The sequence below is a fragment of the Oncorhynchus nerka genome, linkage group LG2, assembly GCF_034236695.1.
Source record: "Oncorhynchus nerka isolate Pitt River linkage group LG2, Oner_Uvic_2.0, whole genome shotgun sequence".
In the NCBI taxonomy this organism is placed as follows: Eukaryota; Metazoa; Chordata; class Actinopteri; order Salmoniformes; family Salmonidae; genus Oncorhynchus; species Oncorhynchus nerka.
The window spans coordinates 88,003,274-88,075,362 of NC_088397.1; the positions used below are offsets into that span (position 1 = coordinate 88,003,274).

General features: G+C 43.4%; 1 protein-coding gene across 4 annotated transcripts; it reads left to right on the top strand.

Moving 5' to 3' along the window:
* The first annotated feature begins 20,451 nt into the window (after nt 1–20,451).
* LOC115144223 (nuclear factor of activated T-cells, cytoplasmic 2) lies at nt 20,452–54,321 on the top strand. 4 transcript variants are annotated; one of them, XM_029685089.2, is made up of 10 exons: nt 20,453–20,785; nt 29,566–30,541; nt 31,125–31,296; nt 34,398–34,600; nt 34,753–34,925; nt 37,938–38,078; nt 41,930–41,985; nt 44,326–44,458; nt 44,693–45,382; nt 51,639–54,321. In XM_029685089.2, exons 1-10 carry the CDS (start codon nt 20,647–20,649, stop codon nt 51,686–51,688), a joined length of 2,733 nt encoding a protein of 910 aa, XP_029540949.1. In that variant the 5' UTR covers nt 20,453–20,646; the 3' UTR covers nt 51,689–54,321. The 4 variants fall into 4 exon arrangements, with proteins under 4 accessions (XP_064860259.1, XP_029540949.1, XP_029540958.1 ...); XM_029685098.2 differs by having other exon boundaries at nt 29,569–30,541; XM_029685106.2 differs by having other exon boundaries at nt 20,454–20,785; nt 53,416–54,321.
* The last annotated feature ends 17,768 nt before the right edge of the window (nt 54,322–72,089 follow it).

Here is a 72,089-nt window from a genome sequence, read left to right on the forward strand (position 1 = left end):
GATGTTTGGGAAGCACTCCCAGTTTCTCACGTTCCACACAGTCAATGGTCCATGGTGAAGGTGTGCTTTCTTCCTGGCTTTGAAGAGGTTATTTGAACATATGCCAAAGAGGAAAAGAGATACTCCATGAATGATATAGCCTGGGATCTTCTCCAGGTAGAGACTAGTGATCATTGACGTCCGTCTTCTGTCCGAGGGAGAGAGTCATAGAGAAAGGACAGAGGAGGCCCATTGAAAGTCACATGCCTGATTTATTGAAGTAGATTCTTAATGTAGCGTCAGTGCATAACGTCACCTGACTTCACACAAACACAGACACACAGTATTAACCCGAGAGTGACAGTGTGCACCTCTGTCAGATGTCCTTCTTTCTCTCTTTAGGTTTTAGAACCACTTAATTAAAAGTTGAAAGTGCGCCAAATTTAGGAGCTTCCTGTTGCATATTGAGAAGTTAAGGTTGTTTACCTCGTTGTAACAGATAAATGCAAGTTCACATAACAGCTTCCTGCAGTCCCAGTATTAGCTGTGTTACGACATCTGGTGTACTGTGTATTAGTCCCAGTATTAGCTGTGTTTTGACATCTGGTGTACTGTGTATTAGTCCCTGTATTAGCTGTGTTATGACAGCTGGTGTACTGTGTATTAGTCCCAGTATTAGCTGTGTTATGACATCTGGTGTACTGTGTATTAGTCCCTGTATTAGCTGTGTTTTGACATCTGGTGTACTGTGTATTAGTCCCTGTATTAGCTGTGTTTTGACATCTGGTGTACTGTGTATTAGTCCCAGTATTAGCTGTGTTATGACATCTGGTGTACTGTGTATTAGTCCCTGTATTAGCTGTGTTTTGACATCTGGTGTACTGTGTATTAGTCCCTCTATTAGCTGTGTTATGACAGCTGGTGTACTGTGTATTAGTCCCTGTATTAGCTGTGTTTTGACATCTGGTGTACTGTGTATTAGTCCCTGTATTAGCTGTGTTTTGACATCTGGTGTACTGTGTATTAGTCCCAGTATTAGCTGTGTTATGACATCTGGTGTACTGTGTATTAGTCCCTGTATTAGCTGTGTTTTGACATCTGGTGTACTGTGTATTAGTCCCAGTATTAGCTGTGTTATGACAGCTGGTGTACTGTGTATTAGTCCCAGTATTAGCTGTGTTATGACATCTGGTGTACTGTGTATTAGTCCCAGTATTAGCTGTGTTTTGACATCTGGTGTACTGTGTATTAGTCCCAGTATTAGCTGTGTTATGACAGCTGGTGTACTGTGTATTAGTCCCAGTATTAGCTGTGTTATGACAGCTGGTGTACTGTGTATTAGTCCCTGTATTAGCTGTGTTATGACAGCTGGTGTACTGTGTATTAGTCCCTGTATTAGCTGTGTTATGACAGCTGGTGTACTGTGTATTAGTCTCAGTATTAGCTGTGTTATGACAGCTGGTGATTGCACCTAAAACCATTTATCGGATCATCAAGAATTTCAAGGAGGGCGGTTCAATTGTTGTGAAGAAGGCCTCAGGGCGCCCAAGAAAGTCCAGAAAGCACCTGGACCGTCTCCTGAACTTGATTCAGCTGCACGATCGGGGCACCACCAGTACAGAGCTGGCTCAGGAAAGGCAGCAGGCAGGTGTGAGTGCATCTGCACGCACAGTGAGATGAAGACTTTTGGAGAGTGGCCTGGTGTCAAGAAGGGCAGCAAACTTCTTTCCAGGAAAAACATCAGGGACAGACTGATATTCTGCAAAAGGTACAGGGATTGGACTGCTGAGGACTGGGGTAAAGTCATTTTCTCTGATGAATCCCCTTTCCGATTGTTTGGGGCATCCGGAAAAAAGTTTGTCAGGAGAAGACAAGGTGAGCGCTGCCATCAGTCCTGTGTCATGCCAACAGTAAAGCATCCTGAGACCATTCATGTTTGGGGTTGCTTCTCAAACAAGGGAGTGGGCTCACTCACAATTTTGCCTAAGAACACAGTCATGAATAAAGAATGGTACCAACACATCCTCCGAGACCAACTTCTCCCAACTATCCAGGAACAGTTTGGTGACGAACAATGCTTTTCCAGCATGATGGAGCACCTTGCCATAAGGCAAAAGTGATAACTAAGTGGCTCGGGGAACAAAACATCGATATTTTGGGTCCATGGCCAGGAAACTCCCCAGACCTTAATCCCATTGAGAACATGTGGTCAATCCTCAAGAGGCGGGTGGACAAACAAAAACCTTTGACACTTTTGAAATACTTGTAATTATACTTCAGTATTCCATAGTAACATCTGACAAAAATATTTAAAGACTGTTTTGGCCACGACTGTACTGTGTTTTAATCCCAATATTAGTCCCAGTGTTATGACATCTGGTGTACTGTGTATTAGTCCCAGTGTTATGACATCTGGTGTACTGTGTACTAGTACAGTGTTATGACAACTGGTTTACTGTGTATTACTCCCAGTGTTATGACATCTGGTGTACTGTGTACTAGTACAGTGTTATGACATCTGGTGTACTGTGTATTAGTCCCAGTGTTATGACATCTGGTGTACTGTGTATTAGTCCCAATATTAGTCCCAGTGTTAAGACATCTGGTGTACTGTGTACTAGTACAGTGTTATGACATCTGGTGTACTGTGTATTGGTCCCAGTGTTATGACATCTGGTGTATTCTGTATTAGTCCCAGTGTTATGGCATCTGGTCTACTGTGTACTAGTACAGTGTTATGACATCTGGTGTATTCTGTATTAGTCCCAGTGTTATGACATCTGGTGTACTGTGTACTATTACAGTGTTATGACAACTGGTTTACTGTGTATTAGTCCCAGTGTTATGACATCTGGTGTACTGTGTACTAGTACAGTGTTATGACATCTGGTGTACTGTGTATTGGTCCCAGTGTTATGACATCTGGTGTATTCTGTATTAGTCCCAGTGTTATGGCATCTGGTCTACTGTGTACTAGTACAGTGTTATGACATCTGGTGTATTCTGTATTAGTCCCAGTGTTATGACATCTGGTGTACTGTGTACTAGTACAGTGTTATGACAACTGGTTTACTGTGTATTAGTCCCAGTGTTATGACATCTGGTGTACTGTGTACTAGTACAGTGTTATGACATCTGGTGTACTGTGTATTAGTCCCAGTGTTATGGCATCTGGTCTACTGTGTACTAGTACAGTGTTATGACATCTGGTGTATTCTGTATTAGTCCCAGTGTTATGACATCTGGTGTACTGTGTATTAGTCCCAGTGTTATGACATCTGGTGTACTGTGTATTAGTCCCAGTGTTATGACATCTGGTGTACTGTGTACACTATTACAGTGTTATGACATCTGGTGTACTGTGTATTAGTCCCAGTGTTAGAACAACTGGTGTACTGTGTACTAGTAGAGTGTTATGACAACTGGTGTATTCTGTATTAGTCCCAGTGTTATGACATCTGGTGTACTGTGTACTAGTACAGTGTTATGACAACTGGTTTACTGTGTATTAGTCCCAGTGTTATGACATCTGGTGTACTGTGTACCAGTACAGTGTTATGACATCTGGTGTACTGTGTATTAGTCCCAGTGTTAGAACAACTGGTGTACTGTGTACTAGTAGAGTGTTATGACAACTGGTTTACTGTGTATTAGTCCCAGTGTTATGACATCTGGTGTATTCTGTATTAGTCCCAGTGTTATGACATCTGGTGTACTGTGTACTAGTACAGTGTTATGACAACTGGTTTACTGTGTATTAGTCCCAGTGTTATGACATCTGGTGTACTGTGTATTAGTACAGTGTTATGACAACTGGTTTACTGTGTATTAGTCCCAGTGTTATGACAACGGGTGTACTGTGTACTAGTACAGTGTTATGACATCTGGTGTACTGTGTACTAGTACAGTGTTATGACATCTGGTGTACTGTGTATTGGTCCCAGTGTTATGACATCTGGTGTATTCTGTATTAGTCCCAGTGTTATGGCATCTGGTCTACTGTGTACTAGTACAGTGTTATGACATCTGGTGTATTCTGTATCAGTCCCAGTGTTATGACATCTGGTGTACTGTGTACTAGTACAGTGTTATGACAACTGGTTTACTGTGTATTAGTCCCAGTGTTATGACATCTGGTGTACTGTGTACTAGTACAGTGTTATGACATCTGGTGTACTGTGTATTAGTCCCAGTGTTATGGCATCTGGTCTACTGTGTACTAGTACAGTGTTATGACATCTGGTGTACTGTGTATTGGTCCCAGTGTTATGACATGTGGTGTATTCTGTATTAGTCCCAGTGTTATGGCATCTGGTCTACTGTGTACTAGTACAGTGTTATGACATCTGGTGTATTCTGTATTAGTCCCAGTGTTATGACATCTGGTGTACTGTGTACTAGTACAGTGTTATGACAACTGGTTTACTGTGTATTAGTCCCAGTGTTATGACATCTGGTGTACTGTGTACTAGTACAGTGTTATGACATCTGGTGTACTGTGTATTAGTCCCAGTGTTATGGCATCTGGTCTACTGTGTACTAGTACAGTGTTATGACATCTAGTGTATTCTGTATTAGTCCCAGTGTTATGACATCTGGTGTACTGTGTACTAGTACAGTGTTATGACAACTGGTTTACTGTGTATTAGTCCCAGTGTTATGACATCTGGTGTACTGTGTACTAGTACAGTGTTATGACATCTGGTGTACTGTGTATTAGTCCCAGTGTTATGGCATCTGGTCTACTGTGTACTAGTACAGTGTTATGACATCTGGTGTATTCTGTATTAGTCCCAGTGTTATGGCATCTGGTCTACTGTGTACTAGTACAGTGTTATGACATCTGGTGTATTCTGTATTAGTCCCAGTGTTATGACATCTGGTGTACTGTGTACTAGTACAGTGTTATGACAACTGGTTTACTGTGTATTAGTCCCAGTGTTATGACATCTGGTGTACTGTGTACTAGAACAGTGTTATGACATCTGGTGTACTGTGTATTAGTCCCAGTGTTATGGCATCTGGTCTACTGTGTACTAGTACAGTGTTATGACATCTGGTGTATTCTGTATTAGTCCCAGTGTTATGACATCTGGTGTACTGTGTACTAGTACAGTGTTATGACAACTGGTTTACTGTGTATTAGTCCCAGTGTTATGACATCTGGTGTACTGTGTACTAGTACAGTGTTATGACATCTGGTGTACTGTGTATTAGTCCCAGTGTTATGGCATCTGGTCTACTGTGTACTAGTACAGTGTTATGACATCTAGTGTATTCTGTATAAGTCCCAGTGTTATGACATCTGGTGTACTGTGTACTAGTACAGTGTTATGACATCTGGTGTACTGTGTACTAGTACAGTGTTATGACATCTGGTGTACTGTCTACTAGTACAGTGTTATGACAACTGGTTTACTGTGTATTAGTCCCAGTGTTATGACATCTGGTGTACTGTGTATTAGTCCCAGTGTTAGAACAACTGGTGTACTGTGTACTAGTAGAGTGTTATGACAACTGGTGTACTGTGTATTAGTCCCAATATTAGTCCCAGTGTTATGACATCTGGTGTACTGTGTACTAGTACAGTGTTATGACAACTGGTTTACTGTGTATTAGTCCCAGTGTTATGACATCTGGTGTACTGTGTATTAGTCCCAGTGTTATGACAACGGGTGTACTGTGTATTAGTACAGTGTTATGACAACTGGTTTACTGTGTATTAGTCCCAGTGTTATGACAACGGGTGTACTGTGTACTAGTACAGTGTTATGACATCTGGTGTACTGTGTATTAGTCCCAGTGTTATGACATCTGGTGTACTGTGTATTAGTCCCAATATTAGTCCCAGTGTTAAGACATCTGGTGTACTGTGTACTAGTACAGTGTTATGACATCTGGTGTACTGTGTACTAGTACAGTGTTATGACATCTGGTGTACTGTGTATTGGTCCCAGTGTTATGACATCTGGTGTATTCTGTATTAGTCCCAGTGTTATGGCATCTGGTCTACTGTGTACTAGTACAGTGTTATGACATCTGGTGTATTCTGTATTAGTCCCAGTGTTATGACATCTGGTGTACTGTGTACTAGTACAGTGTTATGACAACTGGTTTACTGTGTATTAGTCCCAGTGTTATGACATCTGGTGTACTGTGTACTAGTACAGTGTTATGACATCTGGTGTACTGTGTATTAGTCCCAGTGTTATGACATCTGGTGTACTGTGTACTAGTACAGTGTTATGATAACTGGTTTACTGTGTATTAGTCCCAGTGTTATGACATCTGGTGTATTCTGTATTAGTCCCAGTGTTATGACATCTGGTTTACTGTGTACTAGTACAATATTATGACAACTGGTTTACTGTGTATTAGTCCCAGTGTTATGACATCTGGTGTACTGTGTAGTAGTACAGTGTTATGACAACTGGTTTACTGTGTATTAGTCCAGTGTTATGACATCTGGTGTATTCTGTATTAGTCCCAGTGTTATGACAACTGGTTTACTGTGTATTAGTCCAGTGTTATGACATCTGGTGTATTGTGTATTAGTCCCAGTGTTATGACAACTGGTTTACTGTGTATTAGTCCCAGTGTTATGACATCTGGTGTACTGTGTACTAGTAGAGTGTTATGACAACTGGTGTACTGTGTATTAGTCCCAATATTAGTCCCAGTGTTATGACATCTGGTGTACTGTGTACACTAGTACAGTGTTATGACATCTGGTGTACTGTGTATTAGTCCTAGTGTTATGACATCTGGTGTACTGTGTACTAGTACAGTGTTATGATAACTGGTTTACTGTGTATTAGTCCCAGTGTTATGACATCTGGTGTATTCTGTATTAGTCCCAGTGTTATGACATCTGGTGTACTGTGTACTAGTACAGTGTTATGACAACTGGTTTACTGTGTATTAGTCCCAGTGTTATGACATCTGGTGTACTGTGTATTAGTCCCAGTGTTATGACAACGGGTGTACTGTGTATTAGTACAGTGTTATGACAACTGGTTTACTGTGTATTAGTCCCAGTGTTATGACAACGGGTGTACTGTGTACTAGTACAGTGTTATGACATCTGGTGTACTGTGTACTAGTACAGTGTTATGACATCTGGTGTACTGTGTATTGGTCCCAGTGTTATGACATCTGGTGTATTCTGTATTAGTCCCAGTGTTATGGCATCTGGTCTACTGTGTACTAGTACAGTGTTATGACATCTGGTGTATTCTGTATCAGTCCCAGTGTTATGACATCTGGTGTACTGTGTACTAGTACAGTGTTATGACAACTGGTTTACTGTGTATTAGTCCCAGTGTTATGACATCTGGTCTACTGTGTACTAGTACAGTGTTATGACATCTGGTGTACTGTGTATTGGTCCCAGTGTTATGACATCTGGTGTATTCTGTATTAGTCCCAGTGTTATGGCATCTGGTCTACTGTGTACTAGTACAGTGTTATGACATCTGGTGTATTCTGTATTAGTCCCAGTGTTATGACATCTGGTGTACTGTGTACTAGTACAGTGTTATGACAACTGGTTTACTGTGTATTAGTCCCAGTGTTATGACATCTGGTGTACTGTGTACTAGTACAGTGTTATGACAACTGGTTTACTGTGTATTAGTCCAGTGTTATGACATCTGGTGTATTCTGTATTAGTCCCAGTGTTATGACAACTGGTTTACTGTGTATTAGTCCCAGTGTTATGACATATGGTGTACTGTGTACTAGTACAGTGTTATGACAACTGGTTTACTGTGTATTAGTCCCAGTGTTATGACATCTGGTGTACTGTGTACTAGTACAGTGTTATGACAACTGGTTTACTGTGTATTAGTCCAGTGTTATGACATCTGGTGTATTCTGTATTAGTCCCAGTGTTATGACAACTGGTTTACTGTGTATTAGTCCCAGTGTTATGGCATCTGGTCTACTGTGTACTAGTACAGTGTTATGACATCTGGTGTATTCTGTATTAGTCCCAGTGTTATGACAACTGGTTTACTGTGTACTAGTACAATGTTATGACAACTGGTTTACTGTGTATTAGTCCCAGTGTTATGACATCTGGTGTACTGTGTACTAGTACAGTGTTATGACATCTGGTGTACTGTGTATTAGTCCCAGTGTTATGACAACGGGTGTACTGTGTATTTTTCCAGTGTTAGAACAACTGGTGTACTGTGTACTAGTAGAGTGTTATGACAACTGGTGTACTGTGTATTAGTCCCAATATTAGTCCCAGTGTTATGACATCTGGTGTACTGTGTATTAGTCCCAGTGTTATGACAACTGGTTTACTGTGTATTAGTCCCAGTATTAGTCCCAATGTTATGACAACTGTGTACTGTGTATTAGTCCAGTGTTATAACAGCTGGTGTACTGTGTATTAGTCCCAGTGTTATGACATCTGGTGTACTGTGTACTAGTACAGTGTTATGATAACTGGTTTACTGTGTATTAGTCCCAGTGTTATGACATCTGGTGTATTCTGTATTAGTCCCAGTGTTATGACATCTGGTTTACTGTGTACTAGTACAATATTATGACAACTGGTTTACTGTGTATTAGTCCCAGTGTTATGACATCTGGTGTACTGTGTACTAGTACAGTGTTATGACAACTGGTTTACTGTGTATTAGTCCAGTGTTATGACATCTGGTGTATTCTGTATTAGTCCCAGTGTTATGACAACTGGTTTACTGTGTATTAGTCCAGTGTTATGACATCTGGTGTATTGTGTATTAGTCCCAGTGTTATGACAACTGGTTTACTGTGTATTAGTCCCAGTGTTATGACATCTGGTGTACTGTGTACTAGTAGAGTGTTATGACAACTGGTGTACTGTGTATTAGTCCCAATATTAGTCCCAGTGTTATGACATCTGGTGTACTGTGTACACTAGTACAGTGTTATGACATCTGGTGTACTGTGTATTAGTCCCAGTGTTATGACATCTGGTGTACTGTGTACTAGTACAGTGTTATGATAACTGGTTTACTGTGTATTAGTCCCAGTGTTATGACATCTGGTGTATTCTGTATTAGTCCCAGTGTTATGACATCTGGTGTACTGTGTACTAGTACAGTGTTATGACAACTGGTTTACTGTGTATTAGTCCCAGTGTTATGACATCTGGTGTACTGTGTATTAGTCCCAGTGTTATGACAACGGGTGTACTGTGTATTAGTACAGTGTTATGACAACTGGTTTACTGTGTATTAGTCCCAGTGTTATGACAACGGGTGTACTGTGTACTAGTACAGTGTTATGACATCTGGTGTACTGTGTACTAGTACAGTGTTATGACATCTGGTGTACTGTGTATTGGTCCCAGTGTTATGACATCTGGTGTATTCTGTATTAGTCCCAGTGTTATGGCATCTGGTCTACTGTGTACTAGTACAGTGTTATGACAACTGGTTTACTGTGTATTAGTCCCAGTGTTATGACATCTGGTGTACTGTGTACTAGTACAGTGTTATGACATCTGGTGTACTGTGTATTAGTCCCAGTGTTATGGCATCTGGTCTACTGTGTACTAGTACAGTGTTATGACATCTGGTGTACTGTGTATTGGTCCCAGTGTTATGACATCTGGTGTATTCTGTATTAGTCCCAGTGTTATGGCATCTGGTCTACTGTGTACTAGTACAGTGTTATGACATCTGGTGTATTCTGTATTAGTCCCAGTGTTATGACATCTGGTGTACTGTGTACTAGTACAGTGTTATGACAACTGGTTTACTGTGTATTAGTCCCAGTGTTATGACATCTGGTGTACTGTGTACTAGTACAGTGTTATGACAACTGGTTTACTGTGTATTAGTCCAGTGTTATGACATCTGGTGTATTCTGTATTAGTCCCAGTGTTATGACAACTGGTTTACTGTGTATTAGTCCCAGTGTTATGACATCTGGTGTACTGTGTACTAGTACAGTGTTATGACAACTGGTTTACTGTGTATTAGTCCCAGTGTTATGACATCTGGTGTACTGTGTACTAGTACAGTGTTATGACAACTGGTTTACTGTGTATTAGTCCAGTGTTATGACATCTGGTGTATTCTGTATTAGTCCCAGTGTTATGACAACTGGTTTACTGTGTATTAGTCCCAGTGTTATGGCATCTGGTCTACTGTGTACTAGTTCAGTGTTATGACATCTGGTGTATTCTGTATTAGTCCCAGTGTTATGACAACTGGTTTACTGTGTACTAGTACAATGTTATGACAACTGGTTTACTGTGTATTAGTCCCAGTGTTATGACATCTGGTGTACTGTGTACTAGTACAGTGTTATGACATCTGGTGTACTGTGTATTAGTCCCAGTGTTATGACAACGGGTGTACTGTATATTTTTCCAGTGTTAGAACAACTGGTGTACTGTGTACTAGTAGAGTGTTATGACAACTGGTATACTGTGTATTAGTCCCAATATTAGTCCCAGTGTTATGACATCTGGTGTACTGTGTATTAGTCCCAGTGTTATGACAACTGGTTTACTGTGTATTAGTCCCAGTATTAGTCCCAATGTTATGACAACTGTGTACTGTGTATTAGTCCAGTGTTATAACAGCTGGTGTACTGTGTATTAGTCCCAGTGATATGGTAAAAGGTGTACTGTGTACTAGTCCCTGGATTAGTCAGTGTTATGACAACTGGTGTACTGTGTATTAGTCAGAATGTAACAACAACTGGTTTACTGTGTATTAGTCATGAGTTATGACAACTGGTGTGCTGTGTATTAGTCCAGTGTTATGACAACTGGTGTACTGTATATTAGTCCCAGAGTTATGACAACTGGTGTGCTGTGTATTAGTCCAGTGTTATGACAACTGGTGTACTGTATATTAGTCCCAGTGTTATGACAACTGGTGTACTGTGTATTAGTCCCAGTGTTATGACATCTGGTGTACTGTGTATTAGTCCCAGTGTTATGACATCTGGTGTACTGTGTATTAGTCCAGTGTTACGATAACTGGTGTACTGTGTATTAGTCAGAATGTAACAACAACTGGTTTACTGTGTATTAGTCCAGAGTTATGACAACTGGTGTGCTGTGTATTAGTCCAGTGTTATGACAACTGGTGTACTGTGTATTAGTCCCAGTGTTATGACATCTGGTGTACTGTGTACTAGTACAGTGTTATGACATCTGGTGTACTGTGTACTAGTACAGTGTTATGACAACTGGTTTACTGTGTATTAGTCCCAGTGTTATGACATCTGGTGTACTGTGTATTAGTCCAGTGTTATGACAACGGTTATACTGTGTATTAGTCCAGTGTTATGACAACTGGTGTACTGTGTATTAGTCCCAGTGTTATGACAACTGGTGTACTGTGTAATAGTCCCAGTGTTATGACAACGGGTGTACTGTGTATTAGTCCAGTGTTATGACAACGGGTGTACTGTGTATTAGTCCCAGTGTTATGACAACGGGTATACTGTGTAATAGTCCCAGTGTTATGACAACGGGTGTACTGTGTATTAGTCCAGTGTCATGACAACTGGTGTACTGTGTATTAGTCCCAGTGTTATGACAACGGGTGTACTGTGTATTAGTCCCAGTATTAGTCCAGTGTTATGCCATCTGGTGGGGGAGATCATTTCTGTCACTCACTCAGTGAACAACATTCCTTGATGTGTACAGTAATAATCTCAGGTTTAATTGGGGGAGATCATTTCTGTCACTCACTCGGTGAACAACATTCATTGGTGTGTACAGTAATAATCTCAGGTTTAATTGGGGGAGATCATTTTTGGGGGGCAATGTGGTAGTAAATACTCAGGATGCAAATGCTCAGGAACTCTAAAAGAGGGATAAACAGAGTCAAAACAAGTGTGTTGGGTGGGTACGGTAACTACCACACATCCCACATCCCACAACATGGAAGCATGCCTGCAGGGTTGGGTAGTTTACTTTCTAAATGCAATCCGTTACAGTTATTAGTTACCAGTCCAAAATTGTAATCAGCGACGTAACTTTTGGATTACCCAAATTCAGTGTGTTTGTGTGTGTGTGTGTGTGTGTGTGTGTGTGTGTGTGTGTGTGTGTGTGTGTGATTACCCAAATTCAGTAATATAATATAATCGGATTACTTTCTGTTACTTTTTAATTATTTTACCCTTAAAGCGATAGTTCACCCAAATTACAACATTACACATTGTTCCCTTACCCTGTAAGCAGTTTATGGACAAGGTATGACAACAATCCATGCTTTGGTTTAGTTTCCCTGACACTGGTTCCATATGCTAAGATTTTAGAATTTGTGGCACAAATCCCATTCACGTCCTGGTACCAAAATGTGCATTTCATTAGAAGTAGACAAAAAGGATCTATCAAACACATTTGGTGTGTCATCATAGTAGTCTCTGACTTGGTGTCAGACTCACTCAGGAGGAAAAAACTTAAACGGGCACCTTTTTATTGATGTTTTTATTTGATTTCACCTTTATTTAACCAGGTAGGCCAGTTGAGAACAAGTTCTCAATTACAACTACGACCTGGTCAAGATAAAGCAAAGCAGTGCAACAAAAAACAACAACACAGAGTTACACATGGGATAAACAAACATACAATAACACAATAGAAAAATCTATATACAGTGTGTGCAAATGGAGTGTGTGCACCTTTTTTCAATGCTGAATTGAATGTCATTGAGGAAACAGAAAGGCGTCAAAGTATTTTTTCATTAATATTCTTTCTGAATTTATAAGTGATCTTAGAAGTAATCATCAAGTTTTTTGTTGTTGCTGGTAACGTAACAGATTACAGTTATATTTAGGGGGTAGTCCGATTACATGTACCTGATTACAGGGTTGGGGAGTAATCAGTAATCAGTTACTCCCCAACCCTTTATGCGGGTACGTGTGTTTGCTTATACAGTACCAGACAAAAGTTTGGACACACCTACTCATTCAAGGGTTTTTCTTTATTTTGTACTATTTTCTACATTGTAAAATAATACTGAAGACATCAAAACTATGAAATAACACATATGGAATCATGTAGTAACCAAAAAAGTGTTAAGAAATTCCAAATACATTTTACACTTTAAATTCTTCAAAGCTTTGCACACACTTGCACACATTCTCTCAACCAGCTTCATGAGGTAGTCACCTGGAATGCATTTCAATTAACAGGTCTGCCATGTAAAAAGTTAATTTGTGTAATTTATTTATTTCTTAATGCGTTTGAGACAATCCGTGGTGTTGTGACAAATTAGGGCGGGGAAACAAAAGATATCCCTATTTGGTAAAAGACCATGTCCATATTATGGCAAGAACAGCTCGAATAAGCAAAGAGAAATGACAGTCCATCATTACTTTAAGACATGAAGGTCAGTCAATCTGGAAAATGTAAGAGGACCACCACAGGAAAGGAAGACCCAGAGTGCTAAATCAGATGACCTGGTGACCCACAATCACCCGACCTCAACCCAATTGAGATGGTTTGGGGTGAGTTGCACCACAGAGTGAAGGAAAAGCAGCCAACAAGTGCTCAGACTATGTGGGAACTCCTTCAAGACTATTGGAAAGCATTCCAGGTGAAGCTGGTTGAGAGAATGCCAAGAGTGTGCAAAGCTGTCATCAAGGCAAAGGGTGGCTACTTTGTTAGCATAAACACACACCTGTTTTTCTTTAATTCTCCCTGTGTGTCTGCAATCTCCTTTTACAATCTCCTCTGTGACCACTCACAGCACAGGTTGGTTACAACATCTGTCTGACTTTGGTGCCAGAGAATAGGTGATGCCAAGGCTGTGTTGACATAGCAAGCCCTCGGGTCATTCTGTTGATCAGATCAAAATGCGATTTCATGCTTTTTTAGTGACACTAGTTAGCCGTGACCTAGTTGTTTGTTTTAAAGGCTACCTCTGACAGGCCACCTCTGCTCAACTCTACACACGCATTTGAGTTTGGGGAGGGGGGTAATGGAGACACTACTTTGTTATTAGGTCCTGTGTGTGACGGTGATGAGTGTGTGGCTGGGTGGGCGCCAGCACAGTGCCCCTAGTTCAGGAGCAATCAGATAAGGGAGGGTGAGGTGGTGCCAGATGTATTCTAGATCCAGAGCAGGAGTACACCATTTGAAAAAAGGGTTCCAAAAGGGTTCTTTGGCTGTGCCCATAGGACAAGGTTCCCCATCGGCATCACGCACAACGAATATGTCCCCCTAAGTTTTCTGAGCAAAAAAATAAAAGTTAAGTTATTTTAATTCTGAAAATCTGTTCCAAAGTATTCTCACGCATAATAAAGAGATTTATGTAATCGTATATAAATGTAAGCAAGGTTTTGATGATTATGTTTTAGTCAAATATTATATATTTGCAGTGTACAAATTATGACCATCCGCTCAAGAAAAAACTCTCACTGTCAACTGCGTTTCTTTTCAGCAAACTAAACATATGTAAATATTTGTATGAACATAACAAGATTCAACAACTGAGAGATAAACTGAACAAGTTCCATAGACATGTGACTAACAGAAATGGAATAATGTGTCCCTGAACAAAGGGGGGGGCGGGGTCAAAATCAAAAGCAACAGTCAGTATCTGGTGTGGCCACCATCTGCATTAAGTACTGCAGTGCATCTCCTCCTCATGGCCTGCACCAGATTTGCCCGTTCTTGCTGTGAGATGTTACCCTACTCTTCCACCAAGGCACCTGCAAGTTTCCGGACATTTCTGGGGGGAATGGCCCTAGCCCTCACCCTCCGATCCAACAGGTCCCAGACGTGCTCAATGGGATTGGGATCCGGGCTCTGCGCTGGCCATGGCAGAATACTGACATTCCTGTCTTGCAGGAAATCACACACAGAATGAGCAGTATGGTTGGAGGCATTGTCATGCTTGAGGGTCATGTCAGGATGAACCTGCAGGAAGGGTGGCACATGAGGGAGGAGGATGTCTCGCCTGTAACGCACAGCGTTGCGATTGCCTGCAATGACAACAAGCTCAGTCCGATGACACTGTGACACATCGCCCCAGACCGTGACAGACCCTCCACCTCCAAATCGATCCCGCTCCAGAGTACATGCCTCGGTGTAATGCTCATTCCTTTGACGATAAACGCGAATCCGACCATCAGCCCTGGTGAGACAAAACCGCGACTCGTCAGTGAAGAGCACTTTTTGCCAGTTCTGTCTGTTCCAGCGACAGTGAGTTTGTGCCCATAGGCGACATTGTTGCCGGAGATGTCTGGTGAGGACCTGCCTTACAACAGGCCTACAAGCCCTCAGTCCAGCCTCTCTCAGCCCATTGCAGACAGTCTGAGCACTGATGGATGGATTATAAGTTCCTGGTGTAACTCAGGCAGTTGTTGTTGCCATCCTGTACCTGTCTCGCAGGTGTGATGTTTGGATGTACCGAAACTGTGCAGGTGTTGTTACATGTGGTCTGCCACTGCGAGGATGATCAGCTGTCTGTCCTGTCTCCCTGTAGCGCTGTCTTAGGCTTCTCACAGTACGGACAATGCAATGTATTGCCCTAGCTAGACTATCACTAGTTATAAAATATCAAACCAGAACAGGGTTAACTTTGGAAAATACTGTCTCATTTAATAAAACAAGCATTGGGACCGCAGGCCGGTAGTTTGAGACCATCTGATCTAGGCTAAGGATAGTTAACTAGGCTAATGGTGTGTTCAGATGGTTCATGGGATTTTGTCTCCAGTCGATGAAGTCATAACTACCACATAAATGTATTCGAGTGAATTTGAATTCAGAACAACTCTTCAACAAATGTGATTTGAGCTAAGCTACCTAATAAGAAGTTAATTTGCTTGCATTGACAATTTGTCAAACCATATTTTAGCAGACGCTCTTATCCAGAGCGACTTACAGAAACAATTAGGGTTAAATGCCTTGCTTAAGATTTGAACCAATGCTCTTTTGGTTACTGGCCCAACGCACTTAACCGCTTGGCTAGCTGCTGCCCATATAGACCATATGGGTCAAATTTTGACAAGTGAAAAATCGTGAAGATGACTGATTATAATAATAACATCTTACTGAAAGCTTATGTTAATTGGTTTTATTGTAATGGCTCCATTGGGTGAACTATTCCTTTAATATTACACAATTTAATTCCGTCTGTAATATCTTTCTCATTGCCATGTGGAATAAAACAAAAATACAGTATTCGATAATTCTCTGTTTGTTATTATACTGTCCACGGATAAACAAATGTTTTCATTTATATACTATAATCTTGTGGATTTAAGTAGCAGCAATCTGATTGGTCGGTAAGAGGTGGATGGGTGCAGGACGTGAACAAGATAGATGAGTATAACCCTTGCAAGGCTGCCGGCCCAGATGGCATATTCAATCCCAAGAAAGCAAAGGTAACTGAACTAAATGACTATCACCCCGTAGCACTCACTTCTGTCATCATGAAGTGCTTTGAGAGGTTAGTTAAGGAGGATCATATCAGCTCTACCTTACCTGCCACCCTAGACCCACTTCAATTAGCTTACTGCCCCAACAGATCCACAGACGATGCAATCGCTATTGCACTGCACACTGCCCAGTCACATCTGGACAAGAGGAATACCTATGTAAGAATGCTGTTCATTGACTATAGCTCAGCATTCAACACCATAGTACCATCCAAACTCATCATTAAGCTTGGGGCCCTGGGTCTGAACCCCACCTGTGCAACTGGGTCCTGGACTTCCTGAGGGGCCGCCCCCAGGTGGTGAAGGTAGGAAGCAACACCTCCACTTTGCTGATCCTAAACACAGAGGCCCCACAAGGGTGCGTGCTCAGCCCCCTCCTGTGCTCCCTGTTCACTCATGACTGCGTGGCCATGCACGCCTCCAACTCGATCATCAAGTTTGCAGACGACACAACAGTAGTAGGCCTAATTACCAACAATGACGAGACAGCCTACAGGGTGCCCTGGGAGAGTGGTGCAAGGAAAACAACCTCTTACTCAACGTCAACAAAACAAAGGAGCTGATCGTGGACTTCAGGAAACAGCAGAGGGAGCATGCCCCTATCCATATCAACAGGACCGCAGCGGAGAAGGTGGAAAGCTTCAAGTTCCTCGACATACACATCACTGACGATCTGAAATGGTCCACCCAGACAGACAGTCTGGTGAAGAAGGTGCAACAGTGCCTCTTCAACCTCAGGAGGCTGAAGAATTTGGCTTGGCCCCTAAAACCCTCACAAACATTTACAGATGAACAATTGAAAACATGCTGTTGGGCTGTATCACCGCCTGGTACTGCAACAGCACCGCCCGCAATCGCAGGGCTCTCCAGAGAGTAGTGCGGTCTTCCCAATGCATAACCGGGAACAAACTACCTGCCCTCCATGACACCTACAGCAGCCGATGTCACAGGAAGGCCAAAAAGATAAAGTACAACAACCACCCGAGCCACTGCCTGTTCACCCCGCTATCATCCAGAAGGCGAGGTCAGTACAGGTGCATCAAAGCTGGGACCGAGAGACTGAAAAACAGCTTCTATCTCAAGGCCATCAGCCTGTTAAATAGCCATCACTAGCCGACTTCCACCCGGTTACGCAATCCTGCACCTTAGAGGCTGCTGTGCTATACACATAGAATTGGAATCACCTACCACTATAATACTTGAATACTAGTCACTTTAATAATGTTTACATACTGCTTTACTTATCTAGCATCTACCAAATACTAATTGAGTGTATGTAAACTTCGGACAAACTGGGAATGTGATTAAATAGTTTTAAGCTGAAATAAATCATTCTCTCTACTATTATTCTGACATTTCACATTCTTAAAATAAGGTGGTGATCTTAACTGACCACAGGGAATTTTTACTGGGATTAAATGTCAGAAATTGTGAAAAACTGAGTTTAACTATATTTGGCTAAGGTGTATGTAAACTTCTGACTTCAACTGTATATACTGTATTCTATTCCACTGTATTTTTGTCATTGCTTTACATATTTCTTAATTTCATTATTTTACTTTCAGATTTGTGTGTATTTCTGTTAATTGTTGGATACTACAGAACTGTTGGAGCCAGGAGCACAAGCATTTCGCTACAGCCTGCTAAAGAACATCTGCTAAATATGTGCATGTGACCAATACAATAAGATTTGATTTATAGCAGGGTTGATCTCTGAGTTTACAGAAGAGGCTCAAATGACCATCCCATGTCCAACTGGCCGCCCGTGTAGCTGGCTAGCCTCCCAGGGGCCAGTGAGGCCATGGAGTGACTGACCTCCTATAGGTATTACACATTGATGTGTAATCATCGCTGATGGTTAACTGCTCGCTGCGTAATCACGGCAGCAAGGACACTGTCTCTTGAACTTATTTTGTGTACTGTATTACTATTTAGACTTTGTAGCCATAAACTTGTTATTCCGCAGCGACCATGGATGACACATACCTGCAAAACAAACTCAGGGTGGGATATTTGAGTTTTGACATCTTAATTGGTCACCTTGATAGGATCCGGTTATTGTAAGGTTAATGGCATGACAAATGGGTCAGTTTTTGTGCAATCTACACTGTAGTGGGTCCTGGTGAAAACATGAATATATACTGTGGTGGGTCCTGGTAAAGACATTCATCTACACTGTGGTGGGTGCTGGTGAAAACATGAATCTAGTATACACTGTGGTGGGTCCTGGTGAAAACATGAATCTATACTGTGGTGGGTCCTGGTGAGAACATGAATCTATACAGTGGTGGGTCCTGGTGAAAACATGAATCTATACTGTGGTGGGTCCTGGGGAAAACATGAATCTATACTGTGGTGGGTCCTGGTGAAAACATGAATCTACACTGTGGTGGGTCCTGGTGAAGACATGAATCTAGTATACACTGTGGTGGGTCCTGGTGAAGACATTAATATACACTGTGGTGGGTCCTGGTGAAGACATGAATCTACACTGTGGTGGGTCCTGGTGAAGACATGAATCTAGTATACACTGTGGTGGGTCCTGGTGAAGACATGAATCTACACTGTGGTGGGTCCTGGTGAAGACATTAATCTACTCTGTGGTGGGTCCTGGTGAAGACATGAATCTAGTATACACTGTGGTGGGTCCAGGTGAAGACATGAATCTACACTGTGGTGGGTCCTGGTGAAGACATTAATCTACTCTGTGGTGGGTCCTGGTGAAGACATGAATTTACTCTGTGGTGGGTCCAGGTGAAGACATGAATCTACACTGTGGTGGGTCCTGGTGAAGACATGAATCTACACTGTGGTGGGTCCTGGTGAAGACATGAATCTACTCTGTGGTGGGTCCAGGTGAAGACATGAATCTACACTGTGGTGGGTCCTGGTGTGTGTGTGTGTGTGTGTGTGTGTGTGTGTGTGCGCGTGTGTGTGTGTGTGTGTGTGTGTGCATGTGTGTGTGTGTGTGTTTGTCATCTGATGATCCCTGTCAGGGTATCTTGTCATGTGATAATAGCTTCTCATGTCGTCTGAAACTAGAGTCATTATGCCACCTACTGGTTAAAGGGCTGCTACCCATGCAGGGCCGTATTCATAGAATGTCTCAGAGTGAAGTTTGGGGGCTGATCTACAAAACTAGAGTCATTATGCCTCCTACTGGTTACAGGGCTGTTAGCCTGTGCCGGGCGGTATTCATAAAATGTCATATAGATTTGCCTTTTTAGCACAAGATTAGATGGGCAACGGGGACCTGATCCCAGATCAGCACCCCTATTCTGTGATGCTTCATGAATACGGGCCCTGGCTCAAAATAATACAATTTGGATTTAACATTCAAAGTATCCTTTGCCCCAAATGACAGATTCCACTCAATACATTTTGGCTGTTGGGTAGGCTACGTGTAACAGTAGCACCACCCAATGGATTAGTGGCCTATTCATTCCACTTGTGACAGAAATCAGCCAAGTCACTAATACTATATTATGTTAACATGCTTCCAAAATTATACATTGTTTGTCCGGCTCAGTCAATTCTACAATAATTTTTAAAATATATATATATATATATACATGTAACCTTTATTTAACTAGGCAAGTCCGTTAAGAACAAGTTCTTATTTACAATGATGGCAAACCCGGACGACGCTGGGAAAATTGTGCGCAGCCCTATGGGACACCCAATCACGACCGGTTGTGATACATCCTGGAATCGAACCAGGGTGTCTGTATTTCATTTTTAAAACCTTTATTTAACTAACCTTTATTTAACTAACTATTAAACTGTAGTGACGCCCACGATGCAGTGCCTTAGACCGCTGCGCCACTCGTTAGCCTTATAATAGTGAAGTATGGCTTTGTTGCACCTTAAAAACAAAATGCAGTGGCCTTTTCTGTTTTTGTTCTCATTTCTGTTTCCTGTCTCTGTTACTTTATTGAGCAACAATCCAAATATATCATCTACATTTGCAGCCTCAAAACATTTGATACAAAATTACCCGACAGACACAGTTACATCATCACCACAGAATCACCCGCCTCAACTAGGCTATGCAACAGAATAGAAACAGGAAGCAATATCGACAGCCTGATTTCTTTTCATGTGGCTGTCATATTTCATTTGAACCATTAGACTTCCGTTGTTGCAATTGCCTGAAGTTAATACAGAATCGTCGTGAAAAGCCTAAAGTATAGCCTAACATCAGCTGTTGTTTTGTCTCTCTTTTCATTTTGATAAATAATTTACGTGCTTAAGATGACTTCCATCTACAAAGACAATGACCAACATTCTTTGGAGCTTGTAGAAGATCTTGGTCAAGATAACAGTCAAGAGGAGTTGGACTTTTCTTACCTGTTTTTGTACAACCCATCTGACGACTTTCGCGTGATTGAAGGTAAGAGCATCTTCCTGAAGTGCCGTCAAAGGCAATCAATCAATAACGCATGTTTAAATAGGAGTTTACAACAATTAGATGTTTATTCAGGATAACAAAAATAACCAAGGTAGCCTAATCACATAATCAGATTTTGTACACTAGCCTACTCAGAAAAGATTGAAGAGTTTAGTATATTCACATGAAAATCTGTCGCCTAAAGTAGTCCAGCGTCTCGTTGATTATGCCTGCACATCATGGTTTACCAGGAGCCCCAAACATCTAAAAAGAAAAGAAAGCTATCAGCCAATGAAGCTTTTAAGAATTGTAGTTAAAGTACTTATCTGGAGTTTGAGCATTTTCTTCGTCTCTATCTCTGTACCGTGTCTATATCTATGTAATTGTAAGCGTATATATGTAAAAAAATAAAAAATAAATAGGGACCACAATGGAAATAAGTCCCAGACCCAATAAGTCCCAGACCCAATAAGTCCCAGACCCAATATATGTTTGTTTTTTTAACTGACAGACAAATCAATCAATCGATCAATCCAACTGTGCAAGAGCATCTTCCTGACGTGCCGTAAAGAGCAATCAATAATTTATGTTTAAATTGGAGTTTACAACAATTCGATGTTTATTCGTGATTTAAAAAACAAAGGTAGCATACCATATCACATAATCATATTGTGTACACTAGCCTAGTCAGAAAAGGCTACAGTCACAAACTGAAATGTGATAGAATACATTTCAATAGCTTTGACATGCTGGTCTGTGGTCTCCACTGTTCAAATTCAATTTCTGATTTAGTTTATATTTAGGGACAGATCATAATTTACTGTAAGGGGTGGTCCAAAATGGGGGAGGGTTGTGTGATTTTGGGGGGGGGGGGGGGACAGGGGGGCTAGTGTGTTTGTCCCTAGTTTATTCGCTCTTCTGCTCATATTTTCCCTAAAAACAATGGCTTGGATCAGGTTATTGTAAGGTTAATGGCATGTCAATATTTTGATTGGACCCCCCTAATAAAGTTTAGAATAGTTTGTGAAGGTTTGGAAAGGTGCGGCTATTATTAAGCTTTAGCTACTGCAGGCCTATGATATGAAGGCAGTGAGCCCTGGCGAGCCAACTGACTCCAACAGTTGAATTTGAGGTGAGGGAAGACAGTTTCAGGTCTACCAGAGATTCTCCTATAATCGAACAATATAATGCCTATCTTTAGAAAAATATTTCTGATAGAAAATCCCAGAAAAACCAATTACCCTCTTTCTGTACATCTATGTCTGTATAGCAGACAGAGTAGACAATCAGACATAAAGAAATGCGTGGTGTGTCGTAGCATGTTACCAGCATCTCTCTCTCTCCTTCTGTCTGGGGTTAGGCCTAAACTTCTCTTCCTTTATATATTTATTCATTTATTAAAATGTTAATATCATACAGTGGACACCTAACCCTATAGGCCTATGCATGCAATGCCCCTGACAGCTGAACCGTGAGGTGGACAATTATTGTTTTAGGAAAGTAACCAAAAACAAAATAGAAAAATAGGCTATAAAGTTTTGCATATGCTACACATTGAAACACAAGCAATAGTGTTTTTTTTTGTAATTTGTTATAGGCTGTTTTTAAGGACACGTAAATGTGGCTCATTTGGGCAACGTCCCTTTTTTATTGATGGCGCTGGCTGCCCCAGGGTGGATCTGAATGCATATGGATGTACATTTTTCAAATGTTCGGTAATTTAAAATCTTCGCTGTCATGTTGTCCGCCTCCAAATTTTCCGAAAGGAAACTCTGAAATGGCATATTCTTTTTGGAAGATTTTAGAATATTCACGTGAAAATCTGTCGCCAATTGGATGGAAACCTATAGACCCCCCCAAAGACTGGCAAGTGCACTAGTTCAGTGTCTCTTTGATTATCTTGCACATCATGGTTCACAAGCAGCCCCAAATATCAGCCAAACCAGCTTGTAAGAACTGTACTTAAACTCCCCCCTCAAACTCATCTGGAGCATGTTTTCCTCTCTATCTATGTAATGTGTCTGTATCTATGTAATGTGTCTGTATCTCTGTAATGTGTCTGTATCTCTGTAATGTGTCTGTAATGTGTCTGTATCTCTGTAATGTGTCTGTATCTCTGTAATGTGTCTGTATCTCTGTAATGTGTCTGTATCTCTGTAATGTGTCTGTATCTCTGTAATGTGTCTGTATCTCTGTAATGTGTCTGTATCTCTGTAATGTGTCTGTATCTATGTAATGTGTCTGTATCTCTGTAATGTGTCTGTATCTCTGTAATGTGTCTGTATCTCTGTAATGTGTCTGTATCTCTGTAATGTGTCTGTATCTCTGTAATGTGTCTGTATCTATGTAATGTGTCTGTATCTCTGTAATGTGTCTGTATCTCTGTAATGTGTCTGTATCTATGTAATGTGTCTGTATCTCTGTAATGTGTCTGTATCTCTGTAATGTGTCTGTATCTCTGTAATGTGTCTGTATCTCTGTAATGTGTCTGTATCTATGTAATGTGTCTGTAATGTGTCTGTATCTCTGTAATGTGTCTGTATCTATGTAATGTGTCTGTATCTCTGTAATGTGTCTGTATTTCTGTAATGTGTCTGTAATGTGTCTGTATCTATGTAATGTGTCTGTATCTATGTAAAGTGTCTGTATCTCTGTAATGTGTCTGTATCTATGTAATGTGTCTGTATCTCTGTAATGTGTCTGTATCTATGTAATGTGTCTGTATCTCTGTAATGTGTCTGTATCTCTGTAATGTGTCTGCATCTCTGGAATGTGTCTATATCTCTGTAATGTGTCTGTAATGTGTCTGTATCTCTGTAATGTGTCTGTATCTATGTAATGTGTCTGTAATGTGTCTGTATCTCTGTAATGTGTCTGTAATGTGTCTGTATCTATATAACGTGTCTGTATCTATGTAATGTGTCTGTAATGTGTCTGTATCTCTGTAATGTGTCTGTATCTCTGTAATGTGTCTGTATCTCTGTAATGTGTCTGTATCTCTGTAATGTGTCTGTATCTCTGTAATGTGTCTGTATCTATGTAATGTGTCTGTAATGTGTCTGTATCTCTGTAATGTGTCTGTATCTATGTAATGTGTCTGTATCTCTGTAATGTGTCTGTATTTCTGTAATGTGTCTGTAATGTGTCTGTATCTATGTAATGTGTCTGTATCTCTTTAATGTGTCTGTATGTATGTAATGTGTCTGTATCTCTGTAATGTGTCTGTATCTCTGTAATGTGTCTGTATCTATGTAATGTGTCTGTATCTATGTAATGTGTCTGTATCTCTGTAATGTGTCTGTATCTATGTAATATGTCTGTATCTCTGTAATGTGTCTGTATCTATGTAATGTGTCTGTATCTCTGTAATGTGTCTGTATCTATGTAATGTGTCTGTATCTCTGTAATGTGTCTGTATCTATGTAATGTGTCTGTATCTCTGTAATGTGTCTGTATCTCTGTAATGTGTCTGCATCTCTGGAATGTGTCTATATCTCTGTAATGTGTCTGTAATGTGTCTGTATCTCTGTAATGTGTCTGTATCTATGTAATGTGTCTGTAATGTGTCTGTATCTCTGTAATGTGTCTGTAATGTGTCTGTATCTATATAACGTGTCTGTATCTATGTAATGTGTCTGTATCTCTGTAATGTGTCTGTATTTCTGTAATGTGTCTGTAATGTGTCTGTATCTATGTAATGTGTCTGTATCTATGTAAAGTGTCTGTATCTCTGTAATGTGTCTGTATCCATGTAATGTGTCTGTATCTCTGTAATGTGTCTGTATCTCTGTAATGTGTCTGTATCCATGTAATGTGTCTGTATCTCTGTAATGTGTCTGTATCTCTGTAATGTGTCTGTATCTATGTAATGTGTCTGTATCTATGTAAAGTGTCTGTATCTATGTAATGTGTCTGTATCTCTGTAATGTGTCTGTATCTCTGTAATGTGTCTGCATCTCTGGAATGTGTCTATATCTCTGTAATGTGTCTGTAATGTGTCTGTATCTCTGTAATGTGTCTGTATCTATGTAATGTGTCTGTAATGTGTCTGTATCTCTGTAATGTGTCTGTAATGTGTCTGTATCTATATAACGTGTCTGTATCTATGTAATGTGTCTGTAATGTGTCTGTATCTCTGTAATGTGTCTGTATCTCTGTAATGTGTCTGTATCTCTGTAATGTGTCTGTATCTATGTAATGTGTCTGTAATGTGTCTGTATCTCTGTAATGTGTCTGTATCTATGTAATGTGTCTGTATCTCTGTAATGTGTCTGTATTTCTGTAATGTGTCTGTAATGTGTCTGTATCTATGTAATGTGTCTGTATCTCTTTAATGTGTCTGTATGTATGTAATGTGTCTGTATCTCTGTAATGTGTCTGTATCTCTGTAATGTGTCTGTATCTATGTAATGTGTCTGTATCTATGTAATGTGTCTGTATCTCTGTAATGTGTCTGTATCTATGTAATATGTCTGTATCTCTGTAATGTGTCTGTATCTATGTAATGTGTCTGTATCTCTGTAATGTGTCTGTATCTATGTAATGTGTCTGTATCTCTGTAATGTGTCTGTATCTATGTAATGTGTCTGTATCTCTGTAATGTGTCTGTATCTCTGTAATGTGTCTGCATCTCTGGAATGTGTCTATATCTCTGTAATGTGTCTGTAATGTGTCTGTATCTGTGTAATGTGTCTGTATCTATGTAATGTGTCTGTATCTCTGTAATGTGTCTGTAATGTGTCTGTATCTATATAACGTGTCTGTATCTATGTAATGTGTCTGTATCTCTGTAATGTGTCTGTATTTCTGTAATGTGTCTGTAATGTGTCTGTATCTATGTAATGTGTCTGTATCTATGTAAAGTGTCTGTATCTCTGTAATGTGTCTGTATCCATGTAATGTGTCTGTATCTCTGTAATGTGTCTGTATCTCTGTAATGTGTCTGTATCCATGTAATGTGTCTGTATCTCTGTAATGTGTCTGTATCTCTGTAATGTGTCTGTATCTATGTAATGTGTCTGTATCTATGTAAAGTGTCTGTATCTATGTAATGTGTCTGTATCTCTGTAATGTGTCTGTATCTCTGTAATGTGTCTGCATCTCTGGAATGTGTCTATATCTCTGTAATGTGTCTGTAATGTGTCTGTATCTCTGTAATGTGTCTGTATCTATGTAATGTGTCTGTAATGTGTCTGTATCTCTGTAATGTGTCTGTAATGTGTCTGTATCTATATAACGTGTCTGTATCTATGTAATGTGTCTGTAATGTGTCTGTATCTCTGTAATGTGTCTGTATCTCTGTAATGTGTCTGTATCTCTGTAATGTGTCTGTATCTCTGTAATGTGTCTGTATCTATGTAATGTGTCTGTAATGTGTCTGTATCTCTGTAATGTGTCTGTATCTATGTAATGTGTCTGTATCTCTGTAATGTGTCTGTATTTCTGTAATGTGTCTGTAATGTGTCTGTATCTATGTAATGTGTCTGTATCTCTTTAATGTGTCTGTATGTATGTAATGTGTCTGTATCTCTGTAATGTGTCTGTATCTCTGTAATGTGTCTGTGTCTATGTAATGTGTCTGTATCTCTGTAATGTGTCTGTATCTCTGTAATGTGTCTGCATCTCTGGAATGTGTCTATATCTCTGTAATGTGTCTGTAATGTGTCTGTATCTCTGTAATGTGTCTGTATCTATGTAATGTGTCTGTAATGTGTCTGTATCTCTGTAATGTGTCTGTAATGTGTCTGTATCTATATAACGTGTCTGTATCTATGTAATGTGTCTGTAATGTGTCTGTATCTATGTAATGTGTCTGTATCTCTGTAATGTGTCTGTATCTCTGTAATGTGTCTGTAATGTATCTGTATCTATGTAATGTGTCTGTAATGTATCTGTATCTCTGTAATGTGTCTGTATCTATGTAATGTGTCTGTATCTCTGTAATGTGTCTGTAATGTGTCTGTAATGTGTCTGTAATGTATCTGTATCTCTGTAATGTGTCTGTAATGTGTCTGTAATGTGTCTGTAATGTGTCTGTATCTCTGTAATGTGTCTGTAATGTGTCTGTATCTATATAACGTGTCTGTATCTCTGTAATGTGTCTGCATCTGTGTAATATGTCTGTAATGTATCTGTATCTCTGTAATGTGTCTGTATCTATGTAATGTGTCTGTATCTCTGTAATGTGTCTGTATCTCTGTAATGTGTCTGTAATGTGTCTGTATCTATGTAATGTGTCTGTATCCCTGTAATGTGCCTGTAATGTGTCTGTATCTCTGTAATGTGTCTGTATCTCTGTAATGTGTCTGTATCTCTGTAATGTGTCTGTAATGTGTCTGTATCTATGTAATGTGTCTGTATCCCTGTAATGTGCCTGTATCTCTGTAATGTGTCTGTAATGTGTCTGTATCTATGTAATGTGTCTGTATCTCTGTAATGTGTCTGTATCTCTGTAATGTGTCTGTAATGTGTCTGTATCTATGTAATGTGTCTGTATCTCTGTAATGTGTCTGTATCTCTGTAATGTGTCTGTATCTCTGTAATGTGTCTGTAATGTGTCTGTATCTATGTAATGTGTCTGTATCCCTGTAATGTGCCTGTATCTCTGTAATGTGTCTGTAATGTGTCTGTATCTATGTAATGTGTCTGTATCTCTGTAATGTGTCTGTATCTCTGTAATGTGTCTGTAATGTGTCTGTATCTATGTAATGTGTCTGTATCTCTGTAATGTGTCTGTATCTCTGTAATGTGTCTGTAATGTGTCTGTATCTATGTAATGTGTCTGTATCTCTGTAATGTGCCTGTAATGTGTCTGTATCTATGGAATTGTATATGTATTTATGTTTAAAAAAAATAGGGACCACAATGGAAATAAGTCCCCAACTTTATTGTGGAATCCTGGTCACTTGAAAACATCTTTGTGTATATATATATATATTTTAACAGACAAATAAAATCAATTAATCGATCAATCCAAACTGTGCAGAGGCTAATCAAGGAATAGAAATAGACATCTGTTACAAAAACACCAAAAAGTTTAATAACATTCGGAGATTGTCAAACTAAGCCTGTGTTACTGGGTCAGCATACAAGGCAGGGAGGGATTGACGAGCTAAGCCTGTGTTACTGGGTCAGCATACAAGGCAGGGAGAGATTGACGAGCTAAGCCTGTGTTACTGGGTCAGCATACAAGGTAGGGAGAGATTGACGGGCTAAGCCTGTGTTACTGGGTCAGCATACAAGGTAGGGAGAGATTGACGAGCTAAGCCTGTGTTACTGGGTCAGCATACAAGGCAGGGAGGGATTGACGAGCTAAGCCTGTGTTACTGGGTCAGCATACAAGGCAGGGAGGGATTGACGAGCTAAGCCTGTGTTACTGGGTCAGCATACAAGGCAGGGAGGGATTGACGGGCTAAGCCTGTGTTACTGGGTCAGCATACAAGGCAGGGAGAGATTGACGAACTAAGCCTGTGTTACTGGGTCAGCATACAAGGTAGGGAGAGATTGACGGGCTAAGCCTGTGTTACTGGGTCAGCATACAAGGTAGGGAGAGATTGTCAAGCTAAGCCTGTGTTACTGGGTCAGCATACAAGGCAGGGAGGGATTGTCAAGCTAAGCCTGTGTTACTGGGTCAGCATACAAGGTAGGGAGAGATTGACGAGCTAAGCCTGTGTTACTGGGTCAGCATACAAGGTAGGGAGAGATTGACGAGCTAGGCCTGTGTTACTTGGTCAGCATACAAGGTAGGGAGAGATTGTCAAGCTAAGCCTGTGTTACTGGGTCAGCATACAAGGTAGGGAGAGATTGACGAGCTAGGCCTGTGTTACTTGGTCAGCATACAAGGTAGGGAGAGATTGTCAAGCTAAGCCTGTGTTACTGGGTCAGCCTACAAGGTAGGGAGGGATTGACATACAGTAGTCTATTATTGTGGTGTTGAAAATGAAAACCATGATATTGAAGTTGGTATGTTTTGTTTATTGGTTGTATGTTGCATTGGCACAGAAACCTGTTGGTGGAAAATGTGTAGCATATATTTAATAAAATTATAAATATGGCATCAAAATGTTGAAAGTCTGATACAGACACTAGCTGATCAATGTCTGCAGCCGGTTTTGATTTTAGTGTAACGAAACAGGCAGTGAGAGTGAGCTCGTCTGTGGTGGTCGGCAAACCCTCAACCTTTGGCCCGTAGGCCTACGTCGCATCGACTGTGCCACAAAAGCATACTGAAGTAGTTAAGTCGATATCCACGTTTATAAACACAGGGTCACTACAGTTACCGTTATTTGTGGTCGTAAACATTACTCTGAGTTAATTCTATGAGGGGTGAGGGTGTTCAATGTATTTTAAAGTACAAGGGGAGGGTCATGTGAAAATATTTTGGACTTTGGGATGGGGGGTACATTTTGTTTATGATACCTTGAGTTGGACCAGCCCCTCCACCAGTAAATGTTGATGTGTTTTTAACCCCTGTTGAATTATGGACTATCCAATAATAGAGGAACAGCCCACTCAGCTGTCAAACGCTTATGTTGTAAAACCCTCGACCCAGTGTAACTCTATGTCTATTTCACATGCCTGATGTTTTAAGAACAAGTTTCCTATTATTGCTGGTAATTGCCTGATGTTCATTAAAAACTACTTGGTAACAAAATCTCTAAGAACAAAAAATATAGTCACTGAAATGGCAGGTGTGAGATTAGAAGAAATCACCATTCTGATCCTGAAATGTTGCAATACATAATGCCTAAATGAGTACTCCCTTCATCCTGCCATATTCTTAGCAGACAACTCAGGGGTTCCCCCTCGCGGAGATCACAACCCCTCATCTGTGGTGAACTACCCTTGTGACGGAAGCTCCAGTAACGCCCCTACAACCTCCAGCCAGTCCTCTTACCACCATGGGCCTGTCCCTGACAGCCTGTCTGGGCCTGGGTTTAACTCACTGGATCTCCCCTCCATGCCAAGGGGTGCTCCCTCTCCCAGCCCCAGGATTGAGATCACCCCATCAGGGGACCCTCACCAGACTCATCCCCTGGACGCCAGCCCCAGAACCACGGCCCTGACTGTGCCTGGCTATGAGAACACGTCCTACCGAGAGCCCCAGAGCCCTGCCAGCAGCAACTCCTCCACGGGTTGGCTGTCTGAGGCCTATTCGCCCTGGGTCTCGCCTTGTGTATCTCCCAGTGGTGGTGGGGGCATGGTTGGCTTGACCGCCTTGGACCTCCTCCCGGGCCTCCAGGGCATCCATACGTCCTCGGCCCACTCCTCCCCTGGGACCTCCCCGCGAACCAGCATCACAGAGGAGACTTTCCTGGTGCCGCAGAGTCAGCGGTCTTCCTCGCCACACTCCCACGATTACCCCCGCTCGCGCTCCGCCTCTCCTCAGGGAAAACGCACCTACGACCAGTACAGCGGCCCCAATCTGGGGACCACCAGCCAGCAGCAGCGCTCCCGGAGCCCAAGCCCCAGCCCCTCGCCTCACCACCCCCAAGAACGACCCTTGGCCCAAGCTGACCCACAGGGCAATGCCCCTCAGCAGATGCCCAGCGTTGAAGAGGTGTTGAGCAGCCTCAACTCCAACCTCAGCTCCAGCATGTCCAGGGCAGTCCCCTCCAAGATGGTGCGGCCCAGTGTTGAGTGCTATACGTATGGAGAGAGCCAGGGGGAGCATGGGCGGAGAGGCAGAGCTGGGGCTGAGACCTTCTACATCCTCCCTACATCTTTCTGGCCGGCTTCACTAGCCCATGGAGCCTTCAGGTATAATGTGCAATGTGCTATGATAATGATGATCCCTCATAAGAATGAAAAGTAATGACAGTCACATGAATCTGTAATGACAGGTAAAGAAGTAATGACAGTCACATGAATCTGTAATGACAGGTAAAGAAGTAATGACAGTCACATGAATCTGTAATGACAGGTAAAGAAGTAATGACAGTCACATGAATCTGTAATGACAGGTAAAGAAGTAATGACAGTCACATGAATCTGTAATGGCAGGTAAAGAAGTAATGACAGTCACATGAATCTGTAATGACAGGTAAAGAAGTAATGACAGTCACATGAATCTGCAATGGCAGGTAAAGAAGTAGTATTAAGAAAACCTTAGAGGAATTTCATTTGAAATTGTGATGTAATGTACTGATGTGTATTTTGTGTGTTATGGCAGGAAATGTTAAACCCTCCCTCTTTCTCTCCCACACCCTTTCTCTCTATGTCTTACTCATCTCTCTCTATCTCTCTCTCCCTCTCTCTCTCTCTCTCTCCCACACCCTTTCTCTCTATGTCTTACTCATCTCTCTCTATCTATCTCTCTCTCCCTCTCTCTCTCGCTCATCAGTGGCATCCCTGTGCCATCTATGCCCCCTCTAGAGTGGCACTTGCCCAGTCACTCCGACCAGTATGAGCTCTGTTTGGAGCAGCAGCCTAAACAGCACCACCGGGCCCACTACGAGACAGAGGGCAGCAGGGGAGCAGTCAAAGCGGCCAGTGGAGGTCACACTGTGGTTCAGGTACTGGGTGTGGGATGGGGGACTGTGTGTTTGCTTAACCTTTGTATGTATGTATGTATGTATGTATGTATGTATGTATGTATGTATGTATGTATGTATGTATGTATGTATGTATGTATGTATGTATGTATGTATGTATGTATGTGTATGTATGTATGTATGTATGTATGTATGTATGTATGTATGTATGTATGTATGTATGTATGCATGTATGGGTGTTGACAAGTGGAATGCTTTCGACACCTTGTTGCTGACCCAAATTTGGTATACTCAGTGTACAGTGCAGCTTTTACTCCTGTGTGTATGAATGTGTCTGTGGTGGTATTTCCTTGTCATTACATCACCATGTCTGTCTCAGGTGCCCAGCAACAATATGTAAATGAACAAATATATCAGCCTGCATTATTATGACTAAACCCATTCAACCACAAAACCAGCACAGTTAAACCACCATAGGACGTTTTCATATGAAAATCGGTACGCTGGTTTAGTTTCCTGGAGCATTTGTGAGAATTACATTTTGGTTTCACATGACCTGATAATAACCGATTCGGGGTATGATTTGCGAGACGCAAATTCAACATGACATTAGCAAGGTAGCTTGTTTACAAGGGTGAAAACAGTTCCACGCGATTAACCCAATACCTGACACGCCAGTCCTGAATCCTGGAACTGCTACTGACGCAGGGTTCCAGGGTTCCTTTGTGTTTCACACACGCTACATAGAGCAGACCAGGGTTCCAGGGTTCCTTTGTGTTTCACACACGCTACATAGAGCAGACCAGGGTTCCAGGGTTCCTTTGTGTTTCACACACGCTACATAGAGCAGACCAGGGTTCCAGGGTTCCTTTGTGTTTCACACACGCTACATAGAGCGGACCAGGGTTCCAGGGTTCCTTTGTGTTTCACACACGCTACATAGAGCAGACCAGGGTTCCAGGGTTCCTTTGTGTTTCACACACGCTACATAGAGCGGACCAGGGTTCCTTTGTGTTTCACACACGCTACATAGAGCAGACCAGGGTTCCAGGGTTCCTTTGTGTTTCACACACGCTACATAGAGCGGACCTGGGTTCCAGGGTTCCTTTGTGTTTCACACACGCTACATAGAGCAGACCAGGGTTCCAGGGTTCCTTTGTGTTTCACACACGCTACATAGAGCGGACCAGGGTTCCAGGGTTCCTTTGTGTTTCACACACGCTACATAGAGCAGACCAGGGTTCCAGGGTTTCTTTGTGTTTCACACACGCTACATAGAGCAGACCAGGGTTCCAGGGTTCCTTTGTGTTTCACACACGCTACATAGAGCAGACCAGGGTTCCAGGGTTCCTTTGTGTTTCACACACGCTACATAGAGCGGACCAGGGTTCCAGGGTTCCTTTGTGTTTCACACACGCTACATAGAGCAGACCAGGGTTCCAGGGTTCCTTTGTGTTTCACACACGCTACATAGAGCGGACCAGGGTTCCTTTGTGTTTCACACACGCTACATAGAGCAGACCAGGGTTCCAGGGTTCCTTTGTGTTTCACACACGCTACATAGAGCGGACCTGGGTTCCAGGGTTCCTTTGTGTTTCACACACGCTACATAGAGCAGACCAGGGTTCCAGGGTTCCTTTGTGTTTCACACACGCTACATAGAGCGGACCTGGGTTCCAGGGTTCCTTTGTGTTTCACACACGCTACATAGAGCAGACCAGGGTTCCAGGGTTCCTTTGTGTTTCACACACGCTACATAGAGCAGACCAGGGTTCCAGGGTTCCTTTGTGTTTCACACACGCTACATAGAGCGGACCTGGGTTCCAGGGTTCCTTTGTGTTTCACACACGCTACATAGAGCAGACCAGGGTTCCAGGGTTCCTTTGTGTTTCACACACGCTACATAGAGCAGACCAGGGTTCCAGGGTTCCTTTGTGTTTCACACACGCTACATAGAGCAGACCAGGGTTCCAGGGTTCCTTTGTGTTTCACACACGCTACATAGAGCAGACCAGGGTTCCAGGGTTCCTTTGTGTTTCACACACGCTACATAGAGCGGACTAGGGTTCCAGGGTTCCTTTGTGTTTCACACACGCTACATAGAGCAGACCAGGGTACCAAACGCTCCCGGCTCTTTACCAATTAAGCCTGGGATGGAGGTTAACTTTCGAGTGTATTTTAAATGATGGAAGATCCACCCATATGAAGTATAAAGTTCAGGGACATATTGACTAAGCCATACTGGTTTTAATGTATAGTTACTAACGCAGTGAGCTGTCTTCTCATCTCAGGATGTGAAAGCCATTTCTGGGTCCAGGGCAACAGTAGTGATGCTATCCTTCTACTAACCATTAGCCACACGCTACATATGCAAATAATCATGTCGGGAGTTGGCCTTTCGTAACCTATGAAGTCATTTTCCTACATTATGTAACAGAATTCAACTGTGATATTGTTGAAGGTAGTTAACCCTTGATGTTCTCAAAGTAATTATGGACGTTCAACAGTTTTATCAGTTAATATTTTGATAAGTACATTTAGAAAAAAGGGTTCCAAGAAAAAGGGTTCTCCTATGGGGACAGCCGAAGAACCCTTTAAGGTTCTAGATAGCACCTTCTTGTTCTAAGAGTGTCAAATGAATTATGGTCCTGTGGATTACATATTAGAAGGAGGTGCACAGTTCAAAAGTAACACTTTTAGTTAGAGATATGATTATTTACTGTCATGTTTAAAAGCTGTAACATTAGTGTAGCTCTGCAGTACAGAGGACACAGTGTTGAATTCAACAGTATCAAAAAATGTTAAATGGATACACTCCAAGATCGAAGTTTGTCAGTTGTTTTTAGACCCCACATCCAATGTCATTGATTGCGTAGAGTCAGCTCTGCCTCAACCACAAATTAATGGAAAAGATAAGCAGCCAATAAGATTTGTATATTACATGGTGTTTATCTTTTCCATTCATTTGGAGTTTTGGCACATAGGTGATTCTACACAATAGATGTCTTGGGATGTGGACATATCTCAACACAAGACCACTATTGAGGTCTGAAAACGTTGGTTTTTGGAGTGTAACGTCCCCTTAAAGGTAAAACGGTTTGTTTGGTTGTATCTCTCGACAGCTTCATGGGTACAGAGGCACTGCTCCACTGGGTCTGCTGGTGTTCATCGGAACGGCTGACGAGAGGGTCCTCAAACCCCATGCCTTCTACCAGGTGCACCGCATCACTGGGAAAACGGTCACCACACCAAGCCAAGAGAGAAAGGTCCATGGCACCAAGGTCCTGGAGATCCCTCTGGAGCCCAAGAACAACATGCGAGCAGTGTAAGGAGAGCAGTCAAGTTAGAGACAGTACACACACAAGCACGCACGCACACACACACACAAACATACATATACATGCGCACACACACATATGTTTTCAGAGCTAGGGTATAAAAAAATGAATAAAACATTGTTTTACTTCCCTTGTAAAGGATTGACTGTGCTGGGATACTAAAGCTGAGAAATGCTGACATCGAGCTCAGGACAGGCGAGACAGACATGGGACGCAAAAACACCTGTGTCCGCCTTGTCTTTCGTGTCCATATTCCTCAACCAGGAGGACAGTATGTCTCTCTTCAAGTGGCCTCCCTTCCCATCGAGTGTTGTAAGTGAACTTTTGTCCCTGAAACCCAAAATTCTATTACTACTACAAATAATAATAATAAATATAGCTGCGAGCAGCAATGAACGGGGTTCACAGGATGACAGAAAGGACACAAGATCAGTTGGATATCAAAGCAAGCATGTGGGAACTATCTTCCTTTATGTGCAATCAGTGAAGGCATTTCCATGATTATCTCTCAATACCACAAGGAGGACGCAAGTGAAGCGTAGTCTAGTGCTGTAGGTTGGTTATCTTTGAATTTAAGTCATTAATGTATTGAGTTTATATATAAATATAAATATTTATAATATATATACGCTGACTGCTCAAGCGGCACAACTTCTGGTTTCTAATTTTCCTAAATAAAAGATCCACTTTTCACTACGTTCAGATCACATAATAGGGCAACACTATGTGATTATACAGATACAGTGCATTCGGAAGGTATTCAGACCCCGAATTCTAAAATTGATCCAATAATTTTTTCCTCATCAATTTACACACAATACCCCATAGTGACATCACAATAACCCATAATCACAAAGTGAAAACTGGTTTTCAGATTTTTTTGCACATTCATTAAAAATTTTAAACAGAAATTCCTTATTTACATAAGTATTTAGACCTTTTGCTATGAGCCTCGGAACTGGGCTCAGGCACATCCTGTTTCCTTTGATCATCCCACAACTTTCTTGCAGTCCACCTGTGGTAAATTCAATTGATTGGACATGATTTGGAAAGGCACACACCTGTCTACAGTATATAAGGTCCCACAGTTGACAGTGCATGTCAGAGCAAAAACCAAGCCATGAGTTCGAAGGAAATATCCAGAAAGCTCAGAGAGAGGGTTGTGTCAATGCACAGATCTGGGGAAGGCTACCAAAAACTTTCTTGAAGGTCTACAGTCGCCTCCATTATTCTTAAAAGGAAGAAGTTTGGAACCACCAAAACTGTTCCTAGAGCTCCCTGACCAAGGACCCAATGGTCACTCTGACAGAGCTCCAGAGATCCTCTGTGGAGATGGGAGAACCTTCCAAAAGGACAACCATCTCTGCAGCACTCCACCAATCAGGCCTTTATGGTAGAGTGGCCAGACAGAAGCCAGCACACACATACCAATTGATTAATGGACTGCTCAATGTATATATTTTTTCTCTTGCTTTGTTTGCTATTTTCCAAATCTCTGATAAGCTACACAGGAAATGGCTGAAAAGAGCCCATATTAATATATGTAGCCTTAGAAATAAGGTTCATGAAACCAATAACTTGCTATATTAGCCATTTCTGAGACTTAGATAATTCATTTGATGATACAGCAGTAGCAATATAACGATATACCATCTATAGAAGACACAGAAATGCTTATGGGGGAGGTGTTGCTGTATATATACAGTATATATATTCAGAGCCATATCCCTGGAATGCTTAGAGAAAATCTCATGTCAAGTGTTATTGAAGTGTTGTGGCTGCAGGTTCACTTGGCACATCTAATGCCTTTTCTTTAGGGGTGTTGCTATAGGCCACCAAGTGCTAACAGTCAGTATCTAAATAATATGTGTGAAATGCTTATTAGTGTATGTGATGTAAACAGAGAGGTCTACTTTCTTGGGGACCTGAATATTGACTGGTTTTCATCAAGCTGTCTGCTCAAGAGGAAGCTTCTTTTTGTAACCAGTGCCTGTTATCTGGTTCAGGTCATTAATCAATTAAGCAACACCTCCCCCATCAACCTACCAGGGTGTTTACAAACACTACATGAACAAGATCATCCACATGTATCAATCACATTTTTACTAATACTGTAGAACTTTGTTCTTAAGCTGTATCCGTACCCATTGGATGCAGTGATCACAGTATAGTGGCTATTTCCAGGAAAGCCAAAGTCCCAAAAGCTGGGCCTAAAATAGTGTATTGGAGATCATACAAAATATTTAGCTGTGACTATTATGTGGATGATGTTACAAATATTTTTTGGTCTGATGTGATTAATAAGGTGCATCCAGACGCTGGATATAATAATAATAATGCAAGAAAAGCATTGCAAGATTGACTGTTGTAAAGTTGGTGTGGGAGAGGTGGAAGAATTATTGTTATTGATCAATAATGACAAACCTCCTGACATTGACATCTTAGATGGAAAGCTACTGAGGATGGCAGCTGAATCTATAGCCACTCCTATCCGTCATATCTTTAATCTGAGCCTAGAGGAAAGTCTATGCTACCCAAGAGTGGTAAAGCTGCCTTTACTGGTTCTAACTGCATACCTATAAGCTTGCTGCCAGCTCTTAGCAAACTTTTGGAAAAAATTGTGTTCAACCAAATACTATGCTATTTCTCTGTAAACAAATTAACAATAGATTTTCAGCATGCTTATAGAGAAGGGCACTCAACATGTACTGCACTGACACAAATTACTGATGATTGGTTGAAGGAAATTGATAATAATAAGATTGCGGGAGCTGTACTGTTAGATTTCACTGCAGCCTTTGATATTATTGATTATAACCTGTTGTTGAAAAACTTTTCAACCTCTGCCATATCTTGGATTCAGAGCTATCTATCTAATTGAACTCAAAGGGTTTCCTTAATCTAAGCTTCTCTAATGTCAAACATGTAAAGTGTGGTCTACCACAGGGCAGCTCTCTAGGCCCTCTACTCTTTTCTATTTTTACCAATGACCTGCCACAGGCATTAAACAAAGCATGTGTGTCCATGTATGCTGATGATTCAACCATATACGCATCAGCAACCACAGTTAATGAAGTCACTGAAACTCTTAACAAAGAGTTGCAGTCTGTTTTGGAATGGGTAGCCAGTAATAAACTGGTCCTGAACATCTCTAAAAGAGCATTGTGGTTCAAATCATTCCCTAAGTTCTAGACCTCAGCTGAATCTGGTAATGACACTTATTTTACTCACAGCTTGTGCAAAACGTTGCCCTCAGAATGTGACTCATGTTCTCCTATGGTTGTTCTAATGTTCTCCTAAAGACGTTCTACTGTTGTTCCACAGCCCAGAGGTCGGCCCACGAGCTTCCCACTGTAGAGCGCCAGGACGTGGAGCGCTGCTCGGTTCTAGGGGGACAGCAGGTGATACTGACAGGACAGAACTTCACCTCTGATTCCAAGGTGGTGTTCACAGAAAAGACACCTGGTGAGGACTTTACAATCAATCAATCAATCAAATATATTTATGAAGCCCTTTTATATCAACAGTTGTACTTTACAGTAGCCTTGCCTAGACTCCTAAGAGCAAACAGAAGGGCAAAAGTAATTGTATCTAATAATGGCATACTGTACACTACCTTTAGTAATGTTCAGCATCATGGTAGTAAATTATAGAAATGGGCTAAGCCTTTAAGTCTTTTCTTCATAGAGCAGTTAGTAAGTAGCCTTGGGTTGTGTGAGCCCGGAGCATAGTGTGAGGCAGCTTGATGTACAAGTACACTCCCTGAACAGGATGCTATAGTCTATCTATAATCTATCGCAGGGCCTTACCCCAAATGTAGGTTGAATACCGGGAAACGGGTTACCGAGATATTACCGAGATTTCCCTCCCAAAACCACTCCCTATTCCCTGGATAAATAACTGCAAGCAAACTGTAAATGATAATAAATGATTTATATGAACAGCATGACGTGAATTGGAACTGTTAAATTATATGAGATGTCTAAATATGTTCTTCTCAATGCCCTTCACTCTGCTATCTGCATGATCAATGATCAACACTGGGGACAGACAGCGCATGTTTAATCTCAACATGGTCATTTTTTTTCTTGTGACGGGTAGGCCCTACATTTGCTCCAGCATTGCCTATGCTGCAGTAACATAAGGGCTGATCTAATTTACACATCTCCGTCTGGCTTTCGGGGGCCACCATATGTTTTTTAGTGTACCGTATTGTAGTTGTTTTAAATCAGTGCATACGGAAGCACTGTCTCTCTCTCTCCAACAATTCCATTCAAATTCCAGCCAATACAAGTAGACCCTTGAAACCGCAGTAAATGTACAGTAAATTACTGTGGTATTTTGGACCCAGTAATTGCATAATAACTGCAGTGTTATTCCAACACTCTAACTGCACTTACACTACAAAATTACTGCGGTAAAAAAAACACAGTGTTATTGTGGATGCAGTATTTGCAGCATACTTTAGTTACACTGCACTCCGACTGCAGTTATACTGCACTCTAACTGCAGTTATACTGCACTCTAACTGCAGTTATACTGCACTCTAACTGCAGTTATACTGCACTCTAACTGCAGTTATACTGCACTCTAACTGCAGTTATACTGCACTCTAACTGCAGTTATACTGCACTCTAACTGCAGTTATACTGCACTCTAACTGCAGTTATACTGCACTCTAACTGCAGTTATACTGCACTCTAACTGCAGTTATACTGCACTCTAACTGCAATCTCTTTTTGTAAGGGGATCATTTGTTTCATATAGATGTCCTAGCCTACCCCTTTCAGACAATACATTCATCCAGTATTAGCCATTTATCTATTGAAGGATGGGTTATTCATAAGTGTATAATCTCTGTATCTTGTGCTATACGAATTTTGACGGGAAATACTGGGTTACCTGAGAGAAAAGGGATTTACTCTCGGGATGGAACATTTGTAAAATATTCAACCCTACTCCAAATCTATCTCCTTAATGCTGAGTGCCAAGTAGAGATGCACCGGGTCGGATTCTTACGACTATCAAACTCCCACCCTTCCGATCTCAGGGCAGACACTCAAACCACAGCTCTTATTGATCATTATTAATAGTTGTCCTATTGAGAGGACAATTGCCAGAACATTATTTATTTATGAATTCATTTTTTTAACCTTTGGCTCGCTCTTTCTCTCGCAATTCTACTCTGTTGTGATCCAGAATTAATGTACTCATGTTCTGAAACCAACCTGCTCCGCTTTGACCTACTTAGATTTGTATAGATTACTGTTCTCAATGGACTGGTTTCAATGGACTCCAAGCTCTCAATCATCACCATGGCTGTATAATACAAAGATTTATTTCAGACCACCACTACTAGCCCGACATGGATATGATTATTATCGTCTAGTTTGTTTATTTGTATTCCCATCCAGTTTGCATATTGCCAAGGCAACTGTTAGCACTGGAGCCATAGTACAGGGCAGTGATATGTCTAGTTCCGTCGTAATAACATCCTGACTGCAATACAGGAAGGGAAACTAGATAATCATTTTACAGTGATGCACTACTCCCAAAAGCTTGAAGTTGAAACAGTCACAAAACAGTTATGCACTGCGCATGCTCAAAGAACACAAATCAATCAAATATGCCAGTTAGCAAACACTTTTTTCCTGTGGGAATGGAACCCATGATCTTAGCCTTGGAATGGAACCCATGATCTTAGCCAGGGAATAGAACCCATGATCTTAGCCTGGGAATAGAACCCATGATCTTAGCCTGGCAATGGAACCCATGATCTTAGCCTGGGAATGGAACCCATGATCTTAGCCTGGCCAGTGCTACGCTCTTACTGAGTCACATAGGACAGTAATTTGTTCAATTATTCATTTTCATCATTGCATCGTCATTACAGGATTATGACGCCTCTGTGCGGTGTCTTCTAACATAGAGGTGTTAGGTAACAATGTCTGGGTCTTCTAACATAGAGGTGTTAGGTAACAACATATGGGTCTTCTAACATAGAGGTGTTAGGTAACAAGGTCTGGGTCTTCTAACACAGAGGTGTTAGGTAACAACATCTGGGTCTTCTAACATAGAGGTGTTAGGTAACAAGGTCTGGGTCTTCTAACATAGAGGTGTTAGGTAACAACATCTGGGTCTTCTAACATAGAGGTGTTAGCTAACAAGGCCTGGGTGCAGAATAAAGGCACTGTTATGAGCTTGTAAACTGCTCTCTTGTTTAGCATGTGGTTTAGTGCGAGAGGATGTGGTTAGACAAACATCGATACCATCTCCAAGCAGACAGACGTTTCTATCTCACTTTACTCAAAACGTGGTCTCAAAGCAGGAGGTAAACGTTGAGATGGGAATATACTAAAACAGAGATCAATGGCAATCATTACTGATACTGCCTACGTACCAGTTTCTGAGAAGAACGTGGGGGTGGATATGGGGTTTTCATATAAATCCTCATCACCATTATAGGTTTACAGATGCTTGCTTAACATTGTGACAATTGTTTTTGTAATTGCTAAATGTGATGCTACCAACACAGACCTGTGTTTGTTGGTGAGTGTTTGTGGGATGTTAATGCTTCTATTTGACTGTAAATACACCAGCTAACTTGTTTTATATACTTATATTTTTAATAATAACAATAAATGGTATTTCTAGTTTCTAGCTGCCTTCACATACCTGCCTTCACACTCCTGCCTTCACATTCCCTCCTTCACATTCCTGCCTTCACATTCCTGCTTTCACATTCCTGCCTTCACATTCCTGCCTTCACACTCCTGCCTTCACATTCCTGCTTTCACATTCCTGCCTTCACATACCTGCCTTCACATTCCTGCCTTCGCATTCCTGCCTTCATACTCCATCCTTCACATTCTTGCCTTCACATTCCTGCCTTCATACTCCCTCCTTCACATTCCTGCCTTCACACTCCCTCCTTCACATTCCTGCCTTCACACTCCCTCCTTCACATTCCTGCCTTCACATTCCTGGCTTCACACTCCTGCCTTCACATTTCAGCCTTCACACTCCTTCCTTCACACTCCTTCCTTCACATTCCTGCCTTCACATTCCTGCCTTCACACTCCCTCCTTCACACTCCTGCCTTCACATTCCTGCCTTCACACTCCTTCCTTCACATTCCTGCCTTCACACTCCTGCCTTCACACTCCCTCCTTCACATTCATGCCTTCACATTCCTGCCTTCACACTCCCTCCTTCACATTCCTGCCTTCATATCCCTCTCTACTTATTGTATGGTTTGTTCATATCAATCTCTACTCCCCTCCTGATTAAGGTACACTGCATTGTGTTTCTTTCAGACGGGGTGCAAATCTGGGAAGCAGAAGCTACAGTAGACCGAGACAAGAGCCAGAAAGTGAGTTACCGTCCTATCACCTTTACCAACAGTACTAGCTAACTCCTACACTGTAAAAATAGAAAGTCTCAGAACACCATGACTGTGTAGTGAAACCATGAGAAGTAGTGCACCTAAGCTGAAATCTGGTGTTTGGAGGGTGTTTCAATCTAAACCCAATATAAGAGTTATGATACACTGAATGTGTTTTAACGCTGTAATATGTAACTTTCTGGGGTGACCCGACCAAATTCACATAGAAATGTGAGTTAAAGATCTATCATTCTCATTGAACGCAACTCTAAGGAACGGTAGATCTGTTCTATGTGAGCTATTTCTATGCTTCCCATTCTTAAGTTTTTGTACACCAGCTTCAAACAGCTGTAAATGCAATATTTGTGGTTATTGAAAATATATTTCACAGCAGTTTAGATGTTACAATGATTCTCTACACTATGCATTGCTTGTTTTGTCACGTAAACTGAAATTAGGCAAACAATTAGAATTTTAGCAACCAGGAAATGGCGGAGCAATTTCTGCATATTGCACCTTTAAAACAGAAATGAAGTACTCTGAAACACTCAAAGTGGTCCTTCAACCTGAATATTGGTGTTTTTAAGAGAGTGTTGTGAAAACACTTTTTGGGGTTTCAGTGCATGTAAAAGTCAGCATCAAAACACAAAAACTGTGTTTTCTCATACGATCAATGGTTTACAAATGCTACTAGTTTATAGCCTAAATATCAATATTTTTTCGTGAAATTCCACCTTTATTTGTTCAACGCTTTAATTAGACAGATTAGAAACAGGAGGGGCAGTAAAGATGGTACATTTACTCAATCAACCACAGCCACAATGTAAGAAACTATTCTCGGGTGAATTTAAATGGACCAACATATAGGCCTACTTAATCAAAATGAATGCAAGTGGTGCAGAGCCTGTGGTCTAGCGGTAACACCTTCGGCATAGACACATCACCCGTTTCCACACTGAAGACCAGGGTTAAATTCCCTGCTACAACCCTTCAGTCTGTTTCTCCCACCTATCTGTATCCCCTCTGTCATTTCATAACTGCCTCAATGAAGTGTTAAATATGTTTTCACTTTTTTCATTAATTTCAATGATTTTGTTAATTTAATTTTACCAAAATAATGTTAGAATATATCGAAATGAATATGTTGCTGTAAGGATCTGGGTGTAGCTGGTGCAGAGGAGTCAGGCGCAGGACAGCAGAGATGAGTAACAAAAGGAATTTTACTCAAAAATTCAAAATACATGAAGTAACACCAGGCCCACAAACATCACACCGAACTTACAATAAACAAACACGCACAAAAACCATGGGGAAAACAGAGGGTTAAATAATGAACGTGTAATTGGAGAATTGAAACCATGTGTGTAAAACAAAGACAAAACAAATGGAAAATGAAAAGTGGATAGGCGATGGCTAGAAGGCCAGTGACGTTGAACGCCGAACGCCGCCGAACAAGGAGAGGGACCAACTTCGGCGGAAGTCATGACAGTTGCTCAATTTCTTTCATGAGGATAACCAAAGAGACTGAGAGAGAAAATTGAGGGATTGAACTCATTGGAAGTCTTTGGTTTTAATCACCTTGCTTTTCCTATCTTGCCACATGATTGTGTGTAATAAAAAAAAAAGTTGACTTTTTGATTCTTTCAAACAATGTTGTATGCATGTTTGAAGAAAAAAAAAGTATATTAGTATGAAGCTTGTTGTGCCATGAGGTGTAATGGATCATAATGAACGCATATCAAAACCGTCAGTCAAATTGACATTATATTCTTGCAGTTCAACCTCCAGCTAGTGCTGGTTGTTTGAACACTGTACTTGACAATGCCGGCCAAAAATGTAAGCTTTAAGACACTTCATAAAAAGGGATCTAATTCTGCCCTAAATGGGACTTCAAATATCATAATGGTGTTTAGAAGCTTTTAGAGAGTGGAAACAACACCAAAATAGAAGATATCTAATTCTGTACTAAACAGGACTCGAAACACCAAAATAGTGTTTTCAATGTTTTCTGTTAGTGCTGCCAGTCCCTGGCAAGGTGTTGCACAATACTTGATTAAGTGGTGTTACAACACACCATGTAATGTTTCAGAACATCTCAGGATGATGTGTTTTTGATATGGTTTTGTCTCCTTCAAGTTGGTGGTAGCTCAGTTGCCACTAGTTGTGATGTTACAAAGCACTTCATTTTAACAGTGTACTTTTCCTTGTCAATGTTCTTCTACATGATGTCATACAGTCTCAGTATAGATATGTCCACACCGTCGCCCAGTGATACTCTCTATGACAAATGACTGATTGACGTTCATCTGCACCATATGTTATATCTAGAGCATGCTGTTTGTGGAGATCCCTCCGTATCGAGATCCCACCATTCATCACGCGGCTAAAGTCAACTTCTATGTGATCAACGGGAGGAGAAAACGCAGTCAGGCGCAGCACTTCACCTACACTCCTTTAACCGGTGAGTCCATCCTTGCTCTACCCTTACATCTTTTAGTCATCATTAGAACTGAATACGGCCACACCTTACATTGACAATTTCATCACTATCCCATTGATTACTAGTTGAAGGAATAGTTACATATTGACAATGTGTCATTTTTAAAAACGTGTGTGAACTATCCCTTTAAATTGTTTTGAGCACCAACTGTTAATTATAATCCAAAATTTGATTTAGATTTCATGTCCTTTTCAGTTCCCGCCATTAAAACGGAACCCATAGATGACTTCCAGTTTGGTCAGCTGGGCTGCGCTGTCTCCCAAATCCTAGGAATGTCATCCAAGTCCTACCACCACACCCCCAGTAGCCATCTCAACCCCAATAGCCACATAGTGGCTGGCATGACATCCTTGGCATCCTGCCAACATGCAAGCCATCACGATCCCAATGCCTATCAACCACAGGACCCATCTGTCTATTACCCCAGTAAAAGCCGAAGCCTGGGTAGCACCCCTGTCCAGTATCAAGATATGAACCACCACCCAGTGATGATCCACAGTGGTTCCCCATCTCAGATGTCCTATACCCAGCATTACTCCAGCCAAGTGTCCCAACCATTCCATCCCTCTCGCTCGGCCACCAATCAGCGAGTTGTCAACGTAGCTGTCCCATTGGACCAACACCAGCACGCCACGATGGTGGGTGATGGGTACCGGGCTGCAGCTTCATTATGGAAGGTTGGTGACTCGCCAGAGGCCTGTTCCTCAGAAGGCCAGTACCAGGGCTTCATGCACACGGTGGTGCCTGTCTTGAGCAGGTCTCCACCACGACACAGCCACATCCTGACCCAGAGAGGTCCAACCGCTACAGGGAGCCAGAGTGGGCCAGTCCCTGGGAAAGTGACAGCGAAGCAAGAAAACCTGAACCAAGCCTATCTGGATGATGGTGAGTTAGTACAAAACATATTGGGTACTGCAGAAACGTACTGTACCCCAGGCTCCTCTAACTTGTTGTTTTGAATTCGTGACAATGTGTATGGTTAAATGGTTATTGATGCTGGAACTTGAGATGGACTATACTGATACACAGTGCACAGCAACATCTTCAAAGAGACTCTGATATGTTTGAAAGAGGAAACTCATTTAGTCGTATCCCTAAGCTTGACTACAGTTTGTACAAAAGAGATACAGATAAATTTGATTTGATTTTGATTTGATGATGAACAAACAGAAACAGAACATATACACACATTCTAAATAGTACCAGATATGGGTTCTTTGTCTAGTAACCATAGCGGAAGCCTGTTTTTAAGGTTCAATAAAGAACCATGCTCATAAGGTTCCAAATGGAACCTGTATGGTCCTGTAAAAAAAACTTTTTCCTAAGGTTCTATAATGAACCATTAAAAAAGGTTCTATATAGTACCAAAAAAGGGTTTTGCAATGGTTACAACCCTTTTCTATGGTTATTTATAGAACCTTTATGGAGAATGGATCTATAAATAACCACAAGACACCATCACTGGCCACAGTCATATATAATATGTAATGGCATAACACAACACTTTAGGTAAACTGGAATGACACTCTCATTCGAGGTTGCACAAAAAGAGCTGTGAGCAAACCATGCAACAAAATATTCAAGTAAGCCACCTCCCATACATTATCACTAAAAGAGCAAACAACCCTTTTATGAACTTTAAAGAACCATTGAAGTGCAACAAGTGTTCCACATATAACCATCACCCTTCCCAAAGAACCCTTGAGGAACATTCATTTTTTTGTGTGTAGAGCACATGTGAAAACAGTCAGTATGTGAATGTGTGCCAGCAGTAGCCTCCCATTATAAACTGCCCTAGCATTTGGGCCTCTTCTACTCTGAATCCCTCAGCATCAAATCAATTCTTAGACCCAACACTAGATTCAGGGTTTTGGCAATGAGGCCCTTTATCTACTTCCTAAGAGTCAGATGAACTTATGTATACCATTTTTATGTCTTTGCATACAAGTTTGAAGTTGTGTTAGCATAGATACCCATAGACTTCCAGTCATTTAGTTAACGGTAGTTATCAAAACTATCTCTAACTTCCTTCATACTGGACACAGAGACATAATGGTATCCATGAGTTCATCTGACTTTGGGGAAGTAGATAAATGGCCTTATTGCCAAAATCCCGAAGTATCCCTTTGAAAGATTGGATAGCTATGAGTAACCACATTTCCATCCACAGTTCGTATGTGAGTAAAGTCTCAACGTATAAAAAAAATCATGACAGCTGTGATGGAAACAGGAAGTTTCATTTCATTCATTTTTGAAATGCAGAGAGATCATTAGTTCGTTCGACATGGTGTGATCTTTTTGTTTCGGTAAAATATATTATGCAAGAAATGGTGGTGGAAACGCCTTCATGCTAAATATTGATATAATAACCATCATATCGAAGTAAACTTGGAATCATGCAATGATTTGGTGTGTGGTCCTCCCACTACGATTCGGGAAACTATGCAGTTTATTAGGCTACATACAGTGCCTTGCAAAAGTATTTATCCCACTTGGCATTTTTCCTATTTTGTTGCATTACAACCTGTAATTTAAATAGATTTTATTTGGATTTCATGTAATGGACATACACAAAATAGTCCAAATTGGTGAAGTGAAATGAAAAAAATGACTTGTTTCAAAGAATTCTAAAAATGGAAAAGTGTTGCCTGCATATGTATTCACCCCTTTGCATTGAAGCCCCTAAATAAGATCTGGTGCAACCAATTACCTTCAGAAGTCACATAATTAGTTAAATAAAGTCCACCTGTGTGCAATCTAAGTGTCACACGATCTGTCACATGATCTCAGTATATATACACCTGTTCTGAAAGGCCCCAGAGTCTGCAACACCACTAAGCAAGGGGCACCACCAAGCAAGCAACACCATGAAGACCAAGGAGCTCTCCAAACAAGTCAGGGACAAAGTGGTGGAGAAGTACAGATCAGGGTTGGGTTATAAAAAAGATCAGAAACTTTGAACATCCCACGAAGCATCATTAAATCCATTATTAAAAAATGGAAAGAATATGTCACCACAACAAACCTGCCAAGAGAGGGCCGCCCACCAAAACTCACGGACCAGGCAAGGAGGGCATTAATCAGAGAGGCAACAAAGAGACCAAAGATAACCCTGAAGGAGAGAAAAGCTCCACAGCGGAGATTGGAGTATCTGGCCATAGGACCACTTTAAGCCGTACACTCCACAGAGCTGAGCTTTACAGAAGAGTGTCCAGAAAAAAGCCATTGCTTAAAGAATAAAATAAGCAAACACGCTATGTTTGGTGCAAACCCAACACCTTTCATCACCCCGAGAACACCATCCCCACAGCATCATGCTGTGGGGATGTTTTTCAATGGTGCTACTGGGAAACTGGTCAGAACTGAAGGAATGATGGATGGCACTAAAATACAGGGAAATTTGTGATGGAAACCCGTTTCAGTCTTCCAGAGATTTGAGACTGGGAAAGAAGTTCACCTTCCAGCAGGACAATGACCCTAAGCATACTGCTAAAGCAACACTCGAGTGGTTTAAGGGGAAACATTTAAATGTCTTGGAATGGCCTAGTCAAAGCCCAGACCTCAATCCAATTGAGAATCTGTGGTGTGACTTAAAGATAGCTGTACACCAGCGGAACCCATCCAACTTGAAGGACCTAGAGCAGTTTTGCCTTGAAGAATGGGCAAAAATCCCAGTGGCTAGATGTGCCAAGCTTATAGACCCATACCCCAAGAGACTTGCAGCTGTAATTGCTGCAAAAGGTGGCTCTACAAAGTATTGACTTTGGGAGGGTGAATAGTTGTGCACGCTCAAGTTCTCTGTTTTTTTGTCTTATTTCTTGTTTGTTTCACAGTAAAAATATATATTGCATCTTCAAAGTGGTAAGCATGTTGTGTAAATCAAATGATAGAAAATATATTTTTAATTCCAGGTTGTAAGACATCAAAATAGGAAAAATGCCAAGGGGGGTGAATACTTTCGCAAGCCACTGTATTAATCAAGTTATGATGAACTTCACAGGGTGGTAAAAGTGCACGGTGATCTTGATGCTCCTTTCCAATAAATATCAAGGGTTTGATTCTGATGACATATTCGATGCTTGACTGCCATTTGACAAATAAAAATATTCCATAATTATCCATTTTAGTCTCATCATGTAGACTAGCCTACCCACACTGCATCTGTGAGCTGTTGGCTAGAGAGCACGTGCCAAAACCAGAGTAGACACGTTTGCTATTTAACACAATAGTTTGTGACAGAATGTGATGGAAACACATTAAACTTCAGATTTCTATTTGGTACTTGAAGACTTTAGCAAAAAAGTACATTTTTACTATGTACTATGTCATCACACACTGATTTTTATACACAACAAATCCGCTTGGTGGGAACAAACCACTGGTGGGAAAATGTGCATATTTTCTTTATGCATATTTTTGATATTCACATGAAAATCTGTTTCCAATTGGATGGAAACCTAGCTAGTAATATGGTGACAATTCCACTTAGTAGAGGGCAAGAGGGAGTTACCAGGGTTATTCAGTTCTCTCAAATCTACAAGTACCTAGACTGGGGTTCCTTACTAATTTTACGTTCCCACAAGACAAACTCAGTGTTGCTCACAACAAAGGGAACTAACAAAGAAAAATACATTTTGACAACCAAAACAAAACAGAAAGGGGTTCAAAAGGGGTTCTGAAAAGGCACCCATGTGGGTGCCCACTGAATGTTGGCAAAGCCACTAGTAAGGGGTTCTAAAAGACACCCATGGCCACTAGGTTTGACTCTCGAAAAGACAAACGAAGAGAAAAACCCACAACAACTTAAGACAGGGAGTAAAAAGAATATGGAGCGAAACAAACAGAGATAATAACAAAAATCTGCCTTCTTTCAAACTTAAACGGTTGAGCTCGAAACTGCACCTCAGCTGCCGTGAAGTGTACCTTAGTGTAGCTTTCCCAACATCTCTCAAGCGTTTAAGTGGAGATGGACAAGCGTTTGAGATGGACAAACCAGCACAGGTGAAACACCTTCTGACTAACGAGATGGACAAGCCAGCACAGGTGAAACAGTTTCCCACTAACAAGATGGACAAGCCAGGACAGGTGAAACAGGTTCCCACTAACAAGATGGACAAGCCAGGACAGGTGAAACACCTCCCGGCTAACAAGATGGACAAACCAGCACAGGTGAAACACCTTCCGGCTAACGAGATGGACAAACCAGCACAGGTGAAACACATTCTTACTAACAAGGTGACACAAATCAGTGCTCCCTACATGCTAATGTGCTACCTCGAAAATAGAAAAACCGAAACCTGTAAACACTAATTAGCGTGTCAAGTATAAGGGTGGAGCGAAAACCCGAAGACACTCGGCCTGCCGTGGAATGAGTTTGACACATATGACCCAGGAGGCAGGGTGGAAGGGTGTAGGGTTGATGTGGGATTCAGAGTAACACTTTTTTTTGTGGATGCTCCCTTTCCCTGCTTGTCCAGCTATGTGGGTCAACGTTTTAAATAGTCCCCAGCTAAAAGCCAGCTGAAGTTGTTTATCTATGTGTGAACCGACACTAAGCCTGGCAAGGTCAGTGAGAGTACACGCTATCGATCATTTCAGAATGGATACAATTAGACTCCCCTAGTCGCTAAATGTGCTTTGGCATCCAAATAATGACGATTTAGTAAGCCTTCGTCATGACTGAACTCTCTCTACATGTTGTGTCGAAGTCTGCCATTACATCTAGTTATTCATGTATTGTGTTGATTATTGCAGAGGCTTGTTACCTTGTGTGTTCATTTATGATTCATTGCTTTTCAGAGGTAAATAAAATGAAGTTGAGCATGTGATCTGGACAGAATTGACATGCAGTTCTCACCATATATATTTGGACAGTGAAGCTAACATTTTACATTTTGGCCCTATACTCCAGTATTTTGGATTTGAGATCAAGAGTACAGAGTGTCACCTTTTATTTGAGGCAATTTTCATAAATATGTGATTTACCGTTTAGAAGTAAAAGCACTTCATGTATCTAGTTCTCCCATTTGGAGAAGTCATAAGTACATGGACAAATTCACTTAAAGAAGTAGTCAGAAGTATATTTGATCCCATATCCATTGCACGCAATCACTATACCAAGTACAAACGTGTACTGTGACCTCATATTCATAATTTAATCTCAAATCCAAAATGCTGGAGAGTAAAAAAGTATTAATTGTTAGTATTAAAATGTTAGCTTTACTGTTAAAATATGGTGAGGACTGTGTTAGGGAAAAAGAAAAAGGCCATATGTTAGAGTATAATACATTACAGTATAATACATTACAGTATAGTACATTACAGTATAATACATTACAGTATAGTACATTACAGTATAATACATTACAGTATAATACATTACAGTATAATACATTACAGTATAGTACATTACAGTATAATACATTACAGTATAATTTATTCATTCTGTTTTATTAACAGATCAAGGACAATATATAACCATTAAAATTCATTAAAAAGAAACCAATAAAAATTAAAATTCTGTCAATGTTTTTGGAAATACACTTTCACTTATTTGAAAATACTAAAATATACTGACCTAAATACACTCCCATGCATTTAACCCAGGTATTTGAAAAAAAGCATTTGAAAATACTCTCAAATACAAATTGGTTATTGACTATTTCGTTTTTACAAATTACCATTCCAATACTCAAAGAAGAGTACTTGTTTTGGACTGCTCAAATACACAGAAAAAAAGTATTTTAAATACCAGATACTCATATACATGTGTATTTGAACCCAGGGCTGATACATTATAATAGTTAGTTTGCTACAGAATGTGGTTTAACATGGAAACAATGCCCTTGGTTAGCTTATACTGTAGGTGTCGGAAAACACATATACACCCCTGTACATTCTAGAGAAAAGTTTCCATTTGATCTTATGTAGTACAGAAACAGGAAGCACTACCAAATAAAGTGAGTACCTTTTGCCACGATGATCTCTGCCTGTGGTTGCTAGGAAAAAACAGTGATATGACATGACACCTTGTGGAGCATAAGTGTCAATGCGATTTGTAAACTGGCAGTACACCATTAGTACACAACACTATGTGTTACACACTGTCCTAACCATTATCTCACACTTTCTTGTTCTTCAGTGAATGACATCATAAGGAATGATCTGACTGTCCGCAGTAACGAGCAGTAAAAAGCATCTATATTGTGACCAACAATCACACGGGCTCCAGAAATGCCATGACGTCATTCTACTGTCTGATTGCCCCCTTCATATGTACTGTATATAGGGTGTTATTTAAGTCAAAATCGCATCTTTTGACAAATGGGTAGAATAATATGTTAATTGTGTAGATAATCCTCTAAGAAAACAAATGGTCCAAACTTCATGTCTTTATCATAATTTGTTCACAAGTTATTGGAGTTTTTACCTTTGAAGGATGGTCAGAATTACGGTGACTAAATCAATGGACGCCAGAGAAAAAAATCTCAAAAGTTATAAAATTAGGAAAATTGCATTGGATCAGCTAGGCTGGACACTGGGCTACCGGCTACCTGACAGGCTCACTTTTCCCATTGGGACAAAAAAACAATTTAGAGGTAAGATGGATATCGATTTTGAGAAGACATATTGTATTTTCATATTTTAGTATATGCTTTTCAGTTTCATTTGAATTTACTGTTATTTTTTGAAGATTTCACTGAGTGTGTACCAGGAGCCGTGAGTGGGTAAAATCACTGAGCAAGCCAAGAAGGTAAAAAAGTCATATTACAACCTGCGTTTTGATAATTGCGTTGTTTGCTCTATAACCCATTCGTTCATACGCCACCGTGATATACAATAAGGCCTGTGACAACAAAAAGACAATAGTCACACAGTGGTGGAATAAATTCAGCTACACATAAGTTTGTTTCACAAAACCGGAGAGCAACATCTGTCTAGTGAAGTCCACAAAGAAAATATTGCATGTAACAAACAGTTATATGACCTGCAGCATCGTCAAGCAAGTTAATGTTTTCTACTGATTTAGAACCACAGAGTTCCCACAAGTCAGCACAAAGACAAAAAGAGCACTGCCTCTGCTATTTCAGCACCATTTCAACTTAAACATTTAAACATCATCAAATCAACAAGGCTATATACAGTATGCTTAGTTTAATACACTGAAAACAAACTTAAAGATACCAAAAACGATTTAGTCCAATCAATGTTGCTAAATATCATGTCCATGGTATTGATTTCTGTCAGTCTGTGTGTATGTATGTGTGTGTGCGCATGCAAGTAAAACAAAAAATGTGGACTCCCCCTACTGGTAGACTAGTTGAACGCCAATGCCATCCTCCTCGCTTTCATGTTGGCACAACGGTCTAGGGCTCTGCCATACAGTACACTTTTAGTTTTGTTGTCATAGGCTACCTAGCTAAAATGCTTGCTAGCCTAACTTCCTCGCTTGGGCAACAATGAAACAGCTAAGTTAGCTAGCTAGTTAATGTGAGCCTACTAGACTACATCTAGGCTACATATTGAACTTCAATCATCTCAGGCCAGTGGTACAACATATTTATTTATGGTTATATCAGAATCGCCGTCATTGGCCTGTACAGAGAATTAAGTCAAAACCACAAGTCTAAATCCACATCTCCATCCATGGCTTAGGAAAGGGTCAATTTAGCAAGCTAGTTACTGCAGTACATCAACACAAGCAATCCAGAAGATCTGATTTGATTGGTGTGAAGCCAAATTTAAACTGGCCTCCCTGGGGGGGGTGTTTTGCTACACCAGGACAACCCACAGTTGAGCTTAGCTCAACGATGATTGGCTAATTATTTTATTTTTTTTAAATCAAGGGAGGCCAAATGCTTGCTGGTATCAATTAATCAATTGCTACAGCGTCAACATGTTAAACTCTTTTGTTCCAGACAGCATCAGATACATGGGCGATACATACTGAGACAGAGGGGGCGCTGTTTCCCTGTTCAGACAGCATCAGATACATGGGCGATACATACTGAGACAGAGGGGGCGCTGTTTCCCTCACTCAGATGAGATTTCTCCGGTGAGATTCAGCCACTTGCGAATTGAAGTAAAATTATGAAAACACAGAGAGAAGAAAGATGTATTGGTCAAATATTTGGGGAAGCCTGGCTTCCCTTGGCATTCATGAATACACGCCACTGAGCGTATACCAAACATTTTATTTCCAAAGCCTTTTAACATTTAATTCAGTTTGTGTCATGCTAAGCTTAGATTTTTGTGACCCGCGGAAACAACTTTAAAGATGACGACCACAAAATGTAAAATCCTCAAAAGTTGTTAAAAGAAACCTGCACGGCTATGCCAACACATAGCTCGGTGCTCATTATCGAATGTATTACGTAGAAATCAAACTTTGTTGATATAATGCTAAGGGTATGTTACATTTCATCACCAAAGAGCCAAAGTGCGTTTTCACCAACATCATACTGTATATACTGTATTGTGGATGCAGATGATACCCAGTTAGGGCCATGCAGTGCCAGATTTCAATAAGTGTGTTGACCATGGGCTACCTTTTAAACAGTTATTATTTTATCATGTGTAATCATGTATGTGGCCTCAATGTAAGCTTTTGTAATTGTAAATAAAAACAACTTCATGAAAATGTCTGTAATTACTAAGAAAATTATGAAAAAAACTGATTGATTGATTGAGAAACATATTTTTTCTGTCATGATGTTGGCAATTTAATTATATTTTTTTATTTTATTATTTTATTTAGTCTGCCTGTCATTAACATATATATTTAAAATCGTATTGTTTGTTGATTAAATGGATCTCGAAATGAATCAATGTCTATATGTCATGAGTTTAAAAGTCCGAAAATGGATGTAGCAATCACAGATTTCCATGACCAATGCAGTCAATCTAATTGGACATAACCCAACCCTACCAAAGGTACCATACCTCTTCTGGATGATGACTTTTTAATGTAATCTAATATACCAAATATGGTATCCAACTTTGCTCCGCCCCATTGGTCTCCAGGTCGCAGTCAGCTGCGACAGAGCCTGGACTCAAACCAGGATCTCTAGTGGCATAGCTAGCACTGCAATGCAGTACCTTAGACAACTGCGCCACTTGGGAGGTGTCAGATAAATGTCGTCACAGCTGTACATTTCATTGTATTTTCTATAAGACTTCTAACGATTGTTGTTTGTAGTTTAATATTACACCCCTTATTTATGAGGAAATAGTGCACGCTTTTCATTGATGAAAAATAAATACACAAATAACTAACATTTGTTTAAATAAAAAAGGGTCTGTCCAATGAACATCAAGGTGAGGCTGTCTAAACAGGGCTGAACCACGAGGTGTTCTCCAATAACACCAAGGTGAGGCTGTCTAAACAGGGCTGAACCATGAGGGGCTTTCCAATGGACATCAAGGTGAGGCTGTCTAAACAGGGCTGAACCACAAGGTGTTCTCCAATAACACCAAGGTGAGGCTGTCTAAACAGGGCTGAACCAATGAGGGTCTCTCCAATGAACATCAAGGTGAGGCTGTCTAAACAGGGCTGAACCATGAGGGTCTGTCCAATGAACATCAAGGTGAGGCTGTCTAAACAGGGCTGAACCAATGAAGGGCTCTCAAATGAACATCAAGGTGAGGCTGTATAAACAGGGCTGAACCACGAGGGGCTCTCCAATGAACATCAAGGTGAGGGTGTCTAAACAGAGCTGAACCACGAGGGGCTTTCCAATAACACCAAGGTGAGGCTGTCTAAACAGGGCTAAACCATGAGGGGCTCTCCAATGAACATCAAGGTGAGGCTGTCTAAACAGGGCTGAACCAATGAAGGGCTCTCAAATGAACATCAAGGTGAGGCTGTCTAAACAGGGCTAAACCATGAGGGGCTCTCCAATGAACATCAAGGTGAGGCTGTCTAAACAGGGCTGAACCACGAGGGGTGATCAGATGCAGTAGGTTGAAAGGAAGGTATTTTCCCCTTGGCTGAGAATGTCTACGTTCCCCTCTGCCTTCTAGTGGCTGCTTCTTGCAGGTACCTGCACCATCGCTCAGCTCATCCTTGGCTGAGAACCTCTACGTTCCCCTCTGCCTTCTAGTGGCTGCTTCTTGCAGGTACCTGCACCATCGCTCAGCTCATCCTTGGCTGAGAACATCTACGTTCCCCTCTGCCTTCTAGTGGCTGCTTCTTGCAGGTACCTGCACCATCTCTCAGCTCATCCTTGGCTGAGAACGTCTACGTTCCCCTCTGGCTTCTAGTGGCTGCTTCTTGCAGGTACCTGCATCATCGCTCAGCTCATCCTTGGCTGAGAATGTCTACGTTCCCCTCTGCATTCTAGTGGCTGCTTCTTGCAGGTACCTGCACCATCGCTCAGCTCATCCTTGGCTGAGAACGTCTAAGTTCCCCTCTGGCTTCTAGTGGCTGCTTCTTGCAGGTACCTGCACCATCGCTCAGCTCAACATTGGCTGAGAACGTCTACGTTCCCCTCCGGCTTCTAGTGGCTGCTTCTTGCAGGTACCTGCACCATCACTCAGCTCATCCTTGGCTGAGAACGTCTACGTTACCCTCTGCCTTCTAGTGGCTGCTTCTTGCAGGTACCTGCACCATCGCTCAGCTCATCCTTGGCTGAGAATGACTACGTTCCCCTCTGGCTTCTAGTGGCTGCTTCTTGCAGGTACCTGCACCATCGCTCAGCTCATCCTTGGCTGAGAACGTCTACGTTCCCCTCTGGCTTCTAGTGGCTGCTTCTTGCAGGTACCTGCACCATCGCTCAGCTCATCCTTGGCTGAGAACATCCACGTTCCCCTCTGGCTTCTAGTGGCTGCTTCTTGCAGGTACCTGCACCATCGCTCAGCTCATCCTTGGCTGAGAACGTCTACGTTCCCCTCTGCCTTCTAGTGGCTGCTTCTTGCAGGTACCTGCACCATCGCTCAGCTCATCCTTGGCTGAGAACGTCTACATTCCCCTCTGGCTTCTAGTGGCTGCTTCTTGCAGGTACCTGCACCATCGCTCAGCTCATCCTTGGCTGAGAACGTCTACGTTCCCCTCTGGCTTCTAGTGGCTGCTTCTTGCAGGTACCTGCACCATCGCTCAGCTCATCCTTGGCTGAGAACGTCTACGTTCCCCTCTGCCTTCTAGTGGCTGCTTCTTGCAGGTACCTGCACCATCGCTCAGCTCATCCTTGGCTGAGAACGTCTACGTTCCCCTCTGCCTTCTAGTGGCTGCTTCTTGCAGGTACCTGCACCATCGCTCAGCTCATCCTTGGCTGAGAACGTCTACGTTCCCCTCTGGCTTCTAGTGGCTGCTTCTTGCAGGTACCTGCACCATCGCTCAGCTCATCCTTGGCTGAGAACGTCTACGTTCCCCTCTGGCTTCTAGTGGCTGCTTCTTGCAGGTACCTGCACCATCGCTCAGCTCATCCTTGGCTGAGAACGTCTACGTTCCCCTCTGCCTTCTAGTGGCTGCTTCTTGCAGGTACCTGCACCATCGCTCAGCTCATCCTTGGCTGAGAACATCCACGTTCCCCTCTGCCTTCTAGTGGCTGCTTCTTGCAGGTACCTGCACCATCACTCAGCTCATCCTTGGCTGAGAACGTCTACGTTCCCCTCTGGCTTCTAGTGGCTGCTTCTTGCAGGTACCTGCACCATCGCTCAGCTCATCCTTGGCTGAGAACGTCTACGTTCCCCTCTGGCTTCTAGTGGCTGCTTCTTGCAGGTACCTGCACCATCGCTCAGCTCATCCTTGGCTGAGAACGTCTACGTTCCCCTCTGCCTTCTAGTGGCTGCTTCTTGCAGGTACCTGCACCATCGCTCAGCTCATCCTTGGCTGAGAACATCCACGTTCCCCTCTGCCTTCTAGTGGCTGCTTCTTGCAGGTACCTGCACCATCACTCAGCTCATCCTTGGCTGAGAACGTCTACGTTCCCCTCTGCCTTCTAGTGGCTGCTTCTTGCAGGTACCTGCACCATCACTCAGCTCATCCTTGGCTGAGAACGTCTACGTTCCCCTCTGGCTTCTAGTGGCTGATTCTTGCAGGTACCTGCACCATTGTTCAGCTCATCCTTGGCTAAGAACGTCTACGTTCCCCTCTGGCTTCTAGTGGCTGCTTCTTGCAGGTACCTGCACCATCGCTCAGCTCATCCTTGGCTGAGAACGTCCACGTTCCCCTCTGGCTTCTAGTAGCTGCTTCTTGCAGGTACCTGCACCATCGCTCAGCTCATCCTTGGCTGAGAACGTCTACGTTCCCCTCTGCCTTCTAGTGGCTGCTTCTTGCAGGTACCTGCACCATCGCTCAGCTCATCCTTGGCTGAGAACATCCACGTTCCCCTCTGGCTTCTAGTAGCTGCTTCTTGCAGGTACCTGCACCATCGCTCAGCTCATCCTTGGCTGAGAACGTCTACGTTCCCCTCTGCCTTCTAGTGGCTTCTTCTTGCAGGTACCTGCACCATCGCTCAGCTCATCCTTGGCTGAGAACATCCACGTTCCCCTCTGGCTTCTAGTAGCTGCTTCTTGCAGGTACCTGCACCATTGCTCAGCTCATCCTTGGCTGAGAACGTCTACGTTCCCCTCTGCCTTCTAGTGGCTGCTTCTTGCAGGTACCTGCACCATCGCTCAGCTCATCCTTGGCTGAGAACATCCACGTTCCCCTCTGGCTTCTAGTGGCTGCTTCTTGCAGGTACCTGCACCATCGCTCAGCTCATCCTTGGCTGAGAACGTCTACGTTCCCCTCTGCCTTCTAGTGGCTGCTTCTTGCAGGTACCTGCACCATCGCTCAGCTCATCCTTGGCTGAGAACGTCTACGTTCCCCTCTGCCTTCTAGTGGCTGCTTCTTGCAGGTACCTGCACCATCGCTCAGCTCATCCTTGGCTGAGAACGTCTACGTTCCCCTCTGCCTTCTAGTGGCTGCTTCTTGCAGGTACCTGCACCATCGCTCAGCTCATCCTTGGCTGAGAACATCCACGTTCCCCTCTGCCTTCTAGTGGCTGCTTCTTGCAGGTACCTGCACCATTACTCAGCTCATCCTTGGCTGAGAACGTCTACGTTCCCCTCTGCCTTCTAGTGGCTGCTTCTTGCAGGTACCTGCACCATCGCTCAGCTCATCCTTGGCTGAGAACGTCTACGTTCCCCTCTGGCTTCTAGTGGCTGATTCTTGCAGGTACCTGCACCATTGTTCAGCTCATCCTTGGCTAAGAACGTCTACGTTCCCCTCTGGCTTCTAGTGGCTGCTTCTTGCAGGTACCTGCACCATCGCTCAGCTCATCCTTGGCTGAGAACGTCTACGTTCCCCTCTGCCTTCTAGTGGCTGCTTCTTGCAGGTACCTGCACCATCGCTCAGCTCATCCTTGGCTGAGAACGTCTACGTTCCCCTCTGGCTTCTAGTGGCTGCTTCTTGCAGGTACCTGCACCATCGCTCAGCTCATCCTTGGCTGAGAACGTCTACGTTCCCCTCTGGCTTCTAGTGGCTGCTTCTTGCAGGTACCTGCACCATCGCTCAGCTCATCCTTGGCTGAGTACGTCTACGTTCCCCTCTGCCTTCTAGTGGCTGCTTCTTGCAGGTACCTGCACCATCGCTCAGCTCATCCTTGGCTGAGAACGCCTACGTTCCCCTCTGGCTTCTAGTGGCTGCTTCTTGCAGGTACCTGCACCATCGCTCAGCTCATCCTTGGCTGAGAACGTCTACGTTCCCCTCTGGCTTCTAGTGGCTGCTTCTTGCAGGTACCTGCACCATCGCTCAGCTCATCCTTGGCTGAGAACGCCTACGTTCCCTCTGGCTTCTAGTGGCTGCTTCTTGCAGGTACCTGCACAATCGCTCAGCTCATCCTTGGCTGAGAAGGTCTACGTTCCCCTCTGGCTTCTAGTGGCTGCTTCTTGCAGGTACCTGCACCATCGCTCAGCTCATCCTTGGCTGAGAACGTCTACATTCCCCTCTGGCTTCTAGTGGCTGCTTCTTGCAGGTACCTGCACCATCGCTCAGCTCATCCTTGGCTGAGAACGTCCACATTCCCCTCTGGCTTCTAGTGGCTGCTTCTTGCAGGTACCTGCACCATCGCTCAGCCCATCCTTGGCTGAGAACGTCTACGTTCCCCTCTGGCTTCTAGTGGCTGCTTCTTGCAGGTACCAGCACCATCGCTCAGCTCATCCTTGGGTTTGAATGTCTACGTTCCCCTCTGGCTTCTAGTGGCTGCTTCTTGCAGGCACCTGCACCATCGCTCAGCTCATCCTTGGCTGAGAACGTCTACGTTCCCCTCTGGCTTCTAGTGGCTGCTTCTTGTAGGTACCTGCACCATCGCTCAGCTCATCCTTGGCTAAGAACGCTACGTTCCTCTGGCTTCTAGTGGCTGCTTCTTGCAGGTACCTGCACCATCGCTCAGCTCATCCTTGGCTGAGAACGTCCATGTTCCCCTCTGGCTTCTAGTGGCTGCTTCTTGCAGGTACCTGCACCATCGCTCAGCTCATCCTTGGCTGAGAACCTCTACGTTCCCCTCTGGCTTCTAGTGGCTGCTTCTTGCAGGTACCTGCACCATCGCTCAGCTCATCCTTGGCTGAGAACGTCTACGTTCCCCTCTGGCTTCTAGTGGCTGCTTCTTGCAGGTACCTGCACCATCGCTCAGCTCATCCTTGGCTGAGAACGCCTACGTTCCCCTCTGGCTTCTAGTGGCTGCTTCTTGCAGGTACCTGCACCATCGCTCAGCTCATCCTTGGCTGAGAACGTCTACGTTCCCCTCTGGCTTCTAGTGGCTGCTTCTTGCAGGTACCAGCACCATCGCTCAGCTCATCCTTGGGTTTGAATGTCTACGTTCCCCTCTGGCTTCTAGTGGCTGCTTCTTGCAGGTACCAGCACCATCGCTCAGCTCATCCTTGGCTGAGAACGCCTACGTTCCCCTCTGGCTTCTAGTGGCTGCTTCTTGCAGGTACCTGCACCATCGCTCAGCTCATCCTTGGCTGAGAACGCTACGTTCTCCTCTGCCTTCTAGTGGCTGCTTCTTGCAGGTACCTGCACCATCGCTCAGCTCATCCTTGGCTGAGAACGTCTACGTTCCCCTCTGCCTTCTAGTGGCTGCTTCTTGCAGGTACCTGCACCATCGCTCAGCTCATCCTTGGCTGAGAACGCTCTACGTTCCCCTCTGCCTTCTAGTGGCTGCTTCTTGCAGGTACCTGCACCATCGCTCAGCTCATCCTTGGCTGAGAACGTCTACGTTCCCTCTGCCTTCTAGTGGCTGCTTCTTGCAGGTACCTGCACCATCGCTCAGCTCATCCTTGGCTGAGAACGTCTACGTTCCCCTCTGCCTTCTAGTGGCTGCTTCTTGCAGGTACCTGCACCATCGCTCAGCTCATCCTTGGCTGAGAATGTCTAGGTTCCCCTCTGCCTTCTAGTGGCTGCTTCTTGCAGGTACCTGCACCATCGCTCAGCTCATCCTTGGCTGAGAACGCTACGTTCCCCTCTGGCTTCTAGTGGCTGCTTCTTGCAGGTACCAGCACCATCGCTCAGCTCATCCTTGGGTTTGAATGTCTACGTTCCCTCTGGCTTCTAGTGGCTGCTTCTTGCAGGTACCTGCACCATCGCTCAGCTCATCCTTGGCTGAGAACGCTACGTTCCCCTCTGGCTTCTAGTGGCTGCTTCTTGTAGGTACCTGCACCATCGCTCAGCTCATCCTTGGCTGAGAACGCCTACGTTCCCCTCTGGCTTCTAGTGGCTGCTTCTTGCAGGTACCTGCACCATCGCTCAGCTCATCCTTGGCTGAGAACGTCCATGTTCCCTCTGGCTTCTAGTGGCTGCTTCTTGCAGGTACCTGCACCATCGCTCAGCTCATCCTTGGCTGAGAACCTCTACGTTCCCCTCTGGCTTCTAGTGGCTGCTTCTTGCAGGTAGCTGCACCATCGCTCAGCTCATCCTTGGCTGAGAACGTCTACGTTCCCCTCTGGCTTCTAGTGGCTGCTTCTTGCAGGTACCTGCACCATCGCTCAGCTCATCCTTGGCTGAGAACGCTCACGTTCCCCTCTGGCTTCTAGTGGCTGCTTCTTGCAGGTACCTGCACCATCGCTCAGCTCATCCTTGGCTGAGAACGTCTACGTTCCCCTCTGGCTTCTAGTGGCTGCTTCTTGCAGGTACCAGCACCATCGCTCAGCTCATCCTTGGGTTTGAATGTCTACGTTCCCCTCTGGCTTCTAGTGGCTGCTTCTTGCAGGTACCAGCACCATCGCTCAGCTCATCCTTGGCTGAGAACGTCTACGTTCCCCTCTGGCTTCTAGTGGCTGCTTCTTGCAGGTACCTGCACCATCGCTCAGCTCATCCTTGGCTGAGAACGTCTACGTTCCCCTCTGCCTTCTAGTGGCTTCTTCTTGCAGGTACCTGCACCATCGCTCAGCTCATCCTTGGCTGAGAACATCCACGTTCCCCTCTGGCTTCTAGTAGCTGCTTCTTGCAGGTACCTGCACCATTGCTCAGCTCATCCTTGGCTGAGAACGTCTACGTTCCCCTCTGCCTTCTAGTGGCTGCTTCTTGCAGGTACCTGCACCATCGCTCAGCTCATCCTTGGCTGAGAACATCCACGTTCCCCTCTGGCTTCTAGTGGCTGCTTCTTGCAGGTACCTGCACCATCGCTCAGCTCATCCTTGGCTGAGAACGCCTACGTTCCCCTCTGCCTTCTAGTGGCTGCTTCTTGCAGGTACCTGCACCATCGCTCAGCTCATCCTTGGCTGAGAACGTCTACGTTCCCCTCTGCCTTCTAGTGGCTGCTTCTTGCAGGTACCTGCACCATCGCTCAGCTCATCCTTGGCTGAGAACGCCTCTACGTTCCCCTCTGCCTTCTAGTGGCTGCTTCTTGCAGGTACCTGCACCATCGCTCAGCTCATCCTTGGCTGAGAACATCCACGTTCCCCTCTGCCTTCTAGTGGCTGCTTCTTGCAGGTACCTGCACCATTACTCAGCTCATCCTTGGCTGAGAACGCCTACGTCCCCTCTGCCTTCTAGTGGCTGCTTCTTGCAGGTACCTGCACCATCGCTCAGCTCATCCTTGGCTGAGAACGCCTACGTTCCCCTCTGGCTTCTAGTGGCTGATTCTTGCAGGTACCTGCACCATTGTTCAGCTCATCCTTGGCTAAGAACGTCTACGTTCCCCTCTGGCTTCTAGTGGCTGCTTCTTGCAGGTACCTGCACCATCGCTCAGCTCATCCTTGGCTGAGAACGTCTACGTTCCCCTCTGCCTTCTAGTGGCTGCTTCTTGCAGGTACCTGCACCATCGCTCAGCTCATCCTTGGCTGAGAACGCCTACGTTCCCCTCTGGCTTCTAGTGGCTGCTTCTTGCAGGTACCTGCACCATCGCTCAGCTCATCCTTGGCTGAGAACGTCTACGTTCCCCTCTGGCTTCTAGTGGCTGCTTCTTGCAGGTACCTGCACCATCGCTCAGCTCATCCTTGGCTGAGTACGTCTACGTTCCCCTCTGCCTTCTAGTGGCTGCTTCTTGCAGGTACCTGCACCATCGCTCAGCTCATCCTTGGCTGAGAACGTCTACGTGGCTTCTAGTGGCTGCTTCTTGCAGGTACCTGCACCATCGCTCAGCTCATCCTTGGCTGAGAACGTCTACGTTCCCCTCTGGCTTCTAGTGGCTGCTTCTTGCAGGTACCTGCACCATCGCTCAGCTCATCCTTGGCTGAGAACGTCTACGTTCCCCTCTGGCTTCTAGTGGCTGCTTCTTGCAGGTACCTGCACAATCGCTCAGCTCATCCTTGGCTGAGAAGGTCTACGTTCCCCTCTGGCTTCTAGTGGCTGCTTCTTGCAGGTACCTGCACCATCGCTCAGCTCATCCTTGGCTGAGAACGTCTACATTCCCCTCTGGCTTCTAGTGGCTGCTTCTTGCAGGTACCTGCACCATCGCTCAGCTCATCCTTGGCTAAGAACGTCTACGTTCCCCTCTGGCTTCTAGTGGCTGCTTCTTGCAGGTACCTGCACCATCGCTCAGCTCATCCTTGGCTGAGAACGTCCATGTTCCCCTCTGGCTTCTAGTGGCTGCTTCTTGCAGGTACCTGCACCATCGCTCAGCTCATCCTTGGCTGAGAACCTCTACGTTCCCCTCTGGCTTCTAGTGGCTGCTTCTTGCAGGTACCTGCACCATCGCTCAGCTCATCCTTGGCTGAGAACGTCTACGTTCCCCTCTGGCTTCTAGTGGCTGCTTCTTGCAGGTACCTGCACCATCGCTCAGCTCATCCTTGGCTGAGAACGTCTACGTTCCCCTCTGGCTTCTAGTGGCTGCTTCTTGCAGGTACCTGCACCATCGCTCAGCTCATCCTTGGCTGAGAACGTCTACGTTCCCCTCTGGCTTCTAGTGGCTGCTTCTTGCAGGTACCAGCACCATCGCTCAGCTCATCCTTGGGTTTGAATGTCTACGTTCCCCTCTGGCTTCTAGTGGCTGCTTCTTGCAGGTACCAGCACCATCGCTCAGCTCATCCTTGGCTGAGAACGCCTACGTTCCCCTCTGGCTTCTAGTGGCTGCTTCTTGCAGGTACCTGCACCATCGCTCAGCTCATCCTTGGCTGAGAACGTCTACGTTCTCCTCTGCCTTCTAGTGGCTGCTTCTTGCAGGTACCTGCACCATCGCTCAGCTCATCCTTGGCTGAGAACGTCTACGTTCCCCTCTGCCTTCTAGTGGCTGCTTCTTGCAGGTACCTGCACCATCGCTCAGCTCATCCTTGGCTGAGAACGCCTACGTTCCCCTCTGCCTTCTAGTGGCTGCTTCTTGCAGGTACCTGCACCATCGCTCAGCTCATCCTTGGCTGAGAACGTCTACGTTCCCTCTGGCTTCTAGTGGCTGATTCTTGCAGGTACCTGCACCATTGTTCAGCTCATCCTTGGCTAAGAACGTCTACGTTCCCCTCTGGCTTCTAGTGGCTGCTTCTTGCAGGTACCTGCACCATCGCTCAGCTCATCCTTGGCTGAGAACGTCTACGTTCCCCTCTGCCTTCTAGTGGCTGCTTCTTGCAGGTACCTGCACCATCGCTCAGCTCATCCTTGGCTGAGAACGTCTACGTTCCCCTCTGGCTTCTAGTGGCTGCTTCTTGCAGGTACCTGCACCATCGCTCAGCTCATCCTTGGCTGAGAACGCCTACGTTCCCCTCTGGCTTCTAGTGGCTGCTTCTTGCAGGTACCTGCACCATCGCTCAGCTCATCCTTGGCTGAGTACGTCTACGTTCCCCTCTGCCTTCTAGTGGCTGCTTCTTGCAGGTACCTGCACCATCGCTCAGCTCATCCTTGGCTGAGAACGTCTACGTTCCCCTCTGGCTTCTAGTGGCTGCTTCTTGCAGGTACCTGCACCATCGCTCAGCTCATCCTTGGCTGAGAACGTCTACGTTCCCCTCTGGCTTCTAGTGGCTGCTTCTTGCAGGTACCTGCACCATCGCTCAGCTCATCCTTGGCTGAGAACGTCTACGTTCCCCTCTGGCTTCTAGTGGCTGCTTCTTGCAGGTACCTGCACAATCGCTCAGCTCATCCTTGGCTGAGAAGGTCTACGTTCCCCTCTGGCTTCTAGTGGCTGCTTCTTGCAGGTACCTGCACCATCGCTCAGCTCATCCTTGGCTGAGAACGTCTACATTCCCCTCTGGCTTCTAGTGGCTGCTTCTTGCAGGTACCTGCACCATCGCTCAGCTCATCCTTGGCTGAGAACGTCCACATTCCCCTCTGGCTTCTAGTGGCTGCTTCTTGCAGGTACCTGCACCATCGCTCAGCCCATCCTTGGCTGAGAACGTCTACGTTCCCCTCTGGCTTCTAGTGGCTGCTTCTTGCAGGTACCAGCACCATCGCTCAGCTCATCCTTGGGTTTGAATGTCTACGTTCCCCTCTGGCTTCTAGTGGCTGCTTCTTGCAGGTACCTGCACCATCGCTCAGCTCATCCTTGGCTGAGAACGTCTACGTTCCCCTCTGGCTTCTAGTGGCTGCTTCTTGTAGGTACCTGCACCATCGCTCAGCTCATCCTTGGCTAAGAACGTCTACGTTCCCCTCTGGCTTCTAGTGGCTGCTTCTTGCAGGTACCTGCACCATCGCTCAGCTCATCCTTGGCTGAGAACGTCCATGTTCCCCTCTGGCTTCTAGTGGCTGCTTCTTGCAGGTACCTGCACCATCGCTCAGCTCATCCTTGGCTGAGAACCTCTACGTTCCCCTCTGGCTTCTAGTGGCTGCTTCTTGCAGGTACCTGCACCATCGCTCAGCTCATCCTTGGCTGAGAACGTCTACGTTCCCCTCTGGCTTCTAGTGGCTGCTTCTTGCAGGTACCTGCACCATCGCTCAGCTCATCCTTGGCTGAGAACGTCTACGTTCCCCTCTGGCTTCTAGTGGCTGCTTCTTGCAGGTACCTGCACCATCGCTCAGCTCATCCTTGGCTGAGAACGTCTACGTTCCCCTCTGGCTTCTAGTGGCTGCTTCTTGCAGGTACCAGCACCATCGCTCAGCTCATCCTTGGGTTTGAATGTCTACGTTCCCCTCTGGCTTCTAGTGGCTGCTTCTTGCAGGTACCAGCACCATCGCTCAGCTCATCCTTGGCTGAGAACGTCTACGTTCCCCTCTGGCTTCTAGTGGCTGCTTCTTGCAGGTACCTGCACCATCGCTCAGCTCATCCTTGGCTGAGAACGTCTACGTTCTCCTCTGCCTTCTAGTGGCTGCTTCTTGCAGGTACCTGCACCATCGCTCAGCTCATCCTTGGCTGAGAACGTCTACGTTCCCCTCTGCCTTCTAGTGGCTGCTTCTTGCAGGTACCTGCACCATCGCTCAGCTCATCCTTGGCTGAGAACGCCTCTACGTTCCCCTCTGCCTTCTAGTGGCTGCTTCTTGCAGGTACCTGCACCATCGCTCAGCTCATCCTTGGCTGAGAACGCTACGTTCCCCTCTGCCTTCTAGTGGCTGCTTCTTGCAGGTACCTGCACCATCGCTCAGCTCATCCTTGGCTGAGAACGTCTACGTTCCCCTCTGCCTTCTAGTGGCTGCTTCTTGCAGGTACCTGCACCATCGCTCAGCTCATCCTTGGCTGAGAATGTCTAGGTTCCCCTCTGCCTTCTAGTGGCTGCTTCTTGCAGGTACCTGCACCATCGCTCAGCTCATCCTTGGCTGAGAACGTCTACGTTCCCCTCTGGCTTCTAGTGGCTGCTTCTTGCAGGTACCAGCACCATCGCTCAGCTCATCCTTGGGTTTGAATGTCTACGTTCCCCTCTGGCTTCTAGTGGCTGCTTCTTGCAGGTACCTGCACCATCGCTCAGCTCATCCTTGGCTGAGAACGTCTACGTTCCCCTCTGGCTTCTAGTGGCTGCTTCTTGTAGGTACCTGCACCATCGCTCAGCTCATCCTTGGCTGAGAACGTCTACGTTCCCCTCTGGCTTCTAGTGGCTGCTTCTTGCAGGTACCTGCACCATCGCTCAGCTCATCCTTGGCTGAGAACGTCCATGTTCCCCTCTGGCTTCTAGTGGCTGCTTCTTGCAGGTACCTGCACCATCGCTCAGCTCATCCTTGGCTGAGAACCTCTACGTTCCCCTCTGGCTTCTAGTGGCTGCTTCTTGCAGGTACCTGCACCATCGCTCAGCTCATCCTTGGCTGAGAACGTCTACGTTCCCCTCTGGCTTCTAGTGGCTGCTTCTTGCAGGTACCTGCACCATCGCTCAGCTCATCCTTGGCTGAGAACGTCTACGTTCCCCTCTGGCTTCTAGTGGCTGCTTCTTGCAGGTACCTGCACCATCGCTCAGCTCATCCTTGGCTGAGAACGTCTACGTTCCCCTCTGGCTTCTAGTGGCTGCTTCTTGCAGGTACCAGCACCATCGCTCAGCTCATCCTTGGGTTTGAATGTCTACGTTCCCCTCTGGCTTCTAGTGGCTGCTTCTTGCAGGTACCAGCACCATCGCTCAGCTCATCCTTGGCTGAGAACGTCTACGTTCCCCTCTGGCTTCTAGTGGCTGCTTCTTGCAGGTACCTGCACCATCGCTCAGCTCATCCTTGGCTGAGAACATCTACGTTCCCCTCTGCCTTCTAGTGGCTGCTTCTTGCAGGTACCTGCACCATCGCTCAGCTCATCCTTGGCTGAGAACGTCTACGTTCCCCTCTGCCTTCTAGTGGCTGCTTCTTGCAGGTACCTGCACCATCGCTCAGCTCATCCTTGGCTGAGAACGTCTACGTTCCCCTCTGCCTTCTAGTGGCTGCTTCTTGCAGGTACCTGCACCATCGCTCAGCTCATCCTTGGCTGAGAACGTCTACGTTCCCCTCTGCCTTCTAGTGGCTGCTTCTTGCAGGTACCTGCACCATCGCTCAGCTCATCCTTGGCTGAGAATGTCTAGGTTCCCCTCTGCCTTCTAGTGGCTGCTTCTTGCAGGTACCTGCACCATCGCTCAGCTCATCCTTGGCTGAGAACGTCTACGTTCCCCTCTGGCTTCTAGTGGCTGCTTCTTGCAGGTACCTGCACCATCGCTCAGCTCATCCTTGGGTTTGAATGTTTCATATGCTGGAAGGTACTTCTCCTGTTTAAAAAAGGTTAAAAAAATATTATAAATAAACAAAAACTTAAATCTAGCTAATACAAATCTCGTGAGCAACAATTGAGAAATGACCTAGAGTAATAGTAGTGAATAACAGCATAGCAGGCTATTATTGTGTTTTTCTATCCCTATACAAATAGTCTCCAGAGGCCTTGGAAGCAGACTGTCTCTTCCTGTCTTGCCGTGTGATATGAACATAAATGGGGGAACCGTTGTTCTTGACGTCCATTGCATTACCTGCCTGTGTGGTTCTGGTGAGGTGGTAATCAGAAATGATGGACAAACTATCCTTCCGTCGAGGTTTGAATTCCTCATCATAATCAAATTATAGCTCAGAGACCAGGTCACTAGTAAATGAGACGTCAATTTTTTTTGAATGCCAAGAGATGTTTCCATAGGCAGGAGATAGTGGAGGCACTGGGCTCCCAATCTGTACAGGAGATGGAAGGAGCCTCAACTGATACACATTCCACATATACTGTAGCTCAAGCATAAAACAATCATTCAATATGTAGGCTATTTTGTATTTGGTTAAATTGCTAAGTAATGACATCCTACAGTAGGCCTGATTTAGCACCTTGATATCTCTTTCTACACAAAATGAACTGATGCACAATCCTTACCAGCATAGAGCAGGGTGGAAACAGCAGTCATTATGGGCATCATAGCCCATGTTTAGGTCCTGAGTCAGGCCACTTGCAGCTGTTTCAGCACTGGGCTTGACGGCTTCATCTTTCAGGTCCTTCAGGAGGAACTGTATGGCAGAGGGACAACCAATACAGTTGATTGGCTCCCACACATTCATCTCATTAACCAATGGAGAGACGTTATTAGATGCTTGGGAATATCTATCTATCTATCTATCTATCTATCTATCTATCTATCTACAATGCCTTCGGGAAAGTATTCAGACCCCTTGACTTTTCCCACAATTCGTTAGGTTACAGCCTTATTCTAAAATGTATTTAAAAAATGTTTTCCCTCATCAATCTACACACAATAACCCATAATGACAAAGCAAAAACAGTTTTTTTTTATTTTTGCTAATTTATTAAAAATAAAAACCTGAAATATCATATTTACACAAGTATTCAGACCCTTTCCTCAATACTTTGTTGAAGCAACTTTGGCAGCGATTACAGCTACAAGCTTGGCACACTTGTATTTCGGGAGTTTCTCCCATTCTTCTCTGCAGATCCTCGCAAGCTCTGTCAGGTTGGATGGGGAGAGTTTCTGCCAGCTATTTTCAGGTCTCTCCAGAGATGTTCGATCGGGCTCAAGTCCAGGCTCTGACTGGGCCACACAAGGATATTCAAAGACTTGTCCCGAAGCCACTCCTGCGTTGTCTTGGCTATGTGATTAGGGTCATTGTCCTGTTGTAAGGTGAAACTTCGCTCCAGTCTGAGGTCCTGAGTGCTGTGAAGCAGGTTTTCATCAAGGATCTCTCTGTACTTTGCTCCGTTCATCTTTGCCTCAATCCTGACTAGTCTCCCAGTCCCTGCCGCTGAAAAACATCCCCACAGTATGATGCTGCCACCACCATTCTCCGTTCTCCATATTTGCTTTTTTTAATGCAATATAATATTGATATTACAATTTAGAAACGGATTAACGTGGTGTCCTGGTTGTTTGTTAAACCATGAATAATCGTATCTAGAGAATTCTGTGAATTCTGAAAATGATGATGATGCATTGGTGTCACAGACAGAAGGGGAAACCCAGACACATCACAGGGGCTATGAAGCTGAAGCATCCGTTTGGAACCTTTTCTCACCATCAAATATGGTAGTGAGAGGAAGTCAATTCGCGGGTAATGGGAGAGGATGGAACTAGGTGAAACTGGGCCGACAGTCTTCTAATTATATCATCGATGAAACATCTGATCTCAATCCATTTTTCTTTTCCCAAAACGAAACTCTGTTACGAACACAGTATACTAACATTTATAATCTTGACGATTTACCAAAGTTTTACAAAAATGCGTTGGTTAGAAGGGAGTGCAAGTGCGAATTGTTTGTGCACACGAGCACTCTACAGATGAGACGTCCCCTGACAGAAACATGCAAATACACGCTACAACGCGCCAATAGGATCTTGCTTGCTCGTGCTTGGCTTTGCCCACCTCCTTGCTTGTTCTGCCCACTATGCTTAATTTGTTCCCACTGTAAACGACACAGATTAACTATCTTGGGGTAGTTATAAATATCTTTGTTTTGTATTGTGACCCTGTATTGTTTAATCGGCATGGAATTCTAATTACAATCAAGTGTTGGAGATCTGTAAAGTTCTGTTTGTTGAGGAAACATAATGATGTCTCTTGTAGGATCATTTTATCATTTTAATTTACTGGGCTATTCATTATATTTGTTGTATCACATATAATGGACCATGTTTTATACAGTGTAACTGTTTATCTAATCCTTCATTCAACCACATGTCTTCATGTGACTTTTCTTTCTAATATTGTGATTTTTTGCATGTTATAAATATAATTTACAACTTCTTTCCACGGTCTCCATTGTTTCATCTTGTCATCTCATTTGTCAGAATCTTTCCACTCTCTAATTTTTCTTCTTCTCTTATCTCATTTTTGCATGTTATATGCCTTAATATAATTTCCAACTTCATTCCATTGTCTCATTTTTTGTAATCTCTCATCTCATTTTGGTTAGATTATCTCTTGGTAAAAACATTTTCATGCTCTACAACATCCTTAGAGCACAACCTTTCCTCACACAGGAAGCGGTGCAGGTCATAATCCAGGCATTTGTAATCTCCCGTATATACTACTGCAAATCTCTGTTGGCTGGGCTCCCCGCATGTGCCATCAAACCCCTGCAATGTATCCAGAATGGCGCAGCCATCATGTTCAACCTTCCTAAATCCCCCCATGTTACCCCGTCAAAGCTTGCATCATCTTCAAGACCCTGGTGCTTGCCTGCGGTGCAGAACGGGGAACTGCCCCTCTTTACCGTCAGACCATGCTCAAACCCTACATCCCAACTCGAGCACTCCGTTTCGCCTCCTCTGGTTTCTTGGCCCACCCATCCCTGCGGGAGGGCAGCTCCTGCCTAGCCGAGTCAAATCTCTTCTCTTTCCTGGGACCCCAATTGTGGAACAAGCTTTCTCCTATCTTCAGCGCCCTGAGTGCCCTGACGACCCCCCAATGTATGTATTTATTTTTAAGAATACAAACAAAGTACTTGTCCCTTTTCCACTAACACTGACTTTGTTGATAAATACTTTGTTGTCTCACCTAGTTATGTTAAAATGAATGCACTAAGTGTATACCTCTGGATAAGAGCGTCTGTTAAATTACTAAAATGTAAATTGTAAAAAATAAATTACAGTAGAGGGCGACGTTTCCCAGGATTGGCCCTACTGTAGTTACTAGAGCCACACAGTCATAAACCCCGCCTATTTCTACAATTGATCTTCTTAAAATCTTATTATAAACCTATCCCTAACCGTAACCATGCTGCTAACCGTATGCATAACACCAACCTTAAATCAAGACAAAAAATAACCTTTTTGTTTCAACAGCCAATTTTGACTTTGTGGTTATGGTTACTAGTGGAAACCATTTATCGGGAATTCACATTAAATTAAGAAAGGAAGCGGATTCGACCCACAATGACTTGATTTCCGATGCAAATGTTAGCGCTGTATCATAATTTTTGCCCTGATACAAATTACATTGAACTCACGAATACTCAATGTTGTGTTTGGTGCTGTAAAAAAGAACGAATGACGAATTGAGTAAGTGGCCTAGTAAGCTTTTCTTTGAAATTGTATGGTTAGATTCGCCGAATTGGTAATGGGCATTCCGGCTCTTTTCATTGAGCGTGCTCGTTCGGCTCAGCTCACAAAAAAAGAGTCGGCTCTTTTGGCTCCCAAACGGCTCTTTAAAAAAAAAAAGATTTGTAATTTTTTCAAGTCAAACAGTTTGCGATAGTTTGACTATGATTGGTGTTAAAGCAATTATAATTAAATTATTAAATGAAATCATACTCTACCTTAACCACAATGTATTTAAAAATGCATTGGTTTGTTATGAAAAAAGAATGCTGTTAAAAATTTGCATTTA

What these genes read in the sequence shown, in the direction of transcription:
- LOC115144223 (XM_065004187.1), top strand. Translation starts at nt 20,647, where the DNA reads ATGACTTCCATCTACAAAGACAATGACCAACATTCTTTGGAGCTTGTA. An exon ending in AAGAACAACATGCGAGCAGT is followed by an intron (nt 34,601 to 34,752) that starts GTAAGGAGAGCA and finishes TCCCTTGTAAAG; the next exon opens with GATTGACTGTGCTGGGATAC. An exon ending in GTTCACAGAAAAGACACCTG is followed by an intron (nt 38,079 to 41,929) that starts GTGAGGACTTTA and finishes TGTTTCTTTCAG; the next exon opens with ACGGGGTGCAAATCTGGGAA.